The following is a 72089-nucleotide window of genomic DNA, read 5'->3' as shown; positions in this document are numbered from 1 at the left end:
TAAACAATTGTCCAAACAAGCTTCAAACAAAGTCCAACTTGGTCCAAAGAAATTCAAAATATTCATCCAACAATTTTCAAATATTTTATCAACATGGCTTGTCAAAATATTGGGTACCCTTGTTTCAACATTCATGTCACTTATGGATAGGTTTTGCATAGTCCAACTTAGGTCATCGGACATATTGTCATCTTTCTTCATTTTAATCAATTTCATTTGTAGTGTCCTCATTTTGCACTTAGCTTTAAAATTCATTTCCCTACGTCGTCATTGCATTGTCATGCCCAAGTTAGGTTTTCACTTAGGTTTCAATCTTGCATTATCATTTCCATCCCAAAATTATATCTTCACCTAGGTCACATTATTTCCTTGCATACCCCTTTCTTGCATTAGATCATATCATTGCATATTCCAAAACTTTAGGTCATATCATATTCCAAGTTTTATCAATATTTTTATTCATACCTTAATCTCGTATCATTTCATAATAACCTTGAGTCATTTCATACCCTTAGGTCATTTCATTTCATCTTCTTAGGTCATATTCATATAATATCTTGGGTCCATACCCCAGGTCCTTTTCAATAGTCATTGTCCTTTTGCATAATAGTCCCAAAATTAAGATTTTCTAAAATTGAAAATTTGAATCTCTAGATTAAACCCTAAGTTGTTGTTAGGGAGTTTTGATCTTGTCCAAAAAATTGTCCTATTGTACCATCATTTTGTCAAACCTTAGCTTAGTATCCAAGTTTATAGGTGTGACATTATCATTTGTCCTATCATCATTTGGTTTGGTTTTCCTTTTAAGGTCTAGACTTCATTTCAGCTTCGCAAGGTTACATCTTTAGGTTTGCATTCAAAAAGTTTGTCCAAATATTGAAAAACAACAACAAAAATAGGTCTCACTCTTTCCCTAGATTGCATTGTTATATCCCAAAGTTGCACTTAGTTGCATTTCATTGTCATTTGAAAGATTAAAAAAAACCCAAAAAAACATAAGTTGCATTGTCAATCATATAGGTTTTATTTAGTTACACCTCATTGTCATTTCAAAATCCATAAACTTAAAAAATATAGGTTGCATTATCATCCTTCTAGGTTGCATTAGTTGCATACATAAGTCCTAAAATCACAATCCCAAAAATATTGCATTGTATAGTGACATGTCTGTTGAAACAAGATCCAAATCTACGAAGTCACACGAACCAACATATCAAGCTATGTTATTTCCAATAGATAATATGAAAAACATTCAAATGCAAAAACATCAAACCCAAGAACTTAATTCAAATATGGGACCATCAAGCAGTATAACACCACAATATGGGATAAAAAAGTTGGGACCACCACCATATTATGAGCCCATATTTATGCCAATGAGACCAAGATGTCGTAGTGTCCCGTAGACACCATCAGGAAGCACACCATTCAATTTTACTCAAATAAACCAACAACATGACATGTAACTCCAAATATTGCAACAAGATATACCACAACATGATACTCAAACTTAAATGGCATATGAAGACCAAAACTTGTTACAGGGATTTGGATTGAATCAAGACCTCCAACAAGAAATTGATCCCCAAAACGCACTAAGTTCTTTGTTAGATTTAGATGATTCAGATGCCATTGAAACATTAATAAAAAAACAAAAGTTGGAAAGGAAAATGACCAAAAATTTGAGTAAGATACATAAATTGTTTCTTAGCAAGTTCAAAGATATGATAGATGTTTCTGCAACTTCAAATGATGAAACAAATGTATGACCACAACATGAAGTTGAAAATTTGTTGAGTTTTAAATCTCATCCAGATGAAATTAATACACAACAAGAGGTTCCAATGACATTGTATCAAAAGCATCTTTCAGAATCTCTTACAGTAAGTGTTTCACCAAATTCAACTTTTGGAGCAGTAAATAATCCATTATACAACACTATGTCCATTTCCACAAGATCAAATGGTAATGATGAAAACATTGGAAAATGTGACGTATCCAAAAGCATCTCAAAATTCTCAAAGTGGGTCGCAATTGAAGACACAAGAGCACTTTATGACTGGAATACCAAATGTTACCAATGTGCCATTCAATTCAATGGTACAACAAAAGGCTTATGAGCATTCAAATGATACACATGTGACAAATATAAATACAAAAGTGACACAAGGTTTGTCGACAACACCTTCAATTATGGCAACACAAAGAACAAGTAGTGGTGTGCAACCTCAACAAGTGTTTAAATAATTTAAAAAGATACAACAATAGTTAGTACATGTGCAAGCAAGAAATTTACAACAACAACACCATCCTCAACAATAAATGATGATGTCTTCTATGCCATTGCAAACAAGTACAAACTTGCAACAACAACAATCACTCGAACAAACCTCACAACAATTTAATGCAAATTCCATGTCGCATGTAAAAGTCAAACAATCAAAGCCACATAAACAAAGTTTCTTGGAGTTAATTGGATTTACATCGGGAAAACAACAAAAAGAACAAAGTCAACAAGCCCTGATTCATAATGTGCAGCATCAGTACCAGCAACAATATATGCCTTGATATGTACAACAAGGGAAAACAAGTCAATATGTGCCACAACAACATCAAATGAATATGCATTACCAACCGCAAATGCAAGTTCAACAACCGAAAGTGCAATATCAACCTCAAGTTCAAAGGGCATTTCCATCTCAAGTGGTAGGACAAAACATGATACTTACTCAATAACATGAATAATATAATAACACATATGTACCAGAGACACCAAAGACAAGAATTTCTAAACAACAACAACCATTTAGAGGCTCTATATATCAACAAAGAGGATATTCAGAGAAGAATAATCAACCTCCAAAGACTTTGCAATCAAACTCATTAATGCAGCAACTTGAGGTGATGCAAAAAAAAATCGAGGCATTGGAAAACAAAAGCACAAATAAATTGTACACAAGTCAGGACTTATGTCCCAATCCGTTTGATAAAATTTTATATATGCCTCCCTTCCCTAAGCATTTTGAAGCTCCAAATTTTGACAAATACAAGGGAAGAGGTAATTTGAAAGATCACATTTGATCCTTTTATGCGGCATGCACTGAAGTATCTTATGATGAAACATATTTGATGCGTCTTTTCTTGTGCAGTCTCATGAGACAAGCTATGATTGGTATGCACATTTGCTAGTAACTATAAAATATTGGAATGAGTTGGCTAAGAAATTTATTTGTCACTTCACATTCAATATTGACAATAAGATAACAATGTTAGATTTATGCAACCCAAAGAAAAAACTAGGTGAATCAATAATGGCATTCTTGCAAAGATGGTGAAGTCTAGTTAGTCGGTGTTCTCTTGATATACTTGAAGAACAACAAGTCAATTTGTTCATACAAAACTTGGTGCTAGAAATGATGTATGAGTTTAAATTAAAGGGTCCAAGTTTAATTAATAAACTCATCAAAAAGGGAATTGAAACTGAGAATGCACTCATTTCCAAGGGGATAATTAAGGTTAATAGAGATGACAATAATTCAAGTAATTCAAGTGACGAACAAAGTTTGGTCTAGAAACAAGAATGCCACTAATGATGGTGTACTTGATGCAAGGATAGTAAATGTAATCAACCAAAGTTTGTTATCAAAATAATGAATGCTCCTAATGCACTAGCTTCTCAACCTATTCAACAGATGTCAAATCAAACAAGTAATGTCATTCAACAATCACAAAACCAACAACACAATCAGTAGCAGCAAGGACAACAACGTAGGCCTTTTAGGTCCATAGATGGGCCAAGCCTCATCAATCTATGCCATTGGGAAAGCCTATTGAATCGGTAATGAGACAACTCATTCAAGCAAATTTTATCAAGTTGTCAAATGTCAAAGAGGAACCATTAGTAAAACCACATTGGTGGAATGACAATGTGTACTATGAATATCATCGATCTAAAGGACACAAGACCACGTCATGCTTTGAATTGAAACATATTATCCAAAACTTGTTGGACCAGGGTGTGATTGACGTAGATCCATCCACTGCAACTTCTAATGTTGATCATACAATTTTTAAGACTCCTTTTCTTGATTATGGCAAGGGAAAACCCTCTTCCTCAAATTTGAGTCAAAACGGCAATCTTAATTATACAAGCTCGAGTTATAATAATGTTATTAATTGTTTTTGTGTGTTAGATGACTATTCTTCAACCATAAGGATAAAAGAACAAGATTCCTCATGTGCAGTAACTACCCATTGGTCCAAGATAGTATTGAAAGGAGCTCCTTCTAATCCTCCCAAACTAGCCTTAACTAGTCAGTATAATCCCCTTGATCATTTGGGGAAAACACCTGCACAAATTTCAATCCTTGAGTTGTTAAAAATATCCCTTGTGCACCCTGTTGTCTTGGATAAAGCTTTGACTAAGTCAACAATGCCAACTAATATTGATGTTGACCAATTTCAAGCTAGGATAAGACACCTTGCTACTTCCCAACATGTGGCCTTTTTAGACAAAGACATACCCTGTAGTAATACCCATCATAATGACCCATTGTACCTTGAAGTGTTTTTCCACAATTGCAAGATCAGACAAGTTTTGATAGACAGTGGAGTAGGCCTAAATATTTGCACTTTGAGAGTTATTCTTGCTCTCAACTATATTGAAAATGATATAGATCCCTCCAAGAAGATAACAATAAAAGCTTATGATAATGGAGAACACCCATCCAAAGGAGTCATTTTCTTTCCTATTAGAGTGGGCCCAGTAATAGAAACAACCTTGTTGCAAGTGTTGGACTTAGACCTTCCTTGTAACATGATCCTTGGTTGTCCCCGGATTCATGCTATAAAAGTAGTTCCTTCTGAAATATCCATACAATAGAACTGAGATAACAATCCTAGGAGATCCCGATCCTTTCCAGTTTTGTGCCAACCTAAGAACTACTCCACAACAACAAGTACCAGTCAATAGAGAGGCATCTTCACCTAATAATGTGGATCCCAATACACTTCTTGAATCAATCAAAGGAAAACTAAAAATACAAGATCCAGGTTGCAGAGAATACTCTATGTCCCAAACATTTATCATAGGAAACTTCTCATGTCTCCTCCTAAGTCACATGGAAAGCCACAATTGTTGAAAAAGGAACCCAAGACAATCATCCAATATCAACCCCCCACCACATTCACAAAGTGGGGTGATTTAAACAAGGAGACTTTAGATGATGATGTATCAGGGTGGCTTTATAAAGATGAAATTCCACCTGTCAAACTTCCAATAGAACAATATGGAAAAGGTTTCACTATACTGCAGAAGTAAGGATATGATGGATGCAAAACTTTAAGACTAGATAAGAAAGGGAGATTGGAGCCTATTATCCCTGAGATGTGACATAGAACTTTGGGCCTAGGCTTTGTACCATTGAGAATTGGAACTCCATCTACCAAAGTGACTGCATGTGGAAAAGGGCATGACTTTGATGATGAAACAACACCTGAGGATACCCATCCTGAAACCAATTCCAATGAATGGGAGTGGGATTCTTATTCCTCTAGCTCCTATGCCCTTCAATTTTTTTTCTTGGCCCCGATGATTTTCCCATGGAAGATAAACATGAAATCCCTCCCCTTACCAAAACATATTCAAAAGCTTGGATAGAGTCATTTTGGGATCCAAGCACTCAATCTAACATGATCAGTTCAGATAATGTTACCACTGACATACATATCTTTACTATCTAGACCCGTACTCTCCTTGAAACTGATGATGACATGTCGCTTGTATATCCCAAGCTTATCCAATGGGACCAACAAGGACCATTTAAAATAGTTTATTTTCATAATGACGAAGCAATAGAAAATTTTCTTGAACTCGGAGAAGGAATACCACAAGGAGATCATAAGGTCAGATATTCTATTGATTTAAATCCAACAACATATTTTGGGGAATCAAATCCTTCTAGTCGCAAAAGTGGAAAGGAAAACAAAAAAGAGAAAATAAAAAAATTGCGTCTTTGGGTGAAAACCGCAAGGCACCCTCTGACCAAGAAAAAGTAAAAATAAAGGACGTACCTGTAGGTGAAAACCTCTCTGAGGCACCCAAAGGTGGGAGATTGGATGTATTCCCATCAAGTTAGGATAAATCAACATTGCTAGTGGAAATGACTAAAGAAATAAATTTGGTTACACCTGACAACCCCATGGTCATTCATTTTGCTACTTCCTTATCAGAACAAGAGAAAATGGATTTTTGTCAACTTTTTCCTAGAGAAGCAAGTCAATTTTGCATGGTCTTATGCAGACATGACCAACCTTGATCCAGAATTGGTCCTTCATCATTTGCCCTTGAAGCCAAGTGCCAAGCTTGTCAAGTAAAAACTCAGAAAGATGCATTTGCATGTGGCCCTATTAGTCAAAGAAGAGATTAATAAATTATTAGATGTGGGCTTCATAAGGCCAATTGATTGCACAAAGTGGATTTCTAACCTAGTACTAGTCAGAAAAGAAACTGGGGGCATCCGAATTTGCACTGACTTTCAAGATTTAAACAAAGCATGCCCCAAAGATGATTTTCCTCTACCAAATATAGACATTATAGTAGACATGACTATAGGGTATGAAATATTATCATTAATGGATGGCTTTTCTACCTATAATCAAATCTGAATCACCCTTGAAGACTAGCATAAGACTTCATTTACATGTGCCTGAGGAACTTACTGCTAGAATGTGATGCCCTTTGGCCTAAAAAATGCTAGAGCGAGATATCAAAGAGCCATGACAACAATCTTTCATGATTTCATGCATACCCTGATAGAAGATTATGTTAACAACTTGCTATGCAAATCAATAACAAGAGATTCATTTGGCCATTTTAGGCCTAATTTTTTACTGCATGGAAGAATACAAGCTTAGACTCAACCCGAAGAAGTGTGTCTTTGGGGTAACAATTGGAAAACTATTAGGATATATTGTTTCCCAAAGAGGCATCGAAGTGGATCCCGAAAAAGGTCAAGGAAATAATGGAAATGCCTCCTCCTACTAATCTCTGTCAACTAAGAAGTCTTCAAGGTAAATTGCAATCAATTTAGTGATTCATAGCTCAATTAGTGGATAAGTGTCACCCCTTCCAACATCTACTTCACAAAGGGGTGATGTTCAAATGGACCGAGAAATATCAACAAGTGTTTCAATCTCTCAAGGATTATCTTATGTCCACGCCAGTGTTAATGCCTCCTATAGAAGGAAAGCCATTCATTTCATATATTTCTCCAACAGAAACAACATTAGTAGCCCTTTTGGCACAACAAGATGAGCAAGGCAAAGAGAAGGATATTTATTATATCAGTCGGACGCTAGTAAGCTATGAAATAAATTACTCCACCATTGAGTGAGCATGTCTAGCAGTAGTCTTTGTTGCTTAGAAGCTCCAACATTACTGTGAGAGTTGAGAAATACAACACCATGGGAGCCCAAATGATCTCCGCAAGCTAAATAAACCTGTTACAAGGAGAAGCAAGGAAGCAATAATAGAAAAACAAATACACAAAAAATATGCTCAAAAAGATGAGAGCTCAATATTCACAAAATGTGTAATGTGATAATTATATAAATAAAAGAAAAATAACCTCTAATAGGTCAAGAAACCCTAAAAGGGAAAACCTAGGCTTGCACATAATAATTAATAAAAGAATTAATTATTATGCACTTAATGTTAGCTTAAGTGTAAAAAGAGATAAAGGGTTCAACTTCAGTAATTAAACAAGTGTTGTTTAATTAATCAAGTAAAGACTCGATTACTCTAACACCCCCCCTTAAGCTAGACTTAGGGAGAAGCTAAAACCTAGAACAACTACTGAAAGCATGAAAGATGGGTCTCGGCAACAAGGCCTGATCAGGTACCCAAATACAATGAAATCTCTATGAAACAGAGAAAAAGGAGAAAACCCCGTGGGAAAAAACTCCTCTCCAAAAAGAGAAAAGAACATGCTAAAAGAAATAAGAAGGAAGGAAGGTGTCATAAAAACCCCCCAAGGATAACTTCCTTCACCCCAAGCATAGAGCACAGTTGAAGATAGCACAGTGATGCAAAAGGTTTCATGAAGATGTCTGCAACCTGCTCGACATTGGGAATGTACTCCAGAATGAGAGAACCATCCTGAATCAACTAGCGGATAAAACTCATGTGAAGCTCAATGTGCTTCGTCCACTGATGCTCTATCAAGTTGCAAGAAATATGAATAGCACTCTGATTGTCACAGCAAATAATAGTGGGACTATCAGGAGGAAAACCAAACTCAGTCATCAACTGTCGAAGCCATAACATCTCCTGACTGGCGAGCACAACAGCTCAGTACTCAGACTTTGTAGATGATAATGCATGAGAAGACTATTTCTTGCAAGACCATGTGATAGGACTAGATCCAAGATAGAAAAAAAAGCTAGAAGTAGACTTCAGATCAGTGACATCACCAACCTAATCTGAGTCAGTGTAGCCAACAATGTGAGGTTCCCCTAATGTGTTGTGAATACCATGAGAAATAGAGCCTTGAATGTATCACAAAATACATTTGGAAGCTTGCCAATGACTCTCATGAGAATCATAGGAGAATCGAGAGACAAGGCCAACTGCAAAGGAAAGATCAGGATGAGTGTGTGTCAGGTACAACAAACTGCCAACCAACTGCCTATAAAGTGTAGAATCTACTAAAGGAGTGGGACAAGTAGTAATCAAAATAACCCCTGACTGAAAAGGAGTGGGAGAAGGCTTACAATCAAGCATGCCAAAGTGCCAAAGCATGTCAAGAGAATACTTCTGCTAGTAAATGTAGATCCCATCAGAAGACTGAATCACCTGAAGACCAAGAAAATAGTGCAGAAGACTAAGATCTATCATCTCAAACTGGTCCATCAAAGCTCATTGAATATGCTGAATCATAGAGGATGAGCTACTTGTGATGAGGAGATCATCAACATATAGAACAAGAATCAGGATCTCACCCTCAAGAAGTTGAATGTACACTATGTGATCAGAATGACTACAGGTGAAACCAGTGGAGAGCAAAAAAGAATCCATCTTCTCATACCAAGCCTGAGGGGCCTGTTTGAGATCGTACAATGAATGCCTAAGTCTACAAACCAAGGAACCATCCTGCACAAATCCCTGAGGCTGCTCCATATAGATTTCCTCCTGTAGGTCCCCATGCAAGAAAGCACTCTTCACATCCATCTGAAAAATAGGCCATCCCCAAGAAGCTGCAAGAGATAGTACAAAGCGAATAGAGTTCATCTTGGCGACAGGGGCAAATGTCTCAAAGTAATCAATACCCTCAACCTGCGAGAAACCCTTTGCAACAAGATGTGTTTTGTACTTATCGATTGAACCATCACAGCATACTTAGTGCGATACAACTAGCGGCACCTAACCATCTTTCTGCCCTTAGGAAGAGGATAAAGATCCCAAGTATTATTCCTCATCAAAGAAGAATACTCCTCCTCCATAGCACAATCCCACTCAGGGTGTCCTATAGCCTCTGACAACTTCTGAGGATCATCTAAAATGACATGACTAAAAATAATAGAACCCACAGTATGAGAAGAAGTGTGATGAGTATTTGAAGGATCACTGGCCATAGATCCTTCCGCCTCAACAGTAAAGCGAGCCCACTTGGGCATCTGCGGTGGAGCGGGTGGAGATGGGGATGGTGGATCATCAGTAGCATCATCAGAATCATCCTCAAAATTATCCTAAAGAGATGTGGTGGGAGAAGTAGGCAAAAGAGTAGACACTGGAGTTAGGGTATCCACTGTGGGAAGGCACTCATCAAACTGAACATCCCATCAAAACACGACCTCTCTAGAATCAAGATCAAACAACTTGTATGCCTTAACATCCTCACAGTAGCCAACAAAAATGAGGGGTTGGCTCTTCCGCTTCATTGCTTTCCTCTGAGCATCAGGAATAAAAGCCCATGCCTCACTACCAAACACTCAGAAAAAAGGAACATCAGGCTTATCATGAGACCAAGCCTCCTCAGGAATCATATGTCGAATCACCTTATGAGGCATCCGATTCTTAATATAGTTGGCACAATTAACTACCTCAACCCAAAAAGACAAATCTATGGACCTGGACTAAATCATACAATTCGCCATCTCCCATAAATTTTTGTTCTTACGCTCAACCACACCATTCTGCTGAGGGGTGTAGGGAATAGTAAACTGATGCTGCAAACCATGCTCAGTGCAAAAATCTCTAAAATCCTAATTCACATACTCTCCCCCATTATCTTTATGTATCCACTAAATAGAATAACCAGAATTCTTCTCTACAAATGTCTTGAAGATTCGAAATTAATCAAAGACATCAGATTTGTACTTAAGAAAGTACACCCATGTGCATCTGGAGAAGTCATCAATAAAAGTGAGTACATACTTGGCCCCAAAAAAAGGAGTAGGAAATGACATGAGATCACTGTGAATCAAATCCAAGGGTGCCAAAGCACGAGGGGCTCTTCCCTTCGGAAAGGGATCCCTATGATGCTTTCCAAGCACACAACCATGAAAAACACCATTAGTGCAGGAAATCTGTGGGAGCCCAAGAACAAGTGCCTTGTGTACTTAGCTGTTGAAGATATTTGTAATTGACATGGCCCAAGCACTCATGTCAAAGATTACTTACTGAATCTACATGTGCTATAAGAGATGAACCAGCACCTGCAGGGCTCAAATCCATAAAATCTGTAAAAACGAGATGCAGTATCAATACTCCCAGTAGCTGCAACCATGTCAGAGTCATGGAGGTCCCGAATAACCACATCATGTGGTGAGAACTCAACTGTCTTACCAGAGCCAGAGTGGAAAATCTGATAAATGGATAGGAGATTCATCGAGATGTTAGGGACAACCAAAACATCCTACAGAGTACCCCCATCCAAAGAGATAGAACCTGAACCCAAGATTGAAAGCTGGTCACCCATTGCAATCTATGAAGTACCACAAGAGGCAAGAGAAGTAACCAACTATTGAGTGTAAGCCATATGGTGAGAAGCACCAGAATCTAATATCCAAGTGGACCCATAGGTCAAAGCTCAAGTTGTGAGAGCATGACCTTTCCTTGTGGAAGGAGAAAATGCCTGAGGTGAGGAGATGTGATGTTGTTGCATGGCTTCCTCTAAAGCCTCTAAGTGTTTCCAACACCTGGAAATTGGATGTCCTTCCTTGCCACAAAAACTGCAAGTGTCGCCTGATTTCTTCTTAGTCTTGAAGGAAGCACTATACTATGAAGATATCCCATGTTTAAGAGGAAATGGTGGTTTATAATCAAACTTAGGAGGTGGCTTGGAGGAATGGTCACTACTTGCAGAATTCTTCTCTGGCTTCGGTTTCTGCTTTTGTTTCTCCTTAGAGGACTGAGCAACCAATGCTTTGTTCTTGGACCCTGAGACCATGTCCAACTAAGAAAGATGAGACTGCTCATGAGACAAATGCTCACAAAACACATCAAATGTAGGCATGGTGAAACGAGCACCCAAGCCATCCATGGTGGAGTAAAAAGCAGAGGTAAAAAATTGAAAATGACCCCGAAGATTTGAAAGAATCAAGTGAATGCACTTTGTGTCTTTCTTGATCTTGCCACACCCCTAGAGAACAGATCTGGTAGTCTTGAACTTGTTCAGAAAATCCTCAACGGTGGGAAAGGAATCAGGTGATGAGGAAACCAACTCTGCCTCAATCTATAATGCCTCAATCTCATTAACCCTCCTAAAGAGAGACTCAAACTTCAACCACATAGTGCGAGGAGTGAGCAACTAATCAAGGTGAAACAAAAGACTATCAGAGACATGCAAAGAGAGCAAACCCATGGCCTCATCCATCTTGTTTCTATGTTGAAGAAGCTCATAAGGACCTTGCAATAGAGGTTGAACCTCATCCAAATAAGACCCCAACCCTCGTACCCAAAGAAGCCTCATGATGTGGGCCTTCTAGGTGTGATAGTTGTGTGATGTCAACAACTCAACTGAAGGATCTACCATGAAAACTCTGCACCTACACCTGCTTGTGGTGTTTTTTTTATTATGTGATCTTTTAGAATAGATATAAGATGCAAAAGGGTTTGTTTGTTTTGAGAGTTTTGGTGTTCTGGATTTCAGATATAAATGATAGAAAGTGAGAAAAAAACACCCCCCCCACAATAGATAAACCTAAACCCTAGTACATACTGATGAGAAGGAAGTAGTGCATAAGCAAAAAAACTTCAAACTGAAATATCATGTAGCTAATGAAAAATATGAGAAACAATATCACATATCTCAATAGATAATGTTGAGAGCTTTCCAACACCTATTCATTTTTTAAAAACAGAGTCTGTTTGCCCATTCTACAGCCCCAGAAGGGTAGAAAAGAGACCCCACTTTGACTGGAAAAACGTACAGTCAACTAGAAAATTGGGAAAAAATCCTAATACCACAAGGTCTATCTCGGAACCATCTTTCTAACGCCTATTCATTTTTGAAAGAACGACTTTGTATGCTCAAGTTATGAAGAAAAAACCAACCCCCCCCTCCAAAGGCAAGAGGGAGGGGCAACAGAGGCTCATTGGTGGCTGGGCCGAGCAGAGGTGGCACTTCAATGCTGCTCTAGTGGCACTTTGGGGTGGAGAGACAGAGTGGCGGAGGCGCGGTAGCAGGGAGGGGCCGGCAGCACGACGGGGGCCGATGGTGGGGAACGATGGCCGGCGGGGGCTGGAGGCTATCGGCGGGGAGAGTGTTGGTAGGGGTCGGTGGGGGCCAGCGAGGAGACCTACCGGTGGTAGGGGTCTACACTAACAGGGCCAGCGGCCAGACTAATAGCCAACGGTCGGACTGTTAGGGGGTACAGGGTCCCTGCAAAACCCCTTAAAAAAACTTTTTTTTTATTTTGTTTTTTTTGAAAAAACCTTTGCCTTTTGAATTTTTGTGATTTTTTTAAAATTTTTTTTTGAAATAAAAAATTTGGCCTGCATGTCATAAAAAGGCAATTTTTTTGAAAAAAAAAAAATTCTCGAACTACGTGTTAGGGTCGTATGACCTGGTACTAAAGAAAAAATACCCCTAGAGGCTCAAGAGTCAAAACAGGTCAAGTTTTATATGACCATAGGGGTTTTTGGGCCTTCTAAGCACGATGGTGAGGTCCATTTAGGCCCAAAGTGATCAGAAAAAAAAATCCTATCCCTAGGTGCATAAAAAACTTTTGAAAAAACCCAGATCTGCTTCCAATGCAAAAAATCTCAAAACAAGAACAGATAGTTGCAGATCTGAAGCTTTGATACCATGTGAGAGTTTAGAAATACAATGCCACAGGAGCCCAAATGATCTTTGCAAGCTAAATAAACCTGTTACAAGGAGAAGCAAGGAAGCAATAACAAGAAAACAAATACAAAAAAATTATGCTCGAAAAGATGAGAGCTCAATATTCACAAAATGTGTAATGTGATAATTATACAAAGAAAAGAAAAATAACCTCTAATAGGTCAAGAAACCCTAAAAGGGAAAACCTAGGCTTGCACATAATAATTAATAAAAGAATTAATTATTATGCACCTAATGTTAGCTTTAGTGTAACAAGAGATAAAGGGAACTTAAATAATTAAACAAATGTTGTTTAATTAATCAAGTAAATCCCTGATTACTCTAACAATTATATGCTCAATCATAAGACATTATTGATAGCCAAAATTGATCATTTGAAATATTTTCTCAGTAAAGCATCTCTCACAGGTTGCCTAGAAAAGTGGGTCATGATTTTAAGAGAGTTTGATAATGAGTATACTGGAAGAAAGGCAATAAAAGGACAAGTTATAGCTAATCAAATTGCAGATGCACCTATTCTAGATGATCATCCAATGTTGACCATTTTTCCAGATGAGTCAGTGTTTACTGTTACATCTAGTAATGAATGGCAATTGTATTTTGATGGATTCCAGACAAGATATGTCTTGGGGGAAGGTATCTTGTTTGTAACCCCTCAAGGTGATACTATTCCAAAGTCCTATAGAATAACATTCGATTGCACTAATAACATAGTAGAATACGAAGCCTGGTTACTGGACTAAGAATATTAATTCAGTGGCATATTACGCATCTGCAAGTCTATGGAGATTCTCAGCTAGTCATCTATCAAGTGAATGATGACTATGAAACAAACGATGAAAAGCTTCTCCCCTACAAGCACATGGTAGAGAAATTCAAAAAAAAGCTTATTGTAATTCAATTTCATCAAGTCCCTCGACTTCAAAAAAAATCCGTTGATGCTATGGCGATAATTTCTTCTATGTTGGACACGCCTCAAAATATGGATAGATGTGGATTTCTCATAGAACAACTAATGATACCTTCATTTAAAATCCCATCATCAAATTTGGTGTGTCTCCTCGTTGGTCCTAATTTCCCATGGTATCATGATATTTATGATTAGATACCACCAAACCTTTCCTCTAACCAACATCAATCCTTCATATGATAAGCTACCAAATACGTCATCATCGGTGATAACCTTTACCACCGCTCTTTTGACCATACCCTCCTTAGGTGTTTGAATTTTGACGAAGCACAAACGTCTTTACGTGAAGTTCACAATGGTATATGTGGGGGGTATTTCAATGGTCTTAGCCTAGCTTAAAAGTTGGTCTGAGTTTGTTATTATTAGCCAACAATGAAACAAGAGGCTCAAGACTTTGCCAAGAAATGTTACAAATGCCAGTTGCATGGAGACTATATTCATGCGCCAACACAAGAACTTCAGCTTGTCATATCTCCATGGCCCTTTTGTCAATGGGGATTGTATCTCATTGGAAATATCCACCCAACATCAGCAAATGGACATAAATTCATCATAATGGCCACATAATACTTCACCAAGTGTATAGAGGCTATACCTATGACCTATATCACTAGCACATAGATTTCCAAGTTCATCTTGAATTATATCATATGTCAGTAGGGAGTTCTTCTTGCTATAGTCACAAACAAGGGACGTTCATTCAAGAATAAAGATGTTAGGGAACTTTGTGAGAATTTTCACATTCAACACCGCTTCTCAACCCCATATTATCCATAGAGTAATGGTCATGCCGAGGCATCCAATAGAACAATCATCAAGATACTCAAAAAGGTTATCAATGGTGATAGTTGAGATTGGCATGTGCTATTGAATCCAGCTCTATGGGCCTATCATACCTCAATCCACACCCCTACCGATGCAACACCTTACTCCTTGGTGTATGGTGTAGAAGCTATTTTACCTTTAGAGGTTGAGATTCCATCATTGCGAGTCTCTTTACAACACTTGATAGATGATGAAGAATACAAAGTTCTAGCCTACATAAGCTTGAGATGTTAGATGGAAGACATTAGAAAACTCTGACACATTTGTGAGCATATCAAAATTGTCTTCATCGCACCTATAACAAGAAATTCAGAGGGAGACACTTTGAAGTGGGGGACTTGGTCCTAAAAGCCAACCCTAAGAATTCACCTAAGATTATCAAAGGAAAATTTGAACCTAATTGGGTTGGGCCTTTCATTGTCACTGTGATGTAGAGCCATCCTTGTATCCTTCCAAACACTCCAAGGTGTATGACACTAACCCCTCAAAGTAACAATAGGATCCTATCAAGGCAAGGCTCTACAACCTTAGTTCAACATCTCACAGTCTCCAAGACTCATACTTACTCAACTTGGATAATTTACTCCAACATACACTTTGAAACCTCCAAGGGTTACTAATAATTAGCATACCTATTTTGGGTCAAACATGACTCACCTGGACCAGATGAAACATTGGTTGTAAGGATTCAACCCCATTCCCTATAGCCCCTTCACAATTAGGCCTATTTGCTAGTAGCCCTTTGAAACGAGTAAAGGGACCTTAAGTCCAAACTTTTCCAAACACCCTAGAAACTAAATCATAGACTCAAATACCATTTTGGGTCTTACACAAATCCCCAAAAGGAAGGGCCAAGGACTGACAAAGAAAGGTCTGAACTGGTAGATGGTTAACTATCCTAAAGGGCTAATTAGGTTTCCCTTTGTGAAGCATCTATGTCCAAATGACCAACCTTTACAATCACAACCCCATGAGCATGTGGGGAACCATAAACCATCATGGATTCCAAGGTTACACACTTGGACTCATCACCATTTGCATTCAAGGGTAGCTTTGTTGTTTAAGGACTAGGTAGCTACATAGAGATGTCTACCTAGGGTCAGTTCAAACACACACCTCCCTTGCCCCTCCTCCAAAATTCTTTTGTAATATTATAATACACTAGCCATACTTGCATTTCACCCAATCCCATGAATCTCAGATTGATAAATTGCAAGTTATGGCCATGGAGGAGTAAAACCCTAGGTAAACCCTTGTTTTCCGGGCACCAATAGTAAAATTGGAATAACAGGAGCGAAACACATGATCTGAACCTCAAACCTAAAGCAAATAAAATTTAAATCTCTACTCTAACCAATTCACATCCTTGGGAATTGATCCCAATCCATACAATTCTGTACTCTATACCAAAACTCCATAATTGCAGGAAAAACTTAGAATTTCATTAGTGTGTAGTCATCAAATCTGTCCTCCGTATAGTATAACCTTAAGAATTTCATCCACAAGGTGTATATACCACTCCAAAACTTCTCTCAACCAAAAACAAGAGTTTAGAGCCATTGGAGGAGTTCAAACAAAAAAAAAATGCAAAAAGTGCATAAAAGTTGCTTATGACAACTTTTGACAACTTTTGCCAAAGTTGTCAAAATGTCATCTCTCACCTCCTAATGCCTTGGGTCAAGACTAACCCCTCCTAAAACACCCTAGAAGCACTAAAACTACTAGGATGATTATGTCCTACACACTCTTGATCCCCTTTTGTCCAAAAGTCCTAATTGGCTTATTAAGATGCCAAAATAGGAGTTTGGCTCACAAGATAGGGTCTTTTATTACAAACACACAATGTATAATTGAAACACATGTAAAACATCCTAAAGAAATGTGTGATTCCTTATCCTTCCTCCTCTGAGCCTGATTTATCATTTTGAAGGGGTGCTCTTGCACCATACTCCCTGGAAGAAGAAATATCAAGTCCACTTGAGATGAGAACTTGCACGTTTGCACCATGGTCTTTGATCTATTGTTCTATCATCCAGACTACTTCAGAATCAGGTTGTCCCTTCCAAGCCACCAAATAATCCATGTAAAATTTGTTTCTTGATTGCTTTGCAACCTTGGTGTCTAAAACCTTATGAAACTTTGGTGGTTCATGTTTGGGAATGTCATCATCTGCCATAACCTGAATTGTGTCTTCTCCTGTATCAACACTACATTTATAAAGAGTTAAGTCACATACATTAAAGATAGGTGACAAACCAAGATCAGCTAGGAGTTGAAGTTCATAAGCATTTTGGCCACATTTTTTCAAGATTTGACAGGGTCCAATCTTTCTTTGCATAAGCTTTGTATATCTGCCTTTTAGAAGTCTTTCCTTCCTCAAGTGAACCCACACCAAGTCCCCCACATCAAATTGAACATCCCTCTTCTTTTTGTCAACATGCGCTTTATATATTTCTGTAGATTTTTTAAGGTGAATTTTAACTTGGTCATGGATCTCCTTTATGGTGGTAGCAAAGGTTTCCCCATCTGCACTAATGACTTCTCCTAGAGGTAGTTCTCTTAACTCCATCACACCCCTTGGGTGGATGCCATATATAACCTAGAAGGGTGACTTACCGGTACTCCTATTCACTATATCATTATAGGAGAATTTTGCCTAAGACAATATGCTATCCCATCTTTCTCCATGTTGTCTAGTCAAGCACCTTAGCAGATTTCACAATGACCTATTTACAACTTCAGTTTGGCCATTCATTTGTGGATGGTAGGCTAAGGAGAAGGATAGATTTATATCAAGCTTCTTCCAAACGGTCCTCCAAAAGTGTCAAAAAAAATTTACATCCCTATCAAAGACTATGGTCAAAGGCAAACCATGTATCCAGACAATCTCCCTGAATAACAAGTCTGCAACATAAGAAGAATCACAAGTGGTTTTACATGGAAAGAAATGTGCCATTTTACTAAACCTATCCACCACTACAAAACACTATCATATGCTTTCCTTGTCCTAGGAAATCCAAAAACAAAATCCATACTTATGCTTTCCCATTGTCTTGAAGGGATGGGTAAAGGCTAGTATAGGCCTGCATTTGTGGACTTTCCCTTTGCCTTTTGGCATATCACACATGCCTCCACAAATCTCCTGACATCTGTCTATAGTTTGGACCAAAATTAGTGCCTCTTCACCAAATCTAGTGTCTTGTCAAGGCCAAAGTGGCCTACCATTGCTCCACAATGCTTCTCCTTAATTATATTTAGTCGCATAGAGCATTTGGGTATGCATAGTTGTGCACCCTTAAACAACAATCCATTTTAAATAAAAAATTCAGAGAAATCAAAATGAAATCGCTTATAAAATGAAGCACATACCTTATATATCTCTCCAAAGTCTTCATCATCCTCATACATGGCTTTCAAGGAGTCTATTCCAAAACTCTCCAACTGGACCTGATTTGCAGTTAGGACTCTTCTACTCAAAGAATCTGCCACCTTACTCTTGACCCCTTTCTTGTGCTTAAGAATGAAAGTGAATGCTAGTAGGGTCTCTACCCACTTCATATGCATGTGATTCAACTTTTCTTGACTATTTATAAAGCTAAGGGTCTGATTGTCTGTGAAGACTATGAATTCTTTTGGCAGCAAGTAGTGTCTCCACTTCTTCAAGGATTGTACTAGAGCATATATCTCTAGGTCATAGGATTAATACCTTCTCTTTGCCTCATTTAACTTCTCATTGAGGAAGGTAATAGGCCTTCCCTCTTGACTGAGCACTGCCGCAATAGCCATGTGGTTGCATCACAATCCACTTGGAAGATCTTGTTGAAATCAAGTAGGGCAAGGACTGGTCGCTCTGCAACTTTTCTCTTCAATGTTTCAAAGGAGTTATCTGCATCTTATGTCCAATTGAACCTGCACTTTTGTCCTCCCTTTATGGTATCAAGCATAGGAGCACAAATATGGCTAAAGACTCTTATAAAATTCCTATATATTGTGGCTAAGCCATGAAATCTTCTAACATCATTCATTGTTATAGGTGTAGGCCAAGACAATATTGCACTCACCTTTTCTTGATCCATTTTCAACTCACCATATGAGATTACAAATCCCAAGTAAATGATCTCTTCTTGCATAAAGAAACACTTTTCCTAATTGTTCATTAATTTCTCTTCATACAATCTTCTTAGGACCAGGTTTACATGTTTTAGGTGTTCTTCTTTGGTTTGACTGAAAACTAGAATGTCATCTAGGTGGATTGTGACAAATTTTCCTATGAAATCCCTCATGGCTTCATTCATCAACCTCATAAAGGTACTAGGTGCATTGGATAAGCCAAAGGGTATGACCTTCCACTCATACAAGCCCTCATTTGTTTTAAATGCAGTCTTCCACTCATCTCTTGGCCTAATTCTAATCTGCTGATAGCCAATCTTCAAGTCAACTTTTGTAAAATATCTAGCACCCCCCAAATAATCTAATAAATCTTCAATCATAGGCATTGGAAATCTATACCTAATAGTAATTTTGTTGATATCCCTTGAGTCGCTACAAAGCCTCCATGTGCCTTCCTTTTTGGGTGCCAAGACTGCAAGGACTACACATGGGCTCAAACTTTTGCCAATCAGTCCAGACTCCAACAACTCTTCCACCTATTTTGCCATCTCAACATTCTGATCCGGTGTGAGCTTGTATGTTGCTTTATTAGGCAAGGTGGATCTAGGTATAAGATCTATGCAATGGTTTATATCGCTCATGGGAGGTAGTGACCTTGGCATGCCATCAGAGATGACAGCCTTGTATTTGTTTAGTAGCTGCTACACTGCAGGGTCAACCAACCTCAATCTATCTTCTTTCTTTTCTTCAGACTTCTCCACCTTTTCTACTGGTGGACTAGGAATAAGGGCATAACAAACAATACCTTCATCTACCATGTTCTTCATGAATTGTTGCCTTCCTAACACCAACACCTTGGCTTCCTCCTCATTCTCCATCAAAGGTAACAACTCAATCACCTTACCATCTTTGGTGATGGAATATGTGTTCCTAGTACCATCATGTTGTGCCTTCAAATCAAATTGCCATGATCTCCCAAATAGGAGATGGCAAGCATCCATCTTTGCAATGTCAAACAACAATCTATCCTTATAAGTTCCAATCTAGAATTCTACCCAAGCTTTCTCTTCCACAACAACTTGATGTCCTTGGGTGAGCCATGAGACCTTGTAGGTAGTCTCCTCAACTTTAGTCTCTCCACCATTTCTAGAAACACAAAGTTTTCAGTTGAATCAAAATCTATTAGAACCTTGCATACCTTTCCACCCGCTTTGCAAGTGGTCTTAAATAGAGAATTTCTCTATGGGGGTTCTTTGTAAGTCATCTTCATGGTAGTTACTGCTCTTCTGATCATCAAAGCTTCACCTCTTTTAGGGTAGCCATAACTATCGGGGGTATTGACACTTTGGTATGTATTTGCACTTGCCACACTTTGGCAATCAGCTTCTAAAACCAAGTTACTTATCCTCTCCCCCATGGAACTAGTAGGTTTATCAGGGCATCTATTGGCCATGTGTCCTTATTGATTGTAGTTATAACATCTAATTGGACCTCTACCTTGAGATCTTCCCCTAAATGGTGGTCTTCTTCCTCTAAAGTTACCTTTCTGATTGTATCCTCCATTGTTATTGGAACTACTCTCTCCTTTAGTGCCTTCTTGATTGGTTTCACCTTGGTTTCCAAAACCATTTCCCTAACCTCGGAAAAAATTTCTTCCACCCCTCTGTTGTCTTCCTCTTCCTTTATTGTTCTGCTCTTGTCTTCTTTTGATCTTCTCTTCCACCTTGATGGCAAATTGATGGCATTTACCAATGGTGTCCGGGCTAAGGAGGTTTAGTTCCTTTTGAATGTTGTACCTCAATCCATTTAGGTACTGGGCAAATTTCTCACTCTCTTCCTCCTTTGTCTTAGACTTCATACATAGCCTTTGGAACTCCTTAGTGTAAGAGTTCACATCCATCTCCTTCTGCTTGAGATTTTGTCTCCTTTTATGGAGTTGAATTTCATAATCTTTGGGTACATAAGCCTCCTTTATTAAGGCAACCATCCTCTTCCAAGAAACAACCTTGGGTTTGTTGTCCTCTCTTTCCTCTTGGACAAAGTTCCACCAAGTTAGGGTGGCTCCTTTCAACTTGGACTTAGCAATCTTCACCTTCTAGTGTCTTGGAATGTCTTCACATTCAAAGAAACTAGATAGGGAGTCTATCCAATCTACCACAACATCTGGTTCCATCTTCCTAGTGAAGGTTGGCAAATCAATCTTTTGCTCCATGGTTCTCCTCTCCATGGATTTGAGGGTATTAAGGAAGTGCCTCTAGTTAGGAGGAATCACCTCTTCCTCCGGCAGAAGGATCTCATCTTCATCCCCCTCTTCACCACTACCAGTGCCTCCATATTCCTTCCCATGCACTCTGCCTCTCAACCTCTCTAGCTCCCTCTGCATTGCCTTGCAAGCAGTGGCCTGCTCTCTCACAATCTTTCCCAATTCCATGTTGGTGATCGGTTCTCTAGGGACTTCTTCTTCTTTTCCCTCTACCATTTCTCAATTCTCTATCTCCTTACCAAAGTCGTTACTAGCTCCGATACCACTTGATGTAGAGCCCTCCTTGTATCCTGCCAAACACTCCAAGGTCTATGACACTAATCCCTCAAAGTAACAATAGGATCCTATCAAGGCAAGGCTCTACAACATTAGTTCAACATCTCACAATCTCCAAGACTCATACTTACTCAACTTGGATAATTTACTCCAACATACACTTTGAAACCTCCAAGGGTTATTGACCATTAGCACACTTGTTTTGGGTCAAACATGACTCACCTAGACCAAATCAAACATTGGTTGTAAGGATTAAAGCCCATTCCCTATAGCCCCTTCACAATTAGGCCTATTTACTAGTAGCCCTTTGAAATGGGTAAAGGGACCTTAAGTCCAAACTTTTCCAAACACCCTGGCAAGAAAACATAGATTCAAATACCCTTTTGGGCCTTACACAATTCCCCAAAAGGAAGGGCCAAGGACTGACAAACAAAGGTCTGAATCGATAGAAGGTTAACTATCCTAAAGGGCTAATTAGGTCTCCCTTTGTGAAGCATCTATGTCCAAATGGGAAACCCATACAATCACAACCCCATGAGCATGCGAGGAACCATAAACCATCATGGATTCTAGGGTTACATGCCTAGAATTATCGCCATTTGTATTCAAGGGTAACTTTGTTGTTTAAGGACTAGGTAGCCACATAGAGATGTCTACCTAGGGTCGGTTCAAGCACACACCTCCCTCTCTCCTCCTACAAAATGATTTTGGAATATTAGAATACATTGGCCATACTTGCATTTCACCCAATCCCATGAATCTCATATTGATAAATTGCAAGTTATGACCATAGAGGAGTAAAGAAAAAAGTAAAAATGGAAAAATGTGAAAAAAAAAAAGTAAAGAAAAATAATTCGTCCTCTAGTGAAAACCTAGCAAACAGGTGCCTTGGGCAAGTACCATGGTGAAAACCTGGCAAATAGGTGCCTTGGGCAAGTACAATGGTGAAAACCTGGCAAACAAGCACCACATGTATCAAGGTCGTTGCTCCGTCATCTATCATGATTCCTTTTGTATATAGCACAACTTTGCCACACCTATTCATTCTAATTTGACCAAGTGTCTCAGTCTAAAACCTGTGATTGGTTAGCATCAATGTCCTTTTGACAATTGCCTCCCCTTGTATATATGTTTTTTGTTTAGGTCATTTGTACATATTGGACCTTGACTGGGGGCAAAATTCCATGTCATGATTAGATGACAGAGTTATCATCGTGAACAACCTGGAAGCTACGATATGTACATAACCTTTAATGTCTTGAAAAAATCCAAAAAAATCAAATAATGTCTTGAAAAAACCTAAAAAAATCAAATAATGTTTTGAAAACAATCCAAGAAAATCAAATAATGTCCAAAAAAAATCCAAAAAACATCAAATAACGTCCTGAAAAAATCCAAAAAAAATCAAATAATGTCCTGAAAAAAATCCAAAAAAAAATAATGTCCTAAAAAAATCCAAAAAAAATCAAATAATTTCTTGAAAAAAATCAACTAATGTCTTGAAAAAAATCCAAAAAAAATCAAATTATGTACCGAAAAAAATCCCAAAACATCAAATAATGTCCTAATAAAAAAAATCCAAAAAACAATCAAATAATGTCCTAAAAAAAATTTTAAAAATCAAATAATGTCTTGAAAAATTAAAATATAAATAAATTTAAATGTCTTGAAATAATCACTAAAAATTTGAAAAATGTCTTGAAATAATCCAAAAAAGTTGTAAAATGTCTTGGAAAAAGCACAAAAAAATTTAAAAAACTTCAAAAACCCTAAAAGTTGGAAAATATAAAAACCTAAAAAACAATCATTTTGATTTTGTTTCGTCAATAAACTATCCCTCTTGTACATAGATAGACATTTGAGTAGACATCAAACAGATAACACAATAATCCACTATGCTTAAACAATTCACGCTTTAATCGACAAACTATTCAACCAACCAATCATTCCAACTGATCGAACTTGTCTCATCAATTAAACAACATCAACATTATTGGTCCTTTGTCAAAATTACCATGGGTCTTATACGGGGTACTGTGTTCCCTAAAACTAGATAGCATGATCGTCCTAGCAACACAACACTATCAAATTTTGGCAATGTCTATCAGAATGTTTGTTTGACTTTCTTGAATTTGTGAGTCTTATCTTTCCTTGATTTATCTCTGATCATGTTCCTATGTTACTTGATGATTTCACTAAGTGATTTAGGGTGGTCGGGATGGTTTATGGTCATTTTTTGGTTTTTGTTTTCTATTTGTAGAATGTTTTGTAGCATTCTGGGGGCATAATGTCTTGGGTGTCTATGATAAGTATGTTCACTTTGTGAACGTCGCACATATCTTGACTCTTGACACACATAATGTCTTAGGCTATTTTTGACTCATTCCTTGTCTGTGAAGTGTTTTCTTTACGCAAAGAGATTGCATTATTGCCTTGGCCTTCATTGTCATGGTGTGTCGTATCCAGTTTGCAATATCAAAATAAAGGTTTTCACCTACTTTTTGTATATTTGTGAAAGAAAGATTTTCTTCATCACTAAGTCTTCTTCGTCTAATTTCTTCATACTAACATTTCTTCCATCAGTCATCACAGTTAGTTCGATCTAGTGCTCTGATACACCAAAAACATTTGCATCCTACATTCATTGGCCAACGTATTTGCACATCATAATTATTCATTGCATCGTAAAAATAACACAAAACAAAGCATGTGCACATCATTACCATTTTACATCATAAAACCAAAAATAAAAGCATTTTGCATAGAATCATTATTAATTGCATTTTATTATGCATCAGAAATAGAACAAAATGTCAGCACATATTCCATTCATTGCATCACATGGACATGTACATAATGGTGCCCTATGCTTTGGTGGTATGGCGCTCTCATATAGCACTCTCCAATGTTGTATCTCATCTCTAGAATCAACTAGTATATTTGCCATCTCTCACACACTAGCATCTCTGATCGAACTGATGTATCTTTGCAAAGCCTCCTCTGATCTCTGAGCCTAAGATATTTTTGTGTCTCAAGTAGCTATCAAAATAGCTATCTCTACTATATAACCATCCCTCTCTGTTGCCCACAGCTCTTTGTCAACAACCCACTGTCTCCTCTCGGTTGCTAATTGATCCCTCTCTATCCAAAGGTCAACAATCTGCCTCTTTAACTGTACAATATAATCCTACTGACTGCTTATGGTCGCCCTTTGTGTCTGAAGCTCCTCCATTTGGGCTATCTCATCCCCAATGGGTTATCCTATAATGGCTTGTCCTCCGCCTGATCTACCTATATAGGGTTCTCCTCCTCCTCTTTGTCCTCCTCATCCTCCTCCTCATTGTCATCCTCATCCTCCTCCTCCTCTCCCTCCTCATTGTCATCCTCCTCCTCCTCTCCCTCCTCATTGTCATCCTCCTCCTCCTTTGCCTCATAGTCCTCGTCATCCTCATCCTCATCCTCCTCCTCCCCCAGGAAGTCTCCCAGTCTCCTAGGAATTGGGATATTTGGATCTATCGATAGTATCAGGCGATGTTGTGCAAGCCATCTATCATAACTATTAGTAGTCCCTGCATCACCCACATCTGACCCCCAATCCCACTATCTGGGTTGTAGTTATACAGCATTGCTATAAGAAATTTGGAGTTGTATTATCCTTCCCAACTCTCTAGTCTCTCTAGATGATCGAGCTAAGTATGTGCTCCCTATCAGTACATCCTACTGCTCGCTGAACTATCATCTCAACCTCTCAGGCAAATACATCTCTATAACTCTCTAACGGTTCACTGATCATCCTATCAAGTACCTCTCCTATCACTACTAAGATAGATGCTCATCATCCTCTGTCCATTCAAGGTACCCTCTATATGGTCTCCATGTGAACTCTCTCAGTTTGTCCAGCTCGTGTTGCCAATATAATGTGTACCCATATGGTGCCCGACTCAATGCACCACTGTAGCAGTATACATATGGCCTGTGTTCTATAACCTGCCTCTCTGCAATCGGTTTGAACACTTTTATGTGCTCAAATGCCCATACCTGTAGTAATGGCACCCCACAACTAAGTGTTTGAATGTCCTGATAAGCAATCTGGTGGAGTTGGAAGTATAACATGGCAAGCATGCAAGGTCCCCATGCGTACATCACACTCTATGTATACATCCGCTCGAACACTCTACCCCATCCTATAGGGAATCTGTGACCTCGTCTATTTGGCGCTAACAAACATACTATCACTACCCTAATCACCACATATCATCTGTCAAATTGTGTCACCATCATCTCTCAACAAATTTCTCGCTCTAAGACCTCTATGTCATCTGTACCAAACTCAAATAGTCTACATAACACATCCATCCCTATTGATGGATCATAGATCACCCTCTCTCCTTGAATCGAAAAATCCATAGGATGTGCCATACATCCTCTAATGTCACTGTTGCCTCACCTGTTAGCAGATGAAATGGTGATGTCTCTAAGTGCCACCACTCTACCAAGGAGGTTAGTAGTCATGTGTTTTCCCTAATCTCGGGCATCAATGTGATATACTATAACCCTGGTGCCTCTATCATGTCTCAGTCTCTTGTCCTGAATTTGTGTCATGACTCAAAGCAGTCAAGTATGTTCTCTTGTGTGTTCAATGGAGATCGTTGTACCTATTTTCACAATGGGGCACCATTTTATCATTTTTTAGGCTTTCATCCAAAGGTTTTCATTTTATTGTTTTGCATGTCACATTAATGCATTTATGTCTTATTCTACTCCTTTTAAGTCCCCAATGTCTTGTATTGGATTCTTTGGTTTGCTTTTCAGTGCTCAAAAATACTTCCTAAGCACTCTTGCACTTGTGTAGGCTAGACCTGCGTTTGTGTAGGATAATTTTATGCATGTGCATGTCACACAAGCATAGGATCCCTCCACACAGGTGAAGAACTTGCCCACACAAGCGCAATTTTGTTACCTAGTCCCCGCAATCTCTCCCATAATGTCCTAAATCTACGTGCAAATGACCAAAACAAAAACATGGGTTTTTGAGCCATTTACTGGTGCTCTCGTGTCGGTCAGGTGTCAAAATTTATGTACATGTTCCCCAAGGTGATCTGCCACTGAAATATATTCCATCTCTCTGCAATGTCATTTTCATCCTTTTGACCCCTTTTATAGCTTTTCTCAGTGTCTATATGGGCATGCACCTTCCTCATGTTGTATTGGTCGTGGTCTTTTGTGCCTTGTGATGCTTGTATCTTTTACATCTGATCTTCAATTTTCAGTCCGTTCGAAGCCCTGACTTTCTATCATCGTTGTCGATCAATTGGCCTCTTTTTGTATTTTTCTGGCCAATTCCTCAAGGGGGCATACATGTATCCTTGTTGTTGTCTGGGACATATTGCTTTATTGTTCTTTGAAATAACACTCAAAATTGCATTGTCTCAAAAAGAGGCAAAATGTAGGCATCTAAAAATGGTCAATGCTTGTGGCGCCATACTTTAACATGCCTGCATGACTTTATTTTAGAGTTTTCACATCTTATTAATGTGTCTTCTATGTATCACACTTGATCTTTATCATTTGTAGATATCATGTCATTCTTTTGTGCTTTTGTCCTCTTCAATTGTGTTTTTTCACATTTCTCAATTAGGTCTTGTCAATATCATTTTCAAATTGTAATCTTTGGTCGTAACCAATTTGTCATATCAATTGGATATCATCAATCCTAATTCGTGTCAAATTAGGGTTTTCTCCTTGATATTTGTCATCTTCAATCAATCTTTGATCAATTATCATTCTTTTTCAATCATCATTTTGGATCCTCTTTCAGTCATCAATTATCAGTCAACCTTGTCAATTATGATTGATTTGTCATCGGTCTTTGTCAATCTCGATATCACGTCAACCTTCATCAAGTAGACCTTTTATCAATCTTTGATTGATTTATCATTGGTCTCAATCAATCATCAAATCTTTATCAATTTTGGATTGATTAGTCATTGTTCCTTTGTCTTTTGTCATCAATCAATTTGGTCCTTTTGTCAATCCTTATCATTTGGTCGTTGATCTTCATCAATTTTTCAATGTCGATTTCTTGTCATCTTTTCCTTTTGATTGCAATCTTTACCTTTCTTGGCTTCGATTTTGTCATGACCTAATTGTCATCCTTTCATTTCTAATCTTTCTTCTAGGGTTTAGTGATTTAATCATATTAACTTTTCTCTTTAGGTTAAATTTATTAATTCCATTTATCCTAGGTCTCTCTTGTCACAATTAAATGTTTCATTTAATTGGCTAATTGTGTCCTCTTTGTATATTAATTAATAAATGATAATTTATTGATTAATTTCCTCTAATTTCCTCATTTTTAATTTCCTATTTCCACCTAATTTTCCACTTTTTGAATTTTAAATTTCTTCTAATTATTTCCTCCTAACTTTTCCCACTAATTTTTCCCCTTTTGTGCTCAATCATGTTATAATTAATGAAGCTATTTTCTCTCCAATTTGTCATTCAATCAATGAGCTATTTTTGTGGCTAATTTGTCATAAATCAAGTGGCTAATTTCTCTCTCAATCATGTCATAATTGATGAGCACAAATTGCTCTTAATTTGTCATATTTTCACATAGACACTTGTCATGAAATTGGTCATTCAATTTTTCATAATCATGCTTGTAACTAGGAAAATCGAATGCATCAAAGCAATAAATATTAGCTAACCACAAAGCTAAATTGCAATGAAATAAAATCCTATTATAATCAATAGAAGAATTGAAAATAAGACATTCAAAATAAATGAAAAATCATCACCAATGTCTCTTTCAATTAACCTCCATTGTCCTTCTTTCTCCTTCAACTTATCTTGTTTGTGGATCTTAGCTACAAGTGCAAGAGCAAAGTATGAAAGAAAGCAAGATGACAAGATGAAAATTGTAGCATAAGGATACTAGAAGCATGGTTGATTGATTGAAAATATGATTGATTCTGAAAATGTGATTGATTCCTAAAATGTGATTGATTCCTTTTTCATTGAAGAAAATCATCCAATTTATAGACAAATTGGAGAGAGGACAAGATTAGCATGAAGAGATTTGAAAGGAAATTCAAATCAAGAATGGCAAAATTATGACAAATGACAATTTGCTATGCAAGGAGTATGACAAATTATGACAAGTTGCTATGCAAAATGCATGACAAATTATGACAAATTATGGCAAGTGGAAGCATAAACATAGGAGAAAATGAAGGAATGAAATTAGGGGAAATATTTGAAAAATTAAAGAAAATAGGAGAAATAGAAATTAGGAATTAGGAGAAATTAGCAAATTAGAAAATTGAGGAAAAAGATGAAATAGAAATTAGGTGAATTAATTAATAGGTTTTCATCCATTAATTAATTCATGAAAAGAGACCTAGGACTAAATAAATAGATTTATTTAACCCACAAAGAAGAAGAAAAGGATTAAATGAACAAATCATAAAACCCTAGAAATAAGAGGACAAGGAATTAGGTCAAGACAACAAGAAATTAATGTAGGTTTGATCATGATTCTGATTGACAAAAGACCAATGTTGATAAATGATTGAGATTGGTTGACAAAAATCAATGACAAATTGACCAAGATTGACAAGGAGATCAAATTGAAGGCGCCAATTGACAAGAGGACAAAACCCTAATTCTATAATCGATTAGGATTGACGATGTCCAAAATAATGATAAATGAGCACGCACCATGATGCGACAGGATAAGATCGACCAAAATCATGACTAAAGATTGCTATCGACAAGACCTAATTCGAAAGCGATAAAAAAGGAGGAATGCAGAAGGACTCGATGCTCGCAAATGATAAGAGACCAAGTGCGCAACATAGAAGAAATGTTAATGCGATGCAAGAACCCTAAAATAAGGCAATGCACAAATGTTAAAGTATGACTCCACAAGTGTTGACCATTTTTAGATGTCTACATTTTGCCTCTCTTTGAGACAATGCGATTCTAAGCGTTGTTTCAAAGAACAATAATGAAAATGCCCCAGAAAATAACAATGACATATGCATGCCCCCTCGAGGAATTGGCTAGAAAAATCCAGAAAAGAGGCCAAGTGATCGATAAGAATGACAGAAGACGATAGGTTCAAACGGACTGCCAAGACTGATGGAAGAATGTTAGTAAGAAAAAATTAGACAGAGGATAGTTAGAGATGAAGGAAAACTTGCTTTCATAAATGCACATAAGTAGGTGAGAACCTTTATTTAATGTAGCAAAGTGGATGCAGAGCATCATGGCATTGAAGGCCAGAGCTAGAACGCAACCCCTTTTGCAAAAGATAGACACATCGCACACAAGGAATGAGTGAAGCATCCTAGGATGCATACATCAAGGGTTGAGGTATGTGCGGCGTTCACAAAGAGAATGTACTTATCACAGACACCCAATGATATAGTTGCCCCAGTTTGTGACAAACATTCCACAAACAGCAAACACAACAAAAAAAAGAAAGGGACCATGAACCATCTTGGTCACTCTAAATCACTTAGTGACATCCTCGAGCAACATAGGAACATGATCGAAGCCAAAGATAAATCAGTAAAAAGATAAGACGCACAAATTCAACAAAGTCAAACAAATAGTCTGATCATCATTGTCAAAAGTGGAAAACAAGAATGATCATGTTGTCTGGTTCCAGGGAATGTGGTACCCCATCTAAGACAGGACACAGTCTCGTCTCGAGTATACCACACCCGGTATAAGACCACCCATGATAATAGTGATAAGGACCAATGGTAATGTTGATGCTATTTGGATTGATGTGACAACTGTGATCAGGTTGAATGCTTGCTTGGTCAAACAGTTTATCTGTTAATGCGTGATTTCATTAAAGCACAAGGTTTGATTAATTGTCGTTGGATGTATGCTCAGCAATCTGTCTATGCACAAAGGGGACCATTTATTGACAAAATGCAAAATGCCAAAGAAATTATTTTTGGATTTTGATGTTTTTCACTTTGTTAGAATTTTGACTTTTAAAAAAAAAAAAAAATTCATTTTTTAGGACTTTATTTGACTTTTTAGGGATTTTTTTCAAGACATTATTTGATTTTTAGGGATTTTTTCAGGACATTATATGATTTTTAGGGATTTTTCAGGACATTATTTGATTTTTTTGGATTTTGACATTTTAGCTGAAAATGAACACATGATTTTTTTGATGTTTTTGAATGTTTTCAGGATTTTTTTCAATTTTTTTGATTATTTGACGACATTTTTTAATTTTTTATGATTTTGCCCCCAGTGTCTAGCAAGGCAAGGAATATGATAGGTGAATAAATAGGCTTTCTGAAATGATGGTGGATAGAGGGAAGACAAAGGCCTTTTATTATGGAGACAATGGGACACAATTGTCAAGAGCTATTGCGTGATGGGACAAAAGATTGGGTATGACAATGTAAAACAGTGACATGGCATGAGGGACATGTCAAGAGGTTTTTGAAACCATGTTTAAATTTTGCGTCCTTATTACAGACCAAGATCAAGGAATGAAAAAAAGAGTGTATGGATAGTGATAAGATATGGATAGGATAAGAAAGACCAAGAATGGATAAGGGACATGGACTAAAGGTTGGGATAGGCTAAGGGATAGTGGTAGAAAGTTGCAATAAGCTAGGGAATATGGATGAAAGGTTATAATAATCAAATGGATAAATACCAAAAGCTATGATAGACTAAAAGCTGCAAACAAGATGCATGATGCTCATGACGATCCTCAGCCTTATCAAGATCAAAGGTGGAAAGGGAAACTGGACATGAGGGGTAATAGGATATGAAGGGTAATGACAGGGGTTCGATAGGATAATGGAACAATGAAAGACAAAAGGATATGATAGGATAAAACTTGTCCCCAAGTACAGTATGCAAGAAGTTCATAGATTACACATGACACCTATTTGCCAGGTTTTCATCATGGTACTTGCCCAAGCTACCTGTTTGCCAGGTTTTCACCAGTGGACGAATTATTTTTGCTTTACTTTTTTTTTTTTTTTTTTGTATTTTGACTTTTTCAATAGAAGATGGACACATGATAGGGGATGGAAGAAGGACTCAAGCATCTTTTTTGTTTAGATAGTAGCCTTGAAAAAAAAATGGACCATGACCTTTAAAAGTATGGTCAAAGACATTGGTAGGATAAGGACATGGAAAAAGAAATGAAATTAAGGCAAGGATTTATGCAAAGGATGGGATCAAATGGATCGACGGATGGAAAATATGCATTGGATAATGGATAGGGTATTGGAAGAATTGGGCTTCACTGGATGGAAATGAAGGCAAGATCAACACTGGAACACACCTTGACGGGTGGTGGATTGATGGAGGAAAAATGGATCTCAGATTGTGAGATTTGGATGGAGGAATAGCTCAGGATTTTGGGACATAAGGGCCCAAAATGGATGAAGAAGGTGATGGAGGAACAAATTTGAGAGGGTTGGATGGAGGAATAGAAACTTTGGATGCCAAGTTGGATGTTTCTTTAGGCTTTTGTGCTTCAAGGAGCCGCTTAGGGATCCACATGGTTTTTTATTTTTCATTCTTTTGTTGTTCTTTGGTGTGCATTGCTTGCATAAGGGATTTAGGAACCCATATATATTTTAACTTTTCTTTATTTTGCTCAGTGGGCCTTTGTGGCCTTTTGGATATTTCTTTTTCTTTATAGATCATATTGTTCTTTGTTTTGGCATGTCGATTATATTGGACATGTTGATCCTTGAATACATGTGGATTGCTAGACTTATGACTTTTATGCTTGGCATCCAAATTGCTTGGAGGGGGAAAGGAATGCATGGATGGATATGAATGAAATGGAGTTCTTTTGGATTGATGAAATTTACTCAAGGATGTGTGCCTTTTCTGAATTTGCATAGAGGATGAAGGAATATAAGGACCTAAGATGGATGGAAAGTATGATGGGGAAGGTGTATGTTTTGATTTTGATGGAGGGATACCAACGTCTTGAGAGTGAGTTGTGTAGAAATGACCCTTAAGATCTTCTTTGATATGGAGGGGTCCTTTCTCATGAAGGTCTACTCCTTTTCCTTTATGAATATCTTGACTTGTAGGATACTCCTTTCTTTGGGAAGAAGATGTGAGTCCATTATGAGGTGGATATGATATGAGAGAAATAATGAGATCTTGAAGTGGATCGGATTGCACCAAAGTGGAAGAACCCATTATGCATGTCGAGGGTTCATGAACATCTTGCATTGACACGTTAGAGTCATGAGGGGGATTAGGATCATGAGGGGAACTAGGATTGTGTAGTGGACGTCATTCAATTACAGACTCTTCAAGAGATGGAATGGGAGAAATAATGGGATCATCAAAAGAAATGCAATCTTGGAGTGTATATGGAGCATTAAGACAAGGAGATGGAGGAACAAAAGGATCTTGTGAAGGATTTAAAGGAATAATTTGATCTTGACAAGGAGGAAGATCATTGGAATCCTCTTTAAAGGTGCTTTGCTCTTGACTTTTAATGGGATCATCAGAAAGGATGGAAGGGATATCTTGATCTTTCTTAGGAAGTGGAATGTCAATGGGATTTGAAAGGATATTGTGTTCTTGGATAGAATGGACAGGAATAAGTGAATCATTGCGAGTGTCTGGGGAAATGGGATCTTGGTCAACAATTGGATGGGATGATAAGGTTTCAAGATCTTCATCTTCATCTATTTCAAGACACGTTTCTTCATGCTCTAAATTATCCTCTTGACATGGGGGATTTTGGCAAGGGATTAATGCTTTGGCATGAAGGGGATGGAATTTGAATGGGACTCTCTAAAAGAGAAGCATTTGATGGCATTAAATCTTGCATTTCCAAATAGTACAAGGGATTTGTATAAATGAATTGATTAGCATATATTTCTGTGGCAAACAATCCTTGGGAGGATGCATTATTTGATACATCATTTGGAGGCGATGGTGTAAATTACTCTTGTGAAACATCAAAATATGATGGAATGGGAGGGGAACTGGAGGCAAATTGAGGGTCAAATTCTTGATGGATGGATGAGCCATTGCTAGACATTGGTGTATGATTTTGATCATCCTCAAGAAAATCACTTAGGACTCTCTTTAAGATTTGTCTAATAAGGTCACCTTTCTTTGGAGATGCATTTGAATCCTTGCGAGGTTTTGACATGATTGGATTTATATTTTTAACTTTCTTGGCAAGAATTTGGTCTTGGTTTGATGTCATGTTTTGATATTGGACTTGGTTCAATTGTTCTGACATGTTTGAAACTTGGGTTGGTGTGTGCTGCAACCTTTGTTTTTGAATGTTTGGTTGTGGTTGTTGACATTGATATGTTGATTGAACTTGTTGATATTCCACCATTGGTTGAACTATTTGTGGACATTGTATAGTTGGTTGGACATATTGTTGAAATTGGACCATTGGTTGTGTATGTTGGATATGTTGTTGATTCGAGATTTGATTGAATGAAATTTGACCAAATGAATTTTGATTTGGGACTTGATTGAAATTTGTGCTTGTTTTTTGAAATTGTTTCATCATCTCTATTTGAGAGATGAGAGTTGGTATGTCTAATCATTCGATAAGAGCTTTTACATCAATTGGCTCAAATTTTGGGTTTAGACCTTGAAATTTTTTAAATGTTTTGGACATTTGGGATCTAATTTTCTCACTATTTTTCACTTTTTGTTCCAAGATCTCTTTTTCTCGAACTCATTTTTCCTCTAGTTTTTGTATTTGAAGCCCCGTTTCATCATAAAAAGTTTGACCGATATTGCCTTGTTGTTGGGTTGGATATAATTGTGATTGCCTTGGATTAAAATTCGATTGCATTGTCGGTTGATACATCAAACTTTGTTGCATCATTGGTGCTTGGAACCTTGTTTCAATAGACATGTCACTATGCAATGTTTTTGGGATTTTTGATTTTAAAAGGATGATGTATGATACGCAACTAAATGCAACCTAAATAAATGAAAATGCAATCTATGGAAATAATGCAACCTATGTTTTTGTTGTTTTTCAAGATTTGGACAAACTTTTTGGAATGCAAACCTACAGACTCAACCTTGGGAAGTTGAAATGAAGCCAAGACCTTAAAGGACAAAGGACCAAATGACAATAGGACAAATTGACAATGTCTCACCTATATGCTTGGATACTAAGCTAGGTTTGACAAAAATGATATTAATGAAAGGACAAATTTTAGAAAAGGTCAAGACTTCCTTAACAACAACTTAGGGTATCATCCAAAGTTTTGATTTTTCAAGTTTGACAAACCAAATTTTTGAGACTAAATGCAAGAAGGCAATGATTATGACAATGACTTAGGATATGACATGAAAATGATCTAAGGATATGATATGACAAGATGAAGCCAATACAAGATGACAATACAATGATAAGGATATGCGAACACCAATGACTTGGAATATGTGAAATGCAACCTAGGCAAGACCTAATTTTAGCATGACAAGGATAATGTATGAATGTCACCTAAATGGAAATATAGCTTGGATATGACAATGAAATGCAAACTTAGGGAAATGATTTTGAACCTAAGTGCAAAATGAGGATGCTTGCAATGAAAGGGACTAAAATGAAGGGAGATGACAATATGTCCTAGGACCTAAGTTGGACTATGCAAAACCTAGCCTAAAGTGACATGAATTTTGAAACAAAGATATTCAATGTTTTGACAAGCCATGTTCAAATGTTGGATGAATACTTGGACAAATTTGGACTTTTGTTTGGATTTTGTTTTGAATTGAAGGTTGTTGATTTTGAAAACCCAAGTTGATTATGAGCACTTTTGAAAGTTTGTTTTTGATTTAACCTTTGACAATCACGGAAGACAAAATGTTTGTTTGACTTTGACTCAAGACAATCAAGCACATTCACAACAAATCCTATGGCTAGCAAGGGCAATATCTGTTGAATCCTCTAACCATAAAATACAACACTCAGCCAGATAGCTAGATGCTTGGTAGCACTGACTCCCCCTTACAGTGCACTCACTTCTCGGGCATACCAAGCTTCAAGTTCAAGGGGCATCACTTCCCAAGAACTTGCTATCTCTAACTGAGCAGTACATGAGAGGTGTCTTTGGCATGCGCGTATCACAATGCCTAAGCCACCAGATAGAAGGATTTTGGCATCTAAAAACAAGAGATTCTAGTAAGGGCATCCGTTCAGGTGGGTATTGATCTAGCAAATAAATCATCTCAATACCATTCCAACACCCGTTGTCTACAACTTTCGTTGCATCCACAGTTATTTAGAGTGGTTTGAAAGATCTTGGCTTTAGCCCATCACCACTTTGGGTTGTTCCCTCTCACTAATGCCTGTGAGAAGTGCCAAGAAAATCGGGAGGCAGGCCCAGTATCTAAAGGCTGAAAACACACAAACAAAATTAAAAAAAAGACATGATAAGCATTGATTTTTTTTTTGACCTTTTGAAAATCAAATGAGTTTATTGATTCATTTGCATCCTAATTAAGACTAGATGAGATTAATTCCACATTAATTTGAAAAAGATTTGATCAATTTAAGCCATGATTAAATGCAATTTGTTGTTTATTTTAAACCCTTTGCATGCATGAAATATGGAATTTGTTGTTGTTCTTTGATCCAAATCTTAATTAAAACTATGTGAGAATTGTAGGATTCATTCAAACCTCCTAATTAGGCTATGTGAAGATTTTTTGTTCATTAAATCCCTCTAATTAAACTATGTGAAGATTTGTTGTTCACTGCATGTTAAGAAATCCTGCATAAATCATTGTTTAGACTCCATAAAACCCACATGCAATAATAGATCCTATCATAAAACCTACATGCAACAACATATTAGTGCAAAAAACCTGCATGCAACAATGGATTAGTCCAAAAAATACACATGCAACAACAGATCCTCACATAAAACTTGCATGCAACAACAAATTAGTTTTAAAAACCTGCATGCAACAATGTATTAGGACAAAAAACCTACATGCAACAATGGATTAGTCCAAAAAGCCTGAATGCAACAATGGATTAGTCCAAAAAGCCTGAATGCAACAATGGATTAACACCAAAAACCTACATGCAAAAACAAATCCACACATAAAACCTGCATGCAAATATCAAACTCACAAAATTGTCAGATTTACGTGTTCACGTCGGGTTCACCAAAAAATGTAACTAGGAAAATGGAATGCATCAAAGCAATAAATATTAGCTAACCACAAAGCTAAATTGCAATGAAATAAAATCCTATTACAATCAATAGAAGAATTGAAAATAAGACATTCAAAATAAATGAAAAATCATCACCAATGTCTCTTTCAATTGACCTCCATTGTCCTCCTTTCTCCTTCAAATTATCTTGTTTGTGGATCTCAGCTACAAGTGCAAGAGCAAAGTATGAAAGCAAGCAAGATGACAAGATGAAAATTGTAGCATAACGATACTAGAAGCGTGGTTGATTGATTGAAAATGTGATTGATTCTGAAAATGTGATTGATTCCTAAAATGTGATTGATTCCTTTTTCATTGAAGAAAATCATCCAATTTATAGACAAATTGGAGAGAGGACAAGATTAGCATGAAGAGATTTGAAAGGAAATTCAAATCAAGAATGGCAAAATTATGACAAATGACAATTTGCTATGCAAGGAGTATGACAAATTATGACAAGTTGCTATGCAAAATGCATGACAAATTATGACAAATTATGGCAAGTGGAAGCATAAACATAGGAGAAAATGAAGGAATGAAATTAGGGGAAATATTTGAAAAATTAAAGAAAATAGGAGAAATAGAAATTAGGAATTAGGAGAAATTAGCAAATTAGAAAATTGAGGAAAAAGATGAAATAGAAATTAGGTGAATTAATTAATAGGTTTTCATCCATTAATTAACTCATGAAAAGAGACCTAGGACTAAATAATTAGATTTATTTAACCCACAAAGAAGAAGAAAAGGATTAAATGAACAAATCATAAAACCCTAGAAATAAGAGGACAAGGAATTAGGTCAAGACAACAAGAAATTAATGTAGGTTCGATCATGATTCTAATTGACAAAAGACCAATGTTGATAAATGATTGAGATTGGTTGACAAAAATCAATGACAAATTGACCAAGATTGACAAGGAGATCAAATTGAAGGTGCCAATTGACAAGAGGACAAAACCCTAATTCTATAATCGATTAGGATTGACGATGTCCAAAATAATGATAAATGAGCACGCACCATGATGCGATAGGATAAGATCGACCAAAATCATGACTGAAGATTGCTATCGACAAGACCTAATTTGAAAGCGATAAAAAATGAGGAATGCAGAAGAAGGACTCGATGCTCGCAAATGATAAGAGACCAAGTGTGCAACATAGAAGAAATGTTAATGCGATGCAAGAACCCTAAAATAAGGCAATGCGCAAATGTTAAAGTATGACTCCACAAGCGTTGACCATTTTTAGATGTCTACAATGCTAAATTTCCATTTTGTTACCCTTTTCAAATGCTCATCAATTTTGGAGATAATTTGTTTATAAATTGACTTCTCTTTTCAATCAATCTCAACCACTTCTCGAATACCCTCACACTGTCAAATTCATTTGCAATCTTGCTTTTGTGCTTACATTTTTCATTTTGTAGGTGAAGCACGCATATTTGGAGGAGAAAAAGAAACAATGGAGGAGATATGAAGGAGATTTATGTGCTTTGGTTTGTATTTATTTCTGAAATATCACTTTCATTCCTTTATTGAGTGTGATAGGATCATTTTTTAGCTTATTAGGGTTTGTGGTTACCTAATTGATGGCTTTGATGTTTTCTATGATTCCTATGTACATTATATTTCAAGAAAGTGTAAATTTGACCATGGTGAGAGGAATTAGGTTTAACAAGATGACAAATGATTTGGGTATCAAGAGAGTCATAGGCTAGATAAAACAGTTCTCCCACCAAGAATTCGTAATGATATTGATTTTCTTGTGTTTATAGGAGAGAAGCAATCGTATCCATGACATATTTTTCTTTGTTGTCAATCCTTGAAATTTGTGTAAAAGTGATTTCAACAAAATTATTTTTGAAGTCATCAACCAGTTTTTTGTATGGCATTAATTTATCATCCTTTGTTTGATATTTATTGTTAATTTGATTGATTACTAGCTAGGAATCTCCATAAACTTGTAGTTCTATGATGTTCCATTCTATAGCCATTTTGATTCTTGTGACCAATGCCTCATATTCTAATGTATTATTGGTGCAAGGAAAACTCAATTTGTATGACTTAAGAATGGTGTGACCTTGAGGTGTGATGAATAGGATGCCTAGTCTTGGTCCATATTGTGCATAAGAGCCATCAAAAAATACTTCCAAGTTTGTGTGGTAATTATAAAGACATCCGCATCTGGGAATTCAATGTGCATTGGATGCTCATCATGAAGTAGTGCTTCTACTAGTTGGTCTATAATCACTTGTCCTTTGATAGCTTTTTAGTCAACATATTCAATAAAAAATTCACTTAGGATCATGAACCATTTTGCTAATCTTCATGTTAATGTTACTTTACTGAGGAGATACTTTAATGAATCTATTTTAGCTATCAGCTTGACTGAGTGACTCAACATTTAATGTTGTAGCTTTTGGGATGCAAACACTACAACTAGACATGTTTTCTCAATAGATCTGTAGTTGAGCTCATAACCAACCAGAGTTCTACTAATATAACATATAGATTTCTCTCATTCGTCATGATCTTATTGTACTAGAAGATCTCCCAATGATACATTTCAAGTTGATATGTAGAGAAACAATGGCTTGCCTTCTATTGGTGATGCTAAAATAGGTGGAGTTACCAAATATTCTTTTATTTTATCAAAGTCTTATTGACAATTGTCATCCCATCTAAATGGAACATTTTTATGCAACAGATGAGTAAATGGATAGCATCTGTTAGCCAACCGAGCAATGAACCTTCTGATGGACTGTAGTCTTCCTTGAAGAGATCATAATTGACTGATATTTTTAGGTGATTCTATTTCCATGATTTCCTTTACTTTAGTCAGATCCACCTCTATGTCTCGAGATGAAACAATGTATCCCAGAAGTGATGCAAAAAGAACATTTCTTTGGATTTAGTCATAGCTTGTATTTTTCTAATCAACCAAATATCTTTTCCAAGATCTCAATATGTTCATTTCTACTATAAGATTTAGTAAACATATAATCTGATGGTATGATGAATCAATAAGGATCCGGACAACTACTAAGAGTGGGGGTGAATTCATAGATGGAAAACTGATTAAAGTTTTACCGAACTCAAAAACAATCTCACAAGTTAAACTTGGAACTAACTGGTTCAAACACTGAACTACAAACTGCATTATCACTGTCAAGTAAACCGGTTGACTGTCATAATAGAATAACAATATAACAACTCTGAAACTCTCAAAACCTTTTAACCAAAACATCCAAATACTTTAGTGACAAAATTAAAAGCACATTTCAGATTGTTGTCAATCATCATATCATATCTAGGTGGATTTAGCAGTTAAGAAAATTAACCATAAAAAACATAACCAAAAAAACATTCACCACTTGACACAATGATTTTGACATGGAAACCCAAATGGGAAAAACCATGGTGGGGATGAATACCCACAAGTATTCTGAACTCTTCTAAAGTTTTCCATATTAGGAGCCAATCCTGTTAAAACTTTTACAAAAGTCCTATTAAGAATAGATCCTGTTAGGGACCACCCGGTTAAGGGGTTGACTATAATGCCCTATTAGAAGCAATACCCTATTAGGAGTAACCTCAGTAGAGGATTTTAAATCCAATCTAATGGATCACATGTTTAGAGGATGTAGAAATCACTAAGCTTGTTATAGCTTACCCTATTAAGGGATTTGACTATTGTGATTGTTAGAAAACAATAGGGGTTTGTTGATCTGGTAAATATAACTACTCTGCTTGATCAAATCCTTTTCATGCTCCTATCTGCCTTTACACATACTACAGATACATCTTCTTGTTCGGCGACCAATCACTCTTACACTCAACCAAAATTTCCAACACTACAACAAAACAACTCATCGACCTTATAAGAAAAACAATAGGTCGGTAACACGTCACAAACCTAAGATCTCATAGAGATTACAAACAAATCAGTTCAAGTATGACCATTGGATTACATAGCAATCATTGCACATGATTCAAGATAAGCTCGACCACTCCTTGATCACCGCTTCATCGAACCCTGTAACTCATCATGCAGTTTCCTTTCCATACAATGTACTCGCTCATTCCCAACATAAAATCGTTATCTCTACATGCCAAAAACCATTTGAAACTCTTCACATACATCATACATACATGGCATAATCATTATTGTTCATCATTTGATCATAAACCAATACAATCGATTCACCAAGCTCCATCGGTTAGAGTTTAGCACATCAACAAGTAGGTTTACTAATTGATCTCACTTCTTCTCAAGTCATACCGGTTTCCTTCAGTATCTCACCTACCAGTTGCAAAACAACATCATAACAACATAATTACCAATTACAATTGACATCAATGACAACATAATAGTTCATCAATGCAATCTTCATGCAAATACCAACAATCTCCCCCTTTGGCATTGATGGCAATACAAGTATCAATACCCTTGATTGTGATGATTGTGTATAGGAATCCTAGTTTACATTTTACCATGTATTCTCCTTCAACTAAGTCTCCATGTCTTCAGCTAATAACTGGTTGGTAACAAGCTATAGATCTTCTCTCTTAATAATACAATTCTTCCCATAGTCATATAGTTCTTCACCCCCTTTGAAAACAATGTGAAAGTGAAAGCAAAACATGCAGTGTCATACTTCTTTGCATCATCAACCTGCAACTTGATGCTCCTCTTGTGGAATAACTCCACTCTACACCAATCCTGATTCAAGATTCTTCAATTAGCTCTAGGACTGATGTATTCCACATCTGCTCAATTGACCTCATGTAGGGGTACAACCCCTATCTAACCTCTAAGATACTCAAAAGTAGTCTTAGGCAAAGGTTTAGTAAAGATATCTGCTAGCTTCTCCTTGGTAGATACATGCTCCAATAACACATCTTTATTCTACACGTTCTCTCTCAAGAAATGATATTTCAGCTCATTATGCTTGGCTCTAGCATGCAACACCGGGTTTTTTGAAATATTTATTGCACTGGTGTTGTCACATAAAATATTTACTAGATCTGTAATCTTTAGCTTGAATCCTTCCAAAATGTGTTTCATCCAAATTGCCTGGGTACAATTCATATACGCTGCAACATATTCAGCTTTAGTAGTGGACTGTGATATACAACTTTGCTTCTTACTGCTCCAAGATACAAGTCTTCCTCCAATAAAGAATACACCACCGGTTGTGCTCTTCCTATCATCAACATTACCTTCCCAATCTGCATCTATATAAACCTTCAAATCAAAGTTACTTGCATATGGTATACCATAATCCATAGTTAATAGTACCTTTCAAATATCTTAATATTCTTTTTGTTGCTATCAAGTGTGTCTCCTTTGGATTCTTCTAAAATCTAGCAACTAAACCAACTGCATGAGCAATATCCGGTCTCCTATGAACAATATAATGTAGTTTCCCTATCATTGACATATACTCTTTTTCATCAATAGATGCGGCTTCATCCTCCTTAGACTATTTACAACCTATAACCATTGGTGTCCCAATTGGTTTACACCCACTCATTCCAAATGTCTTCAATGCCTCTTTCACATATTTAGACTATGTGATAAAAATACCACTCTTTATCTGCTGAATTTGCAAACCTATGAATAATTTTATCTTTCCTTATAGAGACATTTTAAATTCACTTTTCATATCATTTGCAAAGTCATCACTCATGTCATCATTGCCTCCAAATATGATATCATCTACAAACACTTCACTCACCGGTAGCTTATCTCTTTCAGATTTGAGATATATATTGTTGTCTTCACTGGTTCTCTAAAAACCTATCTTCATTAGGTGTGAATGTAGCCTTTCATACCATGCTCTTGGTGCTTGCTTCAAACCATATAGTGCCTTATGCAATTTACACACCATATCCTTTGCATCAGTCAAAGCATAACCATCTGTCTGCTCAATGTATACTTCTTCCAGTATTCCATTTAGAAATGTTGACTTCACATCCATCTGATATACTTTGAATCCCTTATATGCTGCAAATGCAAGTAGAGTCCTAACACCTTCCAATATAGCAACTAGTGCAAATATCTCGCCATAGTCTTCTCCTTCTTTCTGTGCATAACCTTTGCATACCAATCTAGCTTTGTTTCTGACTACTACTCCATCTTCATTTAGTTTATTCCTGAATACCCATTTAGTGTCTGTCACATTTTTATTCATCGGTCTAGTTACTAGGGTCCATGTATTGTTCTTCTCAATCTAGTGAAGCTCCTCTTCCATAGCTTTGATCCAATGATCATCTCTAAATTCTTCCTTAGGTTTTCTAGGCTCAATAGTGGAGATCATGCAAGAATTCTCTCTAATTCTTCTTCTGGTTAACACTCCAGCATCTTTATCTCCAATAATCTGGTCAGGATTATGATTGAGTCTCACATACCTTGGAATAACATGATCATTATCTTCATGTTCTTCTTCCTCACTATCATCATCTTCTTCTGAATCTACTTGTTCTGGTTGAATTGGTACTACATCATTCACTTCACCAGCTTCTGGCTTCACTGGTTCTAGTTCCAAAATCAAAATGCAAGGTTCTTAATCCTTTCCTGAGACTTCAGGATACTCATCCACTCGAAAATTGACACTTTCAATGATTCTCTATGTCCAGTTGTTGTAACATTTGTAGGCCTTACTCTTGGTGGAGTAACCAAGAAATATGCCTTCATCACTCTTAGCCTCAAACTTACTAACATAGTCACCTCTCTTGATAAAACATTTATTGCCAAAAATCTTAAAATAACTAACATTAGGTGAGCTACCATACCAGTATTCATAAGGAGTTTTATCCTTACCTCTCTTTACCAATATCTGGTTTATAGTGTAGACACCTGTGCTGACAGCTTCTCTCCAGAAAGGCTTTGCTACTCCTCCTTGTATTAGCATCATTCTAGAAGCTTCAACAACTGACTGATTGTTCCTCTCTACAATACTATTATGTTGTGGTGTCCTCAGTGCAGAAAGTTGCCTCTTAATTACATTGTCTTCACAATATCTAGTGAATTCCTCTAAAGTAAATTCACCACCTTGATCAGTCCTCAGACACTTAATCTTCTTACCACTTTCCTTTTCATCTAAGGCTCTGAATGCCTTGAACTTACTAAGGCTTTTGTTTTGTCCTTCAATAATGTGACCCACATCATTCTTGAGAAATCATTAGTGAAGATCATAAAATATTTGTCACCTTGAATACTTTTAGTCCTTATGGGTCCACAGAGATTTGTATGAACCAAATCTAATAAATGTTCTGCTGAGAAAGATTTTTTCTTAAAATTTGAGGATGTCATCTTTCTTAACTAACATTCCTTACATAGAGCATTCATCGGTTTGTCCAACTGAGGCAAACCTCTTACCGACTTGGACTTACTGACTTTGACAATGTTATCAAAATTTATATGACAAAATCTCTGATGCCAAAGCCAACTATCATCTATTTTAGCAATCAAATGGTTGTTGAATTTAGGATTTAGATGAAACAAGTTACCTTTTGTCTGCTTGTCGGTTGCAATTAGTTCACCTTTTCTCCCATATATTTTGCACATTGCATTCTTAAATTCCAATGGATAACCTCTGTCATTGACTTGAGATACACTCAAAATATTGTGATTTAATCCTTCAACCTAGTAGACATCATTTGCACTTCTTTTTCCATTAAGATAAATGGTTCCCTTTCCTTTTACCATGTAGGGTGAGTCATTTCCAAATCTCACAACTCCTCCATCAAATTCCTTCAAAGTAAGAAATTTAATTTGGTCACCAGTCATGTAGTGTGAACAACCACTATCTATGATCCACTCATCAGAACTAACCATACAAGAAACTAATGCCTTCTGATCAAATGTCTCCTCTTTAATGGAAACAAAGACAATGTCTTCATTAGCATCTCCCTTAGATTCCTCATCAGTGATATCACCATCAAATGCAATGAGACAATCCCTTTTGCCTTTTCCTTTGTACTTCTTGTACTTCTCACACTTATGCTCATTGTCACCATTAGGATAGTTAGCTACAATATGTCCAATCTTGTTACATGCAAAACACTTCAAAGGTAATTTTCCTCTGTACTTACCGGTATCTCTGGGCAACCGCTTGGCCAACAGTGCTTCAAGGTCAATCAGAAGGTCTTCATCATCAACTTCTCTACTAGATCTAAACTCATAACTGTGACTAACATTTTTTCTTTTCCTCATAGGTGGGTTAGAAACTAAAGCTCTAATTGCAGATTAGGATTTCTGAGCACTACCATCATAACCATTTAATTCAAATGCAGTAAGTTTACCAATGATGGAGTCAAGAGTCACCTGAGTTTTATCAATAGACTTTAGCTCCTGAATGGCTGCAACTCGGATAGCGTAGACTAGTAGAAGGGTTCTCAGCACCTTACTAACCACTATGGTATCCTCCATTTTACCACCAGCACTCTTGATTTCACCAACTATCTTTGTGATCCTCTAACCATATTGTTGAATATTCTCACCTTCAGCCATCTACATGCCATCAAATTTACCTCTCAGAATCTTCTTTGGCATTCTTCACATGCTCATCACCGCTATAGATTTCCTCATGTTTCTTCCACACATCATAAGCAGTCTCTAGACCATGGACATCAACATACTCTGAATCAAACAAAGAACTGATGATGGCCTCCAATTCTTGATTATTTTCTTGTTTCTCTTTCTTTTGATCATCAGACATAGTCCCACTAGGTGCAACATATTGAGTAACAACATGTTCCTAGTATTGACTTCCTAGACTCTTGATATAGATTTTCATCTTATCACTCCATATTTGGTATATTTCCCTATTAAACTTTGGACCTTATTTCTTCATCATGTTCTTCAAGATCTTTACCTCAAGTTGTTAGGCTTAGACACTAGAGGACCTGATTGCTCTGATACCAATTGATGGTATGATGAATCAATAAGGATCCAGATGACTATTGAGAGGGGAGGGTGAATTAGTAGATGGACAACTGATTAAAGTTTCACCAAACTCAAAAACAATCTCACAAGTTAAAGTCAGAACTAACTGGTTCAAACACTAAACTACAAACTGCAATATCACTGTCAAGTAAACCGGTTGCCTGGCATAACAGAATAACAATATAACAACTCTGAAACTCTCAAAACCTTTTAACCAAAACATCCAAATACTTTACTGACAAAAATAAAAGCACATTTCAGATTGTTGTCAGTCATCATATCATATCTAAGTGGATTTAGCAATTAAGCAAATTAACCATAGCAAACATAACCACAAAAACATTCACCACTTGACACAATGATTTTGACATGGAAACCCAAATGGGAAAAACCACGGTGGGTATGAATACCCAAAAGTATTTTGAACTCTTCTGAAGTTCACCCTATTAGGAGCCAAGTTTGTTAAAGCTTTTACAAAAGTCATGTTAAGAACGGATCCTATTAGGGACCACCCGGTTAAGGGATTGACTATAATGCCCTATTAGAAGCAATAACCTATTAGGATTAACCTCGGTAGAGGATTTGAAATCCAAGCTAATGGATCACCTAGTTAGAGGATTTAGATAGCACTAAGCTTGTTAGAGCTTACCTTGTTAAGGGATTTGACTGTTGTGATCATTAGAAAACAACATGGGTTTGTTGATCTAGTAAATAGCACTACTCTACTTGATCAAATCATTTTCATGCTCCTATCTGCCTTTATACATACTATAGATACATCTCTTGGTTCGGCAACCAATCACTCTTACACTCAACCATAATTGCCAACACTACAACAAAACAACTCATCAGCCTTATAAGCAAAACAATAGGTCAGTAACACATCACAAACCTAAGATCTCATAGAGATTACAAACAAATGGGTTCAAGTATGACTATTGTATTACATAAAAATCATTGCACATGATTCAAGACAGCCTCGACCGCTCCTTGATCACCACTTCTTCGAACCCTGTAACTCATCATGCAGTTTCCTTTCCATGCAATGTACTCGCTCATTCCCAAGATAAAACCATTATCTATACATGCCAAAAACCATTTGAAACTCTACACATACAACATGCATGTGTGGCATAATCATTACCATTCATCATTTGATCATAAACCAATACAACTGATTCACCAAGCTCCATCAGTTAGGGTTTAGCACATCAACAGGTAGGGTTATCGATTGATCTCACTTCTTCTCAAGTAATACTGGTTTCCTTCACTAACTCACCTACCGGTTGCAAAACAACATCATTATCGGTTACAATTGACATCAATGACAGTATAATAGTTCATCAATGTAATCTTCATGCAAATGGTAAACATATCATCAACATAATCTTCCATGAATGTGTGCATCATGTCATGGAAAATTATTGTCATAGCTCTTTGGTATGTGGCACCTGCATTCTTCTCCCGATCTTTAAGTGCTATTTAGATTTGATTATACCCTAAAAAAGTCATCCATCCATTAGAGAAAAAAAATTGTCCTTTTGTTAGGTCCACAATGATGTTTATGTTGGATATTAGAGTTGTTGGGATATGTTATTGTCATTAATGTCAACATATTCATATGTTGCAAGTTTGTTGATGTGGTTTATTGGGTTTTGAGATATGTTGTTGGCAACAACAATGAAGAAAACTGAGGGGGGGGTGAATCAATTTTCACTAGATCTAGAAACTTAATCACAAAAATAGATCCGATAGACTGAAACAACAATAAAGATAACTAGATAAATAACACAACACACAACACCAAGATTTTTACATGAAAAACTTGGTTAAGGGAAAAATAATGGTGGGAACCTACCCACAATAAGATGGTACTCTACAGTACTATGTGAAAATATTACAATGGGGAATGCACATGCATTCAAGCACACTGCCTAGAGCTCACTGCTCAAAAGACAATGACCCAAAAGGGTACAACCCTCAAGGAAGTCTCACTAACTTACAAAAAGATTCGGACTACAATCCAAAAGAAATGAACGAAAAGAATAGCATCTCCAAATGCCTGATTACAGATTCAGTTAAGAAAAATTGTCTGCTCTGCAACACCAATCTCTACTCAATCACAATACCATAGGATGAATCACTTGATTACACATACACCACACTCGGATAATGTAGACACAACCATGATACCTAATTTACATGACAATATAATTTATTTATTTAATTCATCAACCTTGACAACAAGGTCGGCTAAACCCTCAATTCACAGTTACAAAATTACATCACATGATACAAAGATCGACCATCAGACCAATAGAATTATTTACATGACATAACATGGACCTAAATCAAATTCCCAAATACGCAACACCATCGGAAATCATGCCAAGATAAACCGCAACATGCTACACCACCAAGAATACCGCATAACATGAAGAATATCATCGGTTCAGCAAAATCACCAAGAACTCACACAATGATCAATGCGGATCATTAGAACAAATAGGACATGATTAGGAAATACCAAAAAACACATTAAAATCATTAGTAATAGCTACACCAACACCACTTATCAAATCTTCATTGATCAACATCTAAAACTCAAGAACACAACCAATCAACAACTATCACGAAGAAAGATGACTTGCAAAGTACCAAATTACAAACCATCTAAAATTGAGATACACAAGACCATCCCAAACAATATCCCAAAATCTCATTTCAAGATCTAATCACACCAAAATATACTGGAGGAAATACTAAACTCTGTAAAGCACCAAAACTACAAAGCAAAACTACAAACCAGGTCATAAGATCTTCTCAATTTGTAATCATCAGAGAAATTCATAGGAATATGTTGACATGATTGACAACAACATATCCTAGTAGCAGCAATGTCGAACAATATCCCACTTTGGCATTGATGGCAACATATGAATGTGAAAAATAATCAATGCAAAGAAAGAAATTAACTCCAACAAACTCCCCCTAAAAAATAGTTTTTCACATGCATCTCTCCCCTTTTGACAACAATGCCAAATATCTCAAAATAGATAACCAAACTCACTCTTCCCAAATAGAAACAAGAATCTCCCCAAAAATACATAATCAAGCTACTCCACTAGAGGACGAGTACCAACTCATCAATCCAAATAAAGGGATAAGACTGTGAGGTCCACTGGATGGATGCAACTCAATGCATCTAGTTCTCATTAGGAGGGGCGGATACCCCAAACTTATTTGTCAAATGGACAAATCTATCTATAGGAAAAGGCTTGGTGAAAATATCAGCAATCTATTCCTTTGTATACATATATTCCAACTTCACTTCTTCTTCACTGACTTTTTCTCTCAAGTAACAATATTTGATTGACACATGTTTAGTCATTGAATGTTGCACTGGATTATTTGACATGTTAATAGAACTAGAATTATCACAGTATATAATAGTAGGCTCATCATAGATAATTCTAATATCCTTCAACATTTTCTTCATCCAAACTACCTAAGTGTTGTTACTAGAAGCTACAATGTACTCAGCTTCAACAATAGATAAAGATATTGAATCTTGTTTCTTACTACCCCATGAAACCAGTTTCTTACCCAAAAAGAATGTTCCACCAATAGTGCTCTTTTGATCATCTATATCACCAGCCCAATCAGCACCAGTGTAAGCACATAACATGAAATCATCATTCCTCAGATACCACAAACCATAACCCATAGTTCCCTTCAAGTATCTGAATATCCTTTTCACAGCAATGAGATGACTCTCTTTTCGGATCAACTTGATATCTAGCATCCATGCACTTAACATGTATAATGTTTAGCCTAGTCTAGGTAAGATATAGCAGTCCACCAACCATAGACCTATAAAAACTTTGATTAGATTTTAGAGAATCATCATTTTTGGATAATTTGTAGCCAATAACCATAGGAGTTCCAACCAGTTTGGACTCATCTAATCCAAACTTCTTTAGCAATTCTTTCACATATTTAGTTTGAGATATAAAGATACCTTTTCCAATCTATGAAATCTCCAAACTTTAGAAAAATTTCATCTCACCTATCATAGACATCTCAAATTATTTATGCATATCACTAGCAAACTCCATGCTTAAGTCACCATCACCTCCAAAGATAATATCATCAACAAAGAATTTGACAATCAAGATGTTATCATTTTTAATCTTAAAATACAAATTACTATCAGATATCCCTTTGTTAAATCCCAATTTCAACAAATACTTGTCCAATCTAGCATATCAGGCTCTAGGGGCTTGTTTCAAGCCATTTAGATCTTTCTTCACTTTACATACCATGTCTCCATCATCTGATAATGAAAATCCATCAGGTTGCGCAATGTAGACTTCTTCCTCATGATTAGAAAGGCAGATTTGACATCCATGTGATATACCTTAAAATATTTATAAGTGGCATATATAAGCAACAATCTAACAAATTCAATTTTGTCCACTGGAGTAAAATTCTCATCATAATCAATTCCTTTTTTCTATGAATATCCTTTACATACAAATCTTGCTTTATTTTTGACAAATTCACTATCTTCATTCAAGTTATTCCTGAATGCCCATTTAGTACCAATCACATTCTTATCTTTAGGTCTAGGCACAAGCTCCCATATGTTATTCTTTTTAATCTAATCTAATTCTTCTTCCATAGATCTCATCCAATTTTCATCTTTACAAGCTTCAACAACATCTTTAGGTTCAACTTTAGAAATAGAACATACATCTTCAGTAGCTAACCTTCTTCTAGTCATCACACCTTTATTTTTATCACCAATAATTTGATTTTCTGAATGATTCAATTTTACATACCTTGGAGTCTTCTGATTGTTTTTATTTCCAAGTTCCTACACTTCTCCACCACCAGCAACAACATCTAGATTAACAGTCTATACCGGATCATTCTTCTTTGATTCTTTAGTCTAAATAGGATTTAGAACAACATGTTGTCCATCATATCTGCAATCTCTGATTTTTTTTCCAAGGTTCTCATCTACCTTCATATTTGCACTTTCCACTATCTTCCTCATTCTTGTATTGTAGCACCAGTAGGCTTTACTCTTTATTGAATATCCCAAGAAAATTCCTTCATCACTTCTTGCATCAAACTTTCCTATGTCCTCAACTCTGTTGATATAAAATTTGTTACCAAATACTCTGAAATATCTCATAGTAGGAACATGACGAAACCATAACTCATAACGAGTCTTACCAATATCACCTTTAATATAAACTTGGTTGAATGTGTAAATAGCATTACTAATAGATTCTCTCCAATATATATTTGGAACATTTCCCTCAATCAACATAGTCCTTGCAACATCCAAAACAGTCTTGTTCTTTCTTTCAACAACTCCATTCTGTTGAGGGGTTTTTGGGGCAGATAATTGTCTTCTAATCCCATGCTTCTCACAGAATGATTCAAACTCACCAAAACAAAATTCTCCACCTTTGTTACATCTTAGACATTTCACCTTCAATATAGACTCAGTCTCAACATTTTTTTTGAATATCTTGAATTTGTCTAATGCTTCATATTTTTCCTTCAAAAAGACAACCCACATCATCCTGGAATAATCATCAATTAGAAACATAAAATATATATCTCCCTACACACTTCTAACATTTTTAGGTCCACATAGGTTAGTATGCATAAGGTCTAGTAATCCATCAGATGTACAATACTTGCTTATGGAATAAATCCTTATTTGCTTACCCAATTGACATTCTTTACATACTGGATTAGAAGGCTTAACAATCCTAGGTAAATCTACAATAGCTTGAATATAACTGATCTTAATCATTGAATCAAATTTAACATGACACATTCTCCAATGCCACAACCAAATATCATCAATCTAAGAAATCAAACAACTTTTCTCACCAAAATTCAAATGAAAGATATTACCTTCAGTCTTAGTTCTAGATGCAATCTCTATACCATATGCATTTAGGATCTTTCATTACCATTCTTGAATTGTAAATCATAACCCATCTATCCAGCACTCAAAATATTATGCTTCAAACCTTCAACATACAAGACATTATCAGTATTATGCTTACAATCAAAATAAATAGAACCTTTACCACGGATCACACAGGCTTTGTCATATCCAAATCTCACTATTCCACCATCATACCTCTCCATACTTAGAATTTTACTTTTATCACCAATCATGTGATGTGAACAACCGCTATCAATCACCCATTCAATTTTTCTTCAACTTTAGCAGCTAAAGCTTTCTCCTCAATAGTGTAGCTAGTGGTATCAATAGCTACCAGTCCATCTTCCTTAATGGAAAGAAACACAACTTCATCTCCTTTTATTCTTCCTTTGTAACACCTTCATCACCAACATAATAGCAGTTCTTATGATTCCTATACTTCTTATTAGACTTGTAAGGCTTATCATGCTTCTCATATCTATCAATTCTATCATGGTTATAAAAATTATCATGCCTGTCATATTAAGTCATTCTCTCCAGGCACCTAGAAGAAAAATATCCTACCTTATTGCAAGAAAAATATTTCAAGGGAAATTTTTTATCATACTTACCAACTCCTTTAGGCAATTTTTGGGTAATCAATGCTTCAAGATCATCCAGTTCTCTTTCTTTCTCTTTCATCTCTCCCCTTTCTCTTTCATAACTGGATATTTTGCATTCGTCGGGTTCATACTTATGCTTACTGAATACAAATGCTCTAAATGTTGTCTCAGACTTTCCATGTGATTCACCAAATTTTCTCAGCTCAAATGCAACAATCTTTCCAACCAGCATATCTCTTGTCATTGTAGTTACACTCTAGATCTAATCAATAACAGCTACCTTATGTTTATAAGCAGGAGGAAAAGATCTCAACACCTTAGCAACAATTTCATCTTATTCAAGGGTTCCATAAGCACATCTAGTACCTAGGACAAGGTCATTCACCTTAGCCATAACGGTATTTATGTTCTCATCTTCTCTCATCTTTAGCATCTCATATTTCCCTTTAAAATTCTACAACTTAGCAACTTTCACTTATTTATCTCCTTCATACAAGGTCTCAAGCTTCTCCCAAATCTCATGTGTGGTTTGAAGTCCCATTACATTTGTCATTTCTAAATCATTCAAGGCACTAAGCAGTTCTTCCTTCGATCTGATGTTATTTTAAGCTTCCTTGATCTCATATGCAGTAATCGGTCCATTCTGAGGAACAAAATAAGCATTTTTTGTAATCTTCTAGTAATATTCTCCAAGAGATCTCAAGTGCACTTCCATCTAGTTCTTCCATATAGCATAGTTACTTCCATAAAATCTCAGACTCTCTTTAAAGATAACACCTCTACTTGCCATCCTAGATCTCCTCAAGCGATTAAGCTTCTTCCGAGGATCTAACTCTGAAACCAAATGTTGGCAACAACAATGAAGAAAACTGAGAGAGAGGTGTGAATCAGTTTTCGTCGGATCTAGAAACTTAATCGTAAAAACAGATCTAATAAACTACAACAACAATAAAGATAAGCAAATAAATAGCACAACACCAAGATTTTGATGTAGAAAACTTGGTTAAGGGAAAAACCACAGTGGGAACCTACCCACAATAAGATATACTCTGCAGTAGTATGTGAAAAATTTTACAATGGGGAATGCACATGCATTTAGGCACACTTCCTAGAGCTCACTGCTCAAAAGATAATGACTCGAAATGCTACAAACCTCAGGTAAGTCTCACTAACTTACAACAAGATTCAAACTATGATCTGGAAGTAATGAACTAAAAGACTAGCATCTCCAAATGCTTGATTAGAGTTCTAGTTAAGCACAATTATCTGCTCTACAACACCAATCTCTTCTCAATGACAATGTTGTAGGATGATTCACTTGATCACACATACACCACACTTTGATAATGCAAACACAACCACAACACCTAATTTATATAATAATATCACCTATTTATACAATTCATCAACCTTGACAACAAGGTCGGCTAAACCCTCAACTCATAATTAAAAAATTACATCACGCGATACAAAGACCGACCACCAAGCCAATATAATAATTTACATGACATAAAATGGACCTAAATCAAATTCCCAAATGTGCAACACCACCGAAAATCACACCAAGATTAACTGCAACACGCTACACTACTAAGAATACCGCATAACACGACCAATATCACCAGTTCAACAAAATCACCAAGAACTCGCATAACGATGAATACAAATCATCAAAACAAATAGGAAATGATTAACAAAAACCATCAAGAACATTATAATCATCAGTAATAGCTACACCAACACCACTTATCAAATCTTCATCGATCAACATCTCAAACTCAAGAACACAAAAAATCAGAAACTATCACGAAGAAAGATAACTTGCAGAGCACCAAATCATAAACCATATGAAATCAAGATACACAAGACCATCCCAAACAATATTTGAAAATTTTAGTTCAATATATGATCACACCAGAATATATCGAAGGAAATACTGAACTCTTCAAAGCACCAAAAATGCAAAAGAAAACGGCAAACCAGATCATAAGATATTCTCAATCTATAATCAACAAAGAAATTCATAGAAATATGTTGACATCAATGACAACAACATATCCTAGTAGAAGAAATGTCCAACATGCTTATCTATAGTTGATTTAGTATGAGTTTCATGATGCTATGAGGAGATCTGATTGAGTTATGAAGTTCGGTATGTGGACTATTTTTCTAGTATTATATGTTGTAGAGATAGTATTTGATCCATATTGCTCTAGAATGATTATATCTTGAGTTGCAGATTTTGGAGAGTGTTTAGGAAATTCATGTGTGTCATCTGATTGGATGGTTCATGATTTGGAGCCTCGCAAGTATATCTTTCAATTTTTTAGTTGATTTTCTTGAGCTCCGATGATGTAGCATTAGTGATCAATCTTGTTATCCAAGTTGTTGTGGTGATTGTGATTGACTTCACATTTCCTATTTATGTTATTTGATCGTGTTCTATATGTTTTGGTGGTCCATGTTGATCATGGTGTGTGTTATTGAAGATTTTATTGGTCTGGTGTGATTCTTCATATTATGCGGCATATTCAATGGTGTAGTGTGTTGTAAATGATCTTGGCAAATTATTTGATGGTGTAGCATGTTCAAGGATTTGATTTGGGTCCATGTTATGTCATTGCCAACATTGTATCAGTCTGGTTATGGATTATTTATTGTGTGATGGAATTTTGTAATTAGGTCTTATGTGTTGAGACGATCTTAAGGGTAAGGTTGATTATTTGTATAAATAGGCATTGTGATCATGTTAGTAGTGTGTCTGCAGTTGTATCTATGATCTATAAGAGTATTATATGTGTGAATGAGTAAATTTATCTTTTGGTAGTGGAGGAGAGCAAAGAAGAGTTGTTGTACAGATAGAGTGTTTAACCAGAATCATAATCAGGCATTTGCAAATCCTATTCTTTCAATTCATGTAATTCATATTGTTGTCCAATCTTTGTGAGGCAATGAGCCTTCCTCGGGGTTCTATCCCTTCTTGTATTTGAGAAATGAGCTCTAGGTAGTGTTCTTTAATGCATGTGCATTCTCCATTGTAATATTTACACATACTAATGAAGAGTATCATCTTATTGTGGGTAGGTCACTCCGCGGTTTTTCCCTTAACTGGTTTTCTACATCAAAAATCTTTTTGTTATGTGTGATGTTGATGTGGTGTTTATCTTTGCTATTGTTGTTGTTTATTAGATCTAAATTAGTGCATAATTTGGTTAAGTTTTGTGAAAAATAATTCACCCCCCCCCCTCTCAGTTTTCCTGCATTGTTGTTGCCCTACTATCAACAATTGGTATCAGAGCTAGATCCTCTAGAAAGAGCTTGACTACTTGGAGAGATCCAGGATGGAAGCTATTGTTTTCAAGAAGGAGAGTTTGAGATTTGATGGAACTAATTACTCTATATGGAAGCACTGGATGGAATTTCACCTGAACTATCTTCGAGAAGATTATTGGAAGATCACAGAGAATGCATACATTATTCCTGTGAATGTTCATATTACTGCATTTGAGATCAAGGATGTTGAAAGTAATATAAGAGCTAAGGAAGCATTGTTGAGTGCCTTTATTGATTGAGAGATGACTAAAATGATGGGATTGCAGACTACACATGAGATTTGGATGAAGCGTGAAACCTTGTATGAAAGAGATAAACATGTGAAAGTTGCTAAATTGTAGACCTTGAAAGTAAAGTATGAGATGACAAAGATGAGACAAGATGACAATATCACATCCTTTATGGCTAAACTAAATGATCTTGTGTTGAACATAATATGTGTTGGTGGATTCCTTGAAGAAGATGAGATTGCGACTAAAGTGTTGAGATCTTTGCCTCCTTACAAACATAAAGTTGTTTTTATTGATGAGATCTAGACTATGACAACTATGAAAAGAGATATGTTGGCTGGTAAGCTTGCTGCTTTTAAATTGAGAAAACTTGGAGAATCACATGGTAAAACTGAGACTGTATTTAAAGCTACTGTATTCGAGAAGTAGAAGTATGATCCGAGAGAAAGTTCAACTTGGGTTTCCATATATGAAAGAGAAATGAGAGAGATGGAAGAACAAGAAAGAGAATTGGAAGAGCTTAAAGAACTTATTGCTAGAATTTTGCCTAAGGGAGTCGGTAAGTTTGAGGGAACTTACCTTTGAAATGTTTTCCATATAATAAGATTGGTCATTTTGCTTCTAGGTGTCATGAAAGACAAGAAAAAGTGTCCAAGTATGATAATCCTTACAAGCCTAACTAAAAGTATAGATATTAGAAGAAATGTTATTATGTTGCTAATGAAGGTGTAGCTGATGAGGATTTTGAGAAAGAGAATTCTTAAGATGAACATTCTGAGAAAGAGAATTTTGAAGATGAATTTGTGTTCATTTCTATCAAGGAAGATGATCTAGTATCTGCTAATTCTACAAGATGTATTGTTGAAGAGAAAACTTTGGCTACTAAGATTGATGAGAAAGATGAATGGGTGATTGGCAGTGGTTTTTTCATATCATATTATAGGTGATAAAGGTAAATTTGTGAATATGAAGAAGTAGGATGATGGTGTAGTGATATTTGGAGACAATAAAGCTTATGTAATCCATGGTAGAGGTTCTATTTCTCTTGATGGTAAGCATAATACTGATGATGGTTCATATGTTGAAGGTTTGAAGCATAATCTTTTGAGTGTTGGACAGATGGTTGATAAGGGATATGATTTTCAATTCAAGAATGGGAAATGTAAGATCTTGAATAGCTTCGGTATAGAGATTGCATCAGGTACTAAAACTAAAGGTAATATATTTCATTTGAATGTTGGTGAGAAAATTTATTTGATTGCTTAGATTGATGAGAGTTGTTTGTGGCATAGGATAATGTGTCATGTTAATTTTGACTGCATGATTAAGATTAGTTCTACTCAAGTTGTTAGAGATCCACCTAAGATACTGAAGCCTACTAATCTGGTATGTAAAGAATGTAAATTGGGAAAGAAAACAAGAATTTCATTCAAGAGAAAACTATATACATATAATGGACTATTAGATCTTGTGCATAATTATTTATGTGATCTATCTAGAGCAAGAAGTTTGTAGGGAGACATATACTTTATATTGTTGATTGATGACTATTCTAGGATGATGTGGGTCATTTTTCTAAGGGAGAAATCTAAAGCATTGCAGAAGTTTAAAATATTCAAAGTAAAGTGGAGACATACATAGGATTGAAGTTGAAGTGCCTGAGGTGTGACAAGGGAGGATAATTCACCTCTTGTGATTTTAATTTCTTTTGTGAAGAGCATGGAATCAGAAGATAGTTATATGCTCTGAGAAATCCTCAGCAGAATGGAGTTGTTGAAGGAAGAAAATAACAGTTTTGGATATTTCTAGAACTATGTTGATTGATGGGAATGTTCCACATATCTATTAGAGAGAAGTTGTTAGCACTGTTGTATACACATTCAACTGGGTGCATATAAAAGGTGATTTCGATAAGACCCCTTATGAAGTATGATTTGGTCATGTTCCTACAGTTAGATATTGATGAATAATAATAAACAACAAATACCCTAATCGATACTGAGAGGGGCGGGGTGAATCAGTACATACAAAAACTTCTTAACAACTTATCAAGTTAAAACAATGCTAACCGGTTGTCTTCATCACTAAACTTAATCATGGAAATACTGGTTAAACACAGTAAGACTTCAAACAGCTAAACCAGTAAAACTAAATACTTCAAATAACATTCAACACTTGATAGCTACTTCACTAGTATACTCATGCATGTGTTGTATCACTAATACCATAACCATTAGCTTTTGCATGCATATTCACCTAAACAAAGATTGATCAATCATCACATGAAAAATGCACAACTCATGACACACAGATTTTTCACGTGGAAACCCAAATGGAAAAAACCATGGTGGGGATGAATACCCACAAGCTTGTTTTTGAACTCTTTTGAAGCTCGCTCTGTTAGGAGCCTAGTCTGGTTAAAGACTTTACAATAAGGTTCTATTAGGAACCAATCCTGTTAAAGATCACTTGGTTAATGGATGGCTATATACCCTGTTAAAGGTTACCTCGCTAGAGGATTTGAAGAAATCAATGATCTTGAGTCACCTGGTTAGAGGATTTGCAATAAGCCTGTTAAAGCTACCCGGTAAAGGGATTTTCCTACTATTGAAATGGTTAGAAGACAATAGGTAAAGCTTTGATCTAATAACAGCACTACATGCTAAGGCAGATCCTTTTCAGCTCCTTTGCTCTGCAATCAAACTCTGCAGTTTTCCACTCACTAGTCTGGCAAGTATCTCATCACTCAGATACAAGCACAACATTTGCCAACACAAACAATAACAAACATCATCGACCTTATAGACAACAATTAGGTCGGTAGCATAAAACCTAAACCCTAAACATTTTAGGTTTACAATTACAAGTGGTCCAATCCTGACTATTCAAACACTTTTCATAGAATAAAATAATCTAAAATAGATCACAAGTCATTCTACATCGTCCATTCTACACTGCATATGGAAATCAGTAACCCATCATGCTCTCTTCACATACCACTAAGAAGAATGTTCATTCCCGAGGTAGATATTTAATGCAATTGATCTTCACATGCAAGATCCTTAAGGAAATCCTTCACGTGCACAAAACTAACGTGGCATCTCGATCTCAACCTTATCTCTTAGCTAACTCATCACAAAATGTCACCGGTTGCATCGCACAAGCTAGATTTCCAAACCGGAAACCCTAGAGTTAATACTACCAACTAGTATTCACACTTAGTGAAACCCTGACACCGGTCCACTTCATCCCTTCATACCAGTTCCTACTTGAACATCAATAAAAACTTCTTCCAATCTTCATACAGGTTCACCTGCACTTATTGACATCAATGACAACATACATTATCATCATACTAGTTCATCATATGCCAACAGATATTTTGGAATCTTTGGAAGCAAATGTTATATCAAAAGAGATGAGGATATAGGAAAATTTGATTTAAGACATGTTGAAGGAATCTTTTTGAGATATTCTACTTAGAGAAAATCCTGCCAATGTTATAATAAGAGACTGAGAAAGATAGTAGAAAGTGTGAATGTGAAGGTTGATGAGAATCATGAGAAGCAAATCAGAGCATGTGGATATGAGTCTGATGATCAAGATGTTACTTCAAAGCAAGTGCAGACAAAGAGCATGAAGGAGAATGATCTAGTAGAGATAGAGATAGTGAATGCAGATGTTGCTACCAGTGAAGAAGTTCAAAAGCTTGAAAATAAAAATAATCAGAAGACCCTAAGGTATGTTAGACTAAATCATTTAGAAAATCATATTATTGGTGATAAAAATAAAGGTATGATGACTAGGAGAAGGATTTCTACTTAATAGACATGTTTGATTTCTAAAATTGAGCCTAAAGATGTTGTTGAAGCATGTAAGGATGAAAACTAGATAAAAGTTATGGAAGAAGAGTTAGATTAGATTGAGAAGAATAAAACATGGGAACTTGTTTCAAGACCTAAAGACAAGAATGTAATTGGTACTAAACGAGTGTTCTAGAATAAGTTGAATGAAGATGGAAAAGTTGTTAGAAACAAAGAAAGTATGGTATGTAAGGGATATTCACAAATGGAAGTTATTGATTTTGAGGAGACTTTCGCTCTGGTAGCTAGAATTGAAGTTGTTAGACTATTACTTGCATATGTTGCACATAAGAAATTTAAGTTATATCAAATGGATGTGAAGTCAACCTTTTTGAATGGTGAATTGGAAGAGGAAGTCTACATTGAGCAACTGGATGGATTTTCATTGATAGATGAAGAAGACATGGTATGCAGATTGAAGAAAGCATTGTATGGACTTCAACAAGACCCTAGAGCTTGGTATGCTAGATTGGATAGCCATTTGATGAAGTTGAGATTCTATAAAGGTACTACTAATAGTAATTTGTACTTCAAGATTGATAATGATAATATTTTGATTGTTCAATTTTTTGTTGATAATATTATTTTTGGAGGAGATGATGATTTGGGTAATAAGTTTGTTGATGATATGCAAAAAGAGTTTGAGATGTCTATGATAGGTGAGATGAAGTTTTTTCTAGGATTGCAAATTACATAGATTGACAAAGGCATTTTCATATGTCAATCTAAGTATGTAAAGGAATTGTTGAAGAAGTTTGGGCTAGATGATTCCAAACTTGTTGAAACTCCTATGGTGACTGGATGCAAGATGACAAAAGATGATGAATCTTTGAAGGCTAACTAGACCTTGTATAGATCTATAATTAGTAGACTACTATATTTGACTTAGACAAGACCAAACATTATGTGTTGTATGCCTTGTTGCTAGATTTCAAGTTGATCCTAAGGAAAGTCATGTTACTATTGTAAAGAAGATATTTATACGATGGAGGAGGGGGAATGGTGATAAATGATTTGGAGGAATGATGGGGCGATGTGATGGTGTGTTTAGAAGCATACTTTGATTTTGCATTAGTTGTACCAACATTTTTGGATGCAGTGCCTTGGGATATGTAACTAATACCATGAGATCCTAGATGGGCTCCAAAATACCTTGCTTATGTAGGCCTAAGCCTTTACCTTGATAGTTCATTTTTTTGAGCATTTATTCTAACATAGGATACTTGTTCTTTGGGTAACAAGATGCGAGTCCATTATTAGATGGATGAGAATGGGTGGTGTATATAATATGTTCTTCAGCTATGAGGGAATTTCCATGTATGAATGTAAGTGAACCAAGGAGATATAATGATGGTGGTGGGATGGTTTGAATAAGAGGAAGTGGAGGATCAAGAGGTGGAGTACATGGGATAAGAGGATCTTAACTTGGAAGAGGGGATGATAAGGGCTCTTGAGATGGAGTAGATGGGTGGTGCAGAGTATCATGGACCCTCCCATGATTACATTGCAACTTATCATTCTTTCTTCTTCAAAAACTCAACTCTTCTTGTTTCACCTTCCTTCACTAGGCTTCACCAAGATGCCCAAATAGAACTCTCAAACTCACCAACTTGTTCCAACACTTCCTAGGGTCTCAACATACCCTATTCCACTTTACCCAATAGGATTCACTCACCCTATCAACTAGTCCTCTCTCAAACCCTTACTCGGGTCCCTAAATAGGCCAATTCCCTAATAGCCCTATTCAGCGGGTATTCTGACATTTACTCAAAATAATTTGAAAACACTTGACAAATAAATTGCATATCTGGATACCCTTTTAGAAGTTACCTAACATATGTTAAAATAAACTATGGTTATTTTGGAAAAAATACTCAGACCAGCACCCTGCTACACACCAACTAGGCCCAATTAGCCCTCTTTTCCAAAGCAAGTACCAACAAACGGTATGACCACAACACAAAACCAAAAAAAAGTCTTGAAAAATGTTCCAAAACCATATATTTTCCAGATTTCAAGACAATACACATTCATTTGATAGGTTAGATATTAAACTCCCCTTTTAGGCCAACTAGGGCCTCCTTGTTCAAACCCCAAAACTCACTTCCAGATCTTGAAACTTGGTATTCACCATTAATTTACCATCCCCTAATGATTTTTCACAAAAAAACACTACCTCCTTAAGGTAGATCATCTACTGCTATACTCATGCCTCCATTTTCATGCTTTTCCCTCACTCAATCTCTTAGCCTAGGGTATCAACACTTTATCTCCATGTTATTCCCTACACATGTAAGGTTATAGAAACATAGAATACAATATTCTTGACCCATTCCACAAGAAGCAGCAACCACATAAAGTGGAATGGGTCACATTTGCATTGTGACTCTCAAAACTTCCCAAAAACAATCACCTACAACAGATTTTAGGACAACGAATAGAAGTGTATCAGATTTGAATGTAAAACCTTCAATAATAGTATCAAATGATATTACAAATACTCCTCTACATATCCAAATCCATTTCCAATAAAAAATGAAGCAAATAAGAAGATTTTCAGACCAATAAAGTGCAGATTTTAGACCAAAATTGCAAGGAAAACCTTGTATTTTTATTTCCAAACCACAAATTCTTACAATGCCAAGCAAATAGGACCCTCTACCTCTTCATTTTGGATCATTACAAACATATTTAAACCTCTTCCCTTCATGGAAACTGAAAACCAACTCTTAACCACCCATACAACCACTTTTGGGTGTTTACAACTTTAATTTATTGTCAAATTGACATTTTTAGTTGTCAATTGACAAGTTTTTAACCTTTTTGCATTTTGAAACTTTATAATCAATTTTGTTACATTAATATGGTTACACAAGACCTTGTGAAACTTAAAATTCTCATTAAAAACCTATTCTACCCATTGAACCCCATTACATTACTCATTTTGACATTATTTGCCCAACATGGCAATTTTGACAACTTATTACAAAATGACTCATTACATGAGTTTGATGACTCCAAATGGAATTAGTATCCATGTTTAAAATATCAAATGGTCATGTTAACCTCATAGGCTTAATTATCTCATAAATCTTCATTATGGCCTCATGGTGGCCAATCTTGTCTTGGGTGCTCCTGCACCATATTCCCTGCCTCAAAAATTTCCAAGTCTCTTGGAAATGGTGTACCTGCAAAAACAAACAAACATAAAACATGCACCATCTTGCCCTTTTAGTGTTCTAATCTTCACCTTGGGTTTGTATTTGTCATTCTCTTTAATTCTTATCCATGCTTTGTCTCGTGTACCCCTCATTGCCGCTCTTTAAAGGAGTTTTTGTATTGCATCAAAATTTAATTCCTTAGCTAGTTAATTTAATTAAATATCTAAATTAATTAAGCCCATCCCTTGATTGGGGCCACTATAACATTGGTTCATAGTAATTTTTTGACAGGTCAAGTCCAATATTGATTTCATGAAGCAAGCCACTTAAGGCTCTAATTGAGCTTATCGATGCAAAGAAGGCCTCCAGATACAACGAATTCACTCAACACTCTGGTCATTTGACCAAGTATTTGTATAGCGGCTCAAAAAATACCGCTCGAGGTCATGCTGGGAGAGATGCTACCCCCAACTTGCCCCTATTTTAAAACACTCCCTTGAGGTGATGATTCCCCCAAGTGATGATTCGCTACTAAAGATAAAAACAAGCGTCATTAACCACTTTTCTAGTCATCACCCAAGTTCCGTGAAGGCAAGGGGAGAGGATAATAGGTGTAACTGTCAGTCCACCCTATGAGTGCACAAGTGTGCCAAACATGGAAGACAAGGTTCGATTTTAAGCCCCCATGTAAAGTTGTTTACTCTAAAAAGGCACTCTCCTAATCTACCTCTGCAAGAAAAGCATTAGTAGTTTCATAATTGTCTTTGACCATTTGAAATACCCCTGCAAGCAAAATGATTACAAGTTTCAATGGTTTTGGCCAATTGAAACGTCTTTGTTATCCTTGCCACATGTTGCAGACAAACCATTAGTAGCATAAATCAAAATTACAACATCAAAAAAAAATTTGGAATTTTTCAAAATTAGAAACCTGCTAAAAATGAGAACCTGTCAAATTTAGAAACCTGCTAAAAATGGGAACCTGTCAGATTTAGAAACCTGCTAAAAATAGAAACCTTCTAAAATTAGAAACTTGCTAAAATTAGAAACCTACAAGATTTAGAAACTTGCTAAAAATAGAAACCTACCAAATTTAGAAACTTGCTAAAAAAGGTAGCCTACTAAAAATAGAAACCTACTAGATTTAGAAACTTGCTAAAAATGGCAACCTAGTAAAAATGGAAACCTGCTAAAAATAGAAACTTGCAAAAATGAAAAATTGTTAAAAATAGAAACCTTCTAGATTTAGAAACCTGCTAAAATGGCAACCTACTAAAAATGGAAACTTGCTAAAAATGAAAACCTACCAAATTTTAGAAACCTGTCAGATTTAGAAACCTACTAAAAATGGCAACTTGCTAAAAATGGAAACCTACTAAAAATAGAAACCTACCAAATTTAGAAACCTACTAAAAATGGCAACCCGCAAGTAGAATTAAATCAACTTGTGAAGTGGGTCCCACTAGCTATGCCAGAAAATGTGTGAGGGTAAATTATGCTCGAATATGGAAGATTGAAATAATTGTGAAGACAACTAAGCAAACACAAATAGCTCAAACACCTGAAGATAGGGATGTCAGAAAGAAATGAACAAAGCATAATTGACATAAATCAAATAATATGCAAACTCTATTCAACTCCTTGATTTGATTATCCCATGGTCAGATGTGTGCTCATGACATAGCTTGTGCTCGATATTGCTCCATGATGTGTGATTATGCTAATTGGATTCAAGATGTGAAGATTGGATGAGGAGATGTGAATATGGAATTTGGCATTATGAGGGTGTGATTACAAAAAGGTGTATAAAATCCTGCATTATGGTAGTATGAGTGGATGGAAGTGGAGAGAATTTGGCATTATGAGGATGCAAATGTGAAAAAATAGAGATAATTTGGCATTATGAGGATGCAAATGTGGAAAAGTGGAGAGAATTTGGCATTATGAGGATGCAAATTTGAAAAAGTGGAGGATTTTCTAGAAAATGAAGGGGATAAAATAGGAGAAGGGAGGAGAGGAAATGATTGGGAAAATGTAACACTTCTCCTCAAGGAGGACAAGTGACAATCCCAGGAATGACAAGTGGAACAAGATTCCACACTTGTCCTCAAAGCTCAAGAGGGAAAGACAAGTGTCCATAAGAGGGGCACATGTCTTGGGGAAGGATGAGTCTCTTTTGGGAGGAATCCACCCAAAATATGCTTTAATTTCCTAAAATTAAGGAAATTAGGGAATATGTGTGTGTGCACACATGTGAGGGGAGGTTAGGATAAGGTTAGTTTGGAGATATAGGGTTGGTTAGAATCCAATGTTTAGATTGTAAGTTAGGTTAGAAAGGGGTTAGTTAGGTAAATAGAAGTTAGGAGACATGTGATAAAAAGGGAATATTTGAATTTTGTTAATTCAAATAAAAGGGATGAAAAGGGGAATTAATTAATTTGGTTAATTAATTCATGGATTGGAAAGGAGAGAATGAATTAATTAGAGTAATTAATTCAAAGGATTGGAAGGGGAGAATTATTAATTAAATTAATTCAAGGGATGGGCTTAATTAATTTAGATATTTAATTAATTAATTAGCTAAGGAATTAAATTTTGATGCAATACAAAAACTCCTTTTAACATACAACTTTCAAAACACAAGAAACCCTTCTAGAGACTCTCTGATACAAGCTAAACAATTAGATTTCAATAAAGCCAACTTATAGGCTCATTAAATTAGCAACATAAGATGTTAAAATAATTGAGTTAGGGAGAAATAGTTAAAATTTTGTTAGAGTTGCAAAACCTTTACTCCAATCAGACGGTAACACACTGCACATTTGAATTCATACAATAATATGCAAATACATTAAAAAGGGTAAACAACAGAAAATGGAGTGTAAACAAGCAAAATTGGTGCCAATGACTTCAAATTTGAAGAAAAAAATAGGTATAGAATTACATAGCAGAATTATCCTGGTCCTCCCCTCTTTGCTTCTATTCTCTATCTATTTCTCATACAATTTATACCAAATTTGGATTTTCCTGTCATGATTGTTGGACTGCATGACTATTCAAATTCAAAAATTGATGAGTCATTGTCGCACAGAAGTGTCGGAATAGAAATGTCGAGCTGATAGACCAACACTGGGTACCAATATCAGAATAACAACTTTGATCATGACCTTTGAACTCCCATCGGAATAAGACATGAGGGCGGAACAACAATTTTAAGTCATCCTGATAGAAGAAACCCGACGTCACTGATTTCGGTATAGCTATACCGTTCGAGACCTGTGGATGCCTATCAGAACAACCCATTGAAGTCGGCTAAACAATATTTTCCAATCTCAATAGTATAAATTATCCTGATTACAACCTTATCAGATTATCTATTCCAATCATAACTTTCCACCATAATGATTCTTATCCAATTAACTATCCCGATGCCAATATTGATACCTTATCGAAATAACTATTTGAAGTCGATTGAACAGAATTTTGCAAATCTAATAGTAGTGTGATACCCTTATTGGTTTAATCTATCCTAATAATAGTAATGATAATTTTTACCCCAATTCCATCTTATCAGTATAACTTATCTCGATAACAGAGATGACAACATTTTGAGAAACTTTACAAATTTAAAAATCATGACTCCAATTTTGACAAACAGACCCAAAAACATTAACTAACATTACAAATGGTCTCAACCAACCTTATTGAATCAAAATAGACCTAACCCTAAATCCTAAGACTCAAAACTCCAAATTGACACATTGAATAAACCTTAGGTGCTCTTGCACCAAACACCCAAGCTTAAAAATTTTCCAAGTCCCTTGGAAACTGAATTTCTCTTGTCCATCTCTGACTTTCCAAGGTGTCATCCCTGCTTGAGTGCCTCGAACTATTTTCTCCATCACAACTGCTTCATGCTTGCCATATATGTCCTTTGACTCTTCCCAAACTCTCTTAGCTCCTTGTCCAATCATTTGTGCTTTATGCCTCAGGTTCTCTGTCTGGAACCCCTGATCCACCATGTTTATTAGACCCAAAATGCTTTGTTAGTGTAGAACATGACTTCTTATTAGCTTCTTTTTCACTATAGGAAAAATTAGAGTCCCAACTAGGATTTCTTTATCCTCCTTCCACCCACCTTGTGGCTACAAATACGTCTGATCTTTGGCCTTTGTTTGGACTATCTTAGGTATCAACATAATACCTCTATCATCCTTGATTAAAATAGTTTGCAAACCTTTTGATTTGTTATCACCAAATCTAGGAGTGACTACAACATTTCTTAACGCATCTTCACTTACTTTCACTAACTCCTTGCCAACCAAGATGATTTTTTTTGGCTTGCCTCTTTCTTCTTCATTTTCCTATAATGGGGTTAATACAAAACAATTTCCACCCTTCTCAATGGTATAGGCATTCCTCCTACCATCATAAAGTGTTTGCCTATCAAATTGTCATGTCCTTCCAAGAATTAGATGGCAACAATCCATGGGTAAAATATCACAAAGTACCCTATCTCTATATTCTCCAATCTGAAACTCAATATAGGCTTGTTAATTTACCGAAAGAGAGCGATTATCATTTACCCAAGATTCTCTATATGGTGCTTCATGAGGAATTCTTTCTAGTTTTAGTTTATCTACCATCTCTCTAGACACCATATTGTCAGTGGAACCCAAATCTATTACTACCTTACGTACTTTACCTTTACATTTGCATGTGGTCCTGAACAAGATCCTTCTTTGAGTCATCTCCTCCTCCTTAGATTCCTTCAAAAGTGTTCTTCTCAGCATCAATACTTCACCTACTTCTAGAGCAGAAATATAATTTGGAGGGCTGACACTTTCATTCTCATCTTCTTGCACAATTTGGACTCTCTTTTCACCCCTTCTTTCACTACTTGATGCATATCCTTATCTCTCAGGACACTTGAATGTTGGGTGTCCAAACTCTTGACAATTATAGCACCTACTTGAAAACATATGGGAACTCCTACCTCCACCAAATATGCATCTTGTGCCTCTAGTACCCCTAAAATCTGCACCTTTCTCATGGCTTTAATTTGCATCTCCTTGGCTTTCATTTGATTGTCTTGAAGTAGAAAATCTTCCTCTGCTCATAAGGGTGTTTTCTCTGCCACTACTTGACTTGTCTTCTCTTGATCTTTTCGTCCAATCTAATTGCCAATTGAAAACATTCCTCCACTATCCTTGGATTTTCCACAACTAGTTTTGTTCGACACAAGATGTCACTGAGAAGGGGGTTGAATCAGTGGTTTCCAAAAATCTTAACCCTTTTAATCCTAAGAGTGATTACCGGTTAACAACCTAATGACCAAGTAATCTTACCGATAAGATAAATCATAGAAACACAATTGCAGCCACACAAAGGGCACATCACATAACACTAGATGTATGAGGAAAACCCAAGATGGGAAAAATCTCAGTGAGAAATGTTGTTGGAGACCTTGTTCTCCAATCTAGCCTCACAATGAAAATCTAATTACAATATTTAGGGCACCAACCCAAGGAGAGCCAACCTCTGATAGTTTAGGGAACAAACTCAAGGAGCACCAACCCCTAATAGTTTAGAGCACTAGCCCAAGAAGCACCAACCCTTAACTAATTTATGGGATATAGCCCAAAGGAGCACCAACCCCTACACTGAGCTCCAACTTAGTGATCATAAATGATAACATAAAATCAATAGAAAAGTGATAGCCCAGTTACAAATGACTTCTGCAACCACTTATGAATAATGTCTCTACCAGATTACTCTTCTCTATCAATTACCCTCTACTTTGCTTTCTATTGGTTGCCATTCCTCTCCTCTCTTCTTCTCACTTGCTCCTTCTTACACACCGGTTCTATTTTTTGGATCAGCTGTCAGACTAAACTCTTATTGTTGGTTCTTTTACTTGTTGGTTTATCTCTTCTTTGTTTCCTTCCTATCGGATCTCTTCAAACACTCAATCTTCACCCCTTCACTCTCAGCTACCTCCCTGGTGATTCTACCACTACCGGTTGTCTTCACTAATGCACTTTTGCAGTTTACCGGTTGCTCTGGCCTTACCGGTTAAACCTCTACTAAACCCTTCCACCTATTACCTCACTCTCTCTAGTTGAACTCTTCAACCTGATTCTCTCACACACTTAATCTCTTCTTTGATCGATATTGAGCACTTGACTAAAATGATTCTCCTCACTTATTCATTTTCTCATACAGTAGCAGCAACAAGAATGATCTTGTCTTCAATCTACATGTTTATACTATGCCTTCTTCCCAAAATGACATTCAAACTTCTAGCGTGCTAGGGTTTCTTCATCGACCTCAAGGCAAATTAAATCCAATCATATCTCCTTCCAAAGATCGACCACCTGCAATGAATCAATCAAACTCCACCAATCTCATAGATTCCAATACACGTTTGCTATGTTTAGCAAACACGGCTATGTTCCTCGACCTACTTCTGTCAATCATATTGAATGATCCCTTTGTTTCCTTCTCTAGGTCAGATCTATAACTAGATACCCTTCCTCGGTCATACAATCATGTAGATCTTCATTCTTCATCGAGCCGCAAATCACTGCAACATATCTCATGATATCCTCAATCAACATTAATGTCGACCTACCACCATCTACATCGTCGATAGACACTTCACCGACCACCGTATGCATGACACCTATCTCCTACATGTCATCACAGTCAACATCTATCTCTACTTAGAACTATGTCGGTTCAAATAGAATCACCAACCATCACACAACCAGGTTCAACTACCAGTTCACTAACCCTATCGGTTATACCTTAGCCGGTTAGCCCTCAAGTCTATACTTTACTGCTCTGTCTATGGAACACCTTAACCAGTCACCAGACATGCCTATCCATAGCATTCATATCTTCATCAGACAATAGCTCTTCACATGTCATTTCGTCATCTTTACTGATGAACACTTACAAGTAACCATCTTGATGGCACCATGTCGTTAATCTTCATTTTTTTCCATTAGAGGCATCTGCATTCTAATTGCACTCTCTATCTACAACTACTAAACCTTGTCTTCTTCTTCAAAAGACTGGACACCATCTCATCTGGTTTGTCAAGGTGACAAACATATCCTTCAATATCTATACTGACAATTCATCATGTTTGCCCTTGAAGATCCAATACACATCCCTGATCCAATGCACCTAAGACAACTTAGTGTTTCACTGGTTGAATCGGTGTGAGCCTCCAATCACTTTCCTTTTACTCTTTTGTCCTATGTCAAAGAACTATGATGCATTGCATGTATAATAGGAGGTAAGCTCCTATCATCTGCATCTTGCATTACACCAATGTGGCTTCCCTATTTGAGCAGTATATCTTCAAACAGCCACATATAATCTTGTTGAGCGCACTCTTTGTCAGCCTTCTCTTTGTATTTTGATATCTTCTTCATCCGATGACTGCATGTTTTTCTGGTGGGAGTCCTATTGTTTCACATTCACACATTTAATAGCATATCAGTGTCTTGCACATACTTCACCTTCGGTGTTGATGTGATTCTTAGTAACATTCCCCTCTTCATCACAATCAACAACCAGCAACCTTGCACTCTTGCAAAAGACATCATACCAGGCTGATCTCCAATACTTGTCTTCAACACAAGCCAATACTGACTTGTGTACCGGTGATCATTAATAATATCATAATGCTGGTTGACATCAAAGACATCATGGTAACTATCTTCCCATACTGTTTATCCTTCTCTACCGATAACATGCAATATCGGTGACAACTATACCGGTTGACATCAATGACAACACAATGCCAACAATCCCCCCTTTTGCATTGTTGTCAACACATGTGGTATCCACCATATCATAGGCTATCTCTCCCCATTTGACAACAATGGCAAAGGGTCTTGACATTTGGTATACTGCAGGCACACTCTCTCCCTTTTCTATGTGTGCTGCAAAATTATCTCTCCCCTTTTCTACCTGTTACTTCTTCCTTTTGGACCACTATGTTCTACAACCTCACAACTAGAAGCACTTGAAAAGGAGGACTCACATACCAACTAACACAAATTGAGTATACTAATCTGAAACTAATTGTTGAAGCACTCAATTGATGAAGGATGTTTTAGTTAATATTGCTTACCTACCAGTCAGACTACATCATCTCCCCTTGATATGCAGAAGCTATTATGAATCCGAATTGTTGATATCAAGTGTTGAAGCTGACACTGTGTTAGTCCACCCGTAATTTTTCCCTTTTTAATTCCAATTCAAGGGCTGCCTTTTGTGCCTTTACTTCCGTCGGGTCATTTGTTCTCCTCATACTTGAACCTTTGAACTCTTTTGTCAAAAGGTTCATATAGTTCAAGGTTCAAAGCATGTTTTAAAAAAAGAAAGTTGTTTTGGTCTTTGTCACCATGTGAACAAGCACGTTTTTTTTTTGTTTTTGGTCATTTAAGTTTTGAACCCGTTGAACCAAATTTCAAAGGTTCAAGGTTCAAGGTTCAAAATGCCTTTTAGTAAGTCGCAGAAATGTATTGTTATATGACGAGCATGAGTCTTTTGACGTTGAGTTGATGTGCGGTCTTGAACCTTGAACCAAATTTCAAGCAGTTCAAAAGGTTCAAGGTTCACTTTAAATAGTCCTTTTCTTTTGCCGCTTGTTCTCGGTGTTGTTTATGTGCCGCCTGTTACTGTTATATTTCTTAAGTGAACTTGAATCGTTGAACCTATTGTTCAACTGGTTCAAGGTTCATAAGTTCATTTCAAACTAACCCGAAAGCCCTTTGGTGGAAATAAAAGTGGCACAACAAGAAGGAATATTCCCTTATTCGGCTTTTAGAAATTCTAAATGTAAAAAGTAATCATGCAAACATCAAATTGCCTGTGCAGAAGTGATGGATAATTAAGAAGGTGTCTGGTTTGTCATTTCACCGT

This window comes from Cryptomeria japonica, chromosome 7 (genome assembly GCF_030272615.1).
Source record: "Cryptomeria japonica chromosome 7, Sugi_1.0, whole genome shotgun sequence".
NCBI lineage: Eukaryota > Viridiplantae > Streptophyta > Pinopsida > Cupressales > Cupressaceae > Cryptomeria > Cryptomeria japonica.
Note: the sequence above shows the minus strand (reverse complement) of the source record.